We start from the raw sequence: 72,089 nt of genomic DNA, 5'->3' as shown, positions 1-72,089 counted from the left end.
TAGTCAGTTATGATCATAATTACGCCGAAACTTATATATGTAGAGAAAATTCTCAAAAAAATGCACAGACATTATTGTCAACACTTCGAGTGCGAGCACATTCCTTTGTAAGAGTCGAACAAAAAAATCTTCAGTGTAGAAACCGGATAAAATATGTCCCATTCTTACTAAGTAGTTTTTATTAATCGACTTTTAATCTTGAACATCATGATATACGGACGCTCCTGCGAACGATTTATTTATTTTTAACTGATTTTTATACTGGAGGTTCATCCTTGCCGAGTTTTACGGGTGAACATTTTTTAAGCGATACTTATGCTGTAGCATTTCTTTCCGATTATTATGCTTGAAGTTTATTTCAGATGTCTATATTCTAATATATTTGAAACGGGTTATGCGATCCTTCATACAACGGTATGTTGAATGAATAATGCCAAGAGGAGCCGCAAGCAGAGTAAGACTCAAGCTAGGATGGTGGCTACATACAAGAAATTCCACAGGTAGATTTCAGTTTTCTATATGTATGATCTTTGGATTCACTATAGCAATTAATTACATTAACTTCAAAGATTTACTTAAAGTACTATCAGTTACCAACTTCCCAACTTTTCTTTATTTTTTTCTCAAAAATAAAAAAAAAATTGTTTCAATCCACCTAGTGGTGTGATTGTGCCTTTCTCATTTATCCAAACTATGATTCATTTGCCGGTTTTATTCAAAAAAAATTGTGGAACCGTATTACATTCTTATTATACTTAGCACGTATTACACGACTACCACGAAAGTAGACGCTGACTCACTTCAAACAAAAAAAGTATAATATTTATTTAGCTTAATCAGCATGAGTTCAATGTTATCTTCACGTGATTAAATTACTAAATATTGGTGGAATGGGTTTGGAAGTGGAGGGAGTAGGGAGTTAGTGGAGTTGGAGTGGAGCAAGCGTCAGAAATCCTTCAAATTATTCATTTTTGCCTTTCTCATATAAAGAAAGGCTATGCAATCACTGTAAAAATCGACTTTTTAACCGAGGCCCGGAGGGCCGAGTGCCATACACCATTCGATTCAGTTCGTCGAGATCGGCAAATGTCTGTGTGTGTATGTATGTGTGTGTGTATGTGTGTGTGTATGTGTGTGTGTGTCATTTAAACTCACACAATTTTCTCAGAGATGGCTGAACCGATTTTCGCAAACTTAGTTTCATCTGAAAGGTATAACGCTCCCATAAGCTGCTATTGAATTTTTAGTTGATCCGACTTCCGGTTCCGGAGTTACGGGTTGAAGAGTGCGGTCACACAGCAAATTCCCATATAAACTGGTACCACCATGATGTTCAAATGATGTAAAACATATTAAAATTGATGTAACATTACTCTAGTTTGCGGGTCTCGATCACTAATGATCAATCAAAGCAGCTTTGACCACATTGGCCACCTATGACGGTTCATGACGCCCCCGGGGAACCCGCCAAGTTCCTAAGCTAATATCACACCCATTCCCAAACGAATTCTCTACCGATTTTTACAAACTTGATTTCAAATGAAAGATATAGTAATACCATTGACTGCAGCTGAATTTCATTCGGTTCTGACTCTTGCTTCCGGAGTTACAGGGGTGTTAGTAAGTATACACTGGAATTTCCCATATAAATCGGTACAATCGTAATACCTCAGATTCTAAAAACTATTGAAATGGTCACCAAATTACTTCTAATCGCAGATCGAGCTCACTGATGGCCAATCAAACATTCTTTGAATATATTGTCCACTATCGACGATTCCGGAAGTCCGGAATTCCGGGCATATTCCACAATTAAAGTCACATCGGTTCTTCGGTGATGACAGAACCGATTTTCTCAAACCAAGTCTCAAATGGATGGCAAAATATGCAGTTGAGTATTGCGTCGCCGCCCCTCCCCCCACGTGTCTTGCCCTTACACCTCCCTCCTTCATCACTCCCCTCCCCTTGGACCACCCTCACGCCCGCATTTCCTTCATCCACCCCGTATACAGAAATAAGATAAAGGTTTTCTGACGCGTCCTCCACTCCCACTTCTACTAACCCCCCATTCCCTTCACTTTCAAACCCAGTCCACCAACATTTCAAAATATAATCACATGAAGATAACATTGGACTCATGCTGATTAAGCTAATTAAATATTATTCTTTTGCCTTTATCATATAGAAAGTTTATGCAATTGCTCCAAAAACCGACTTTCTAACCGAGGCCCGGAGGGCCGAGTCTCATATAACATTCGACTCAGTTCGCCGAGATCGCAAAATATCTGTGTGTATGTATGTGTGTATGTATGTATGTATGTATGTATGTATGTATGTATGTATGTATGTATGTATGTATGTATGTATGTATGTATGTATGTATGTATGTATGTATGTATGTGCGTGTATGTGCGGATTTGTTAACAAAATGTCCACATCGGTTTCTCGGAGATGGCTGAACCGATTTTTACAAACTAAGATTCAAATGAAAGGTATAATATTCCCATAGGTTGCTATTGAATTTCATTTTCAACCGACATCTTGTTCCGGATTACGAGTTGAAGATTATGGTTACAAAACAAAATTTGTTGATTTGTCCACATCGGTTTCTCGGAATTTTCTGAACCGATTTTAACAAAATTGATTTTAAATGAAAGGTCCATCAGCTGCTGTTGAATTTTGTGTGGATCCGAGTTCTGGTTCCTGAATTACAGGGTGATACGTACGATCACGCAGAAAATCCCGATTCTAACGAATTCTGCGATGAATGTAAAAAGGTGAATTTTTTTCCAAAATGTAAACACAACTATTGAATTTGTAGATCTAGGTCACCACAGTCATTTAAAGTCTCTTTGGCCACACTGGCCACCATCGACGGATCCGAAAGCATCCAAATTCAGAATAACGGTTATATTGGTTTCTCGAAAATGGCTAGAACGATTTGATCAACTTAGTCTCAAATGAAAGGTGTTGCGTCCCCGGAAACTGATATTAAATTAGATCTCCATCCGACTTCCAGCTCCGGAGTTACGGGTTGTGGAGTGTGATCACATAGAAAACTCCGATTCAAACCGATACCGCGATGAATGCAAAAAGGTGCTCTTATATATACTTACCAAGTGTAATAAGAATGAAAGACATTTCCATAATGTTATATTGTACGAATCAGCTATTAAATCATAGTTTGGAGAAATGAGAAAGGCACAATTGCACCTCTAGGTGGATTAAAACAGGTTTTTTCGATTTATTTTAGGCTTTTTCTCTTGGTGAAATATTAACAATAGAATAAAGCTATCATTAGTACTAATTTGACGTAGCTCACATAAGCAGTTTGGTAGATGTGCCGAGTTAAAGCTGGTAACACTCCATATCAGCTATCCTGTAGCTTGTGAGAAGAAATATTTTTTCCAAAATATTTTACCGTAAAATCGCGGTATCTTGAATCATGTATGAGACTTGTTTTAGAAAATGTTCGATAAGATTCTTTCTTTTAAAAAATCATGTGAACAAACATAGTTTTTATTTGAAACACACTCAATTTCTGTAGTTATGGTAAAAGTTTTCGGCATATTTTTGATTATTTCAAATAATCCCGGGTAGGGGAGCCCGGGGCTAGCGGTTGGGGTAAGTTGGCGGCATCCCTTTTTCTTTGTTTCTATTAGACATATAGCACTGCCTCTTCTTGTGTACCTCAAGTTATGCGAAACTTGTTATCCAATGTGTTTTTGTTGCAAAATGATTTGTTTGGTGGAAGTTGTGGGTGATATTGTGTTTTCGAGCATACCAAGTAATTTTTCTAAATTTTAAATACTTTGCGTTATTTAGGGTGATTTTCAATATATTTCCTAAATGATTATATTTTTCGATAGCGCGTGAAAAGAGGTTATTTTTTAAATAGTTTTTAAATAGTTTTTAATAAAATATGCGGTTGGGGTAAGTTGGCGGTACTGCACGCGGGGCAAGTTGGCGGTACTATTCACAGTGCAAAAAAAGTCATCAAAAAATGTTATTTCTGGAATTCACTCCAAATTAAGAAAATCTTTTTCTTGTGTATTTCGCCATTGTAGAAGACATTTATTCCGGCCAATTGCATGAAGAATTTCGAAAATTTGCTTTTGAATATGGAGTGCGCGTCAAAGTCAAAATGCCGGGGTGTTGATACTGAAATATAATAGCAAACGTCGGTTAATATACAGTTTTTTCGAAAAGACATTCAGCACGTTCCAAAAGGATCCTTGAAGTAATTGAATCTCCATTTGATTGCTTAGTTATTGGCGTATCATCACAAACCGGGGCCGGGTCTCTAAAAATGGAGACAATACACCAAACACTTTAAAAAAAAATTAAAGATGTTGCCAACAGTCTGCTCTTTCATGCCGCGTGTTCTATTTTGCAAGATCTATCTACGTCAAATCAGTATAAATTGAAAACTGAAAACAATCTACAATTTTTGCTTGAATGTAAATTTTGACTATTTTCTTCAAAAAGATCGATGGAAGCCATATAAATCTTTCTTGTTTTTTTCTTGACATCGTAAAATTTAATTGAGAAATATTAATATATCTCTTTTCGATTCAAAGATTCTGCTGACTAAAATTACCCGGAAACATAATAAATACCTTAAAAATAGAAAGAAACTGCACGAAACGTTAATGTTTTCCCGTTTCACAATACAGCAAAAAAAATTACAATGAAATTTTCCAAATTATTGACTCCCAGTCAAGGGGCACATCACTTGTGATGTAAACCTTTCCATTAAAATAGAAATCTATAATGTATTTTGAGGGATTCCATGAGAAGCCGGCCGACCGCAAAATATGACCAACGTCGATTCGAACGAAACTTTACATTTGTGTTCGGTTTATGAATCTCCATAATTTTCTCTGGCAAGGCAATTGCAATATTCTGATACAAGGGCAATTTTTCAAAAGGGCGTAGACGTTTCTACGTGCAATAATTTCAATTTTTTTGTTCGATTACACTATTTTATAGTGTTGCTAGAGTTACAGGTAATGAATACTTATGCACAAAAAACTATACACTAAAAAAATGTTGTGTCATTTTTCACAAAAACAAAAATTTATGATAAAAATTCAAATTGCAAAAAAAACATTTTTTCTATTTTTTTATATTTTGTCAACGAAAACTAAAAGAAAAAAGAAGCATTTTGAATGTTATTTTATGAAGGAGAAATTATCAGCAAAAATGTTTTTCTAACAATAACTTTATACATGTTTTTAAATTTCATTCTAATTGACATACAAAACTGTAATTTTATTACAGAATATAAGTATCATTTGAAATCAAAATGCATTTAACAAATGTCTTCCAAAATGCGATAGTTTTCGAGGTATTTGGAATTTTGCTCCAACAAAAACAATTAATTCATGTTATTATGTGCTTTTTAAAAGTTATTCGCGTTACCTCATCATAAATTGTCAAAAGTCTAATGTTTATCGTTTTAAAGACATAAAAGAAGCATTTTCAGTGTATTTGGATCATGAAGAAGCTTTTAAAAGAAAAGTTTTCCTAACAACAACTTTTGACAAATTTGCAGTCAAAAGTAGAATATTATTTTTGAATATGATTCTAAACGCCATTTTAAATTAAAATGCTTATAACAAAAATTTTATGAAATGCAGTAGTTGTCGAGAAATGTTAAATTTTTTTTTAAACAGCACAATTATTTTGTTTTAATAGGACCTTTCCAGAAGTTATTCGTGTTTCTCCATTAACAACAATTTGTTTTTCGTAAGGCCCATAACATTTCCTGTAACTTCCCCATTGACATCAAGGCGATATTGTAAACAGTTTGAAAGCTATACAAAAAACCGATTTAATCCACCTAGCAGTGAGATGAGACATTTCTTACACATATCACTATTGGATTAGTTAGCAGAACTCATGAGAAGTAGGCACCCAACTAGAGGTGGGATGAAAACACTTTCTAGTCTTGCACGAATAAAATCTCGAATAAACTGAATTAATTATAGAAAATCAACAAAACGAACGAAATAGAAAGTAAAGCAAAAAATGAAATAATAGGTTTTTAAATTCATAAAATGAGTAGAAAAATTAATGCAAATTAAAATTATAATATACACGAATCAAATTAGATGGTTATTAAATAAAAATTAAGATTATATTTAGCAATAGTTATAAGATAAATTGACTCATACTAACAAATTGAATGAAATAAAAGGAATGACTGAACATGAAATACATAACATTAAAGATATGAATAAAATGAATCAAATGAATCAAATGAATCAAATGAATCATATGAATCAAATGAATCAAATGAATCAAATGAATCAAATGAATCAAATGAATCAAATGAATCAAATGAATCAAATGAATCAAATGAATCAAATGAATCAAATGAATCAAATGAATCAAATGAATCAAATGAATCAAATGAATCAAATGAATCAAATGAATCAAATGAATCAAATGAATCAAATGAATCGTATGAATCAAATGAATCACATGAATCACATGAATCACATGAATCACATGAATCACATGAATCACATGAATCAAATGAATTAAATGAATCAAATTGATTTAATGAAATGGATCAAATGAATAAAAAGAATGGATGAACAAAATGAATAAAGTAAAAAATAAATGAAATGCATAAATAAAACAAACGAATCAAATAAACAAAATGAGCTGAAGTGATAAAATGAATAAAAAGAAAAAAATGAGCAGAATCAAATGCATTGATTAAAATGAAAAATTGAACAACAGTAAAAGGTTATAAATTAATATAAAGAAATAAATTGAATCAAATAAATTATTTGGATGAAATGATTAAAACTGAAAAAGTAGTCAGATTATTAAAATAAAGAAACTGAACAAAATGAATTGACTGGAAAAAATTAAAAAAATGCATACAATGAAAACAATGAATGATATGAGTAAAATGCACAAAAAGAATAACCTGATCAGAGTGAATCCAAAGAATGAAACGAATAAAATAAGTAAAATGAACGCAAATGAACAAAACGAATAAAAAGATGCGGAATGAAATATTTAATTAAAATGTAATGGTCATATATTTGAAGTCAAACACATTTTTGAATAAAGAAAATGAATAAACCGGATTGTACGAATTTGAAAACCATTGCATCAGAAAGTTTTGAAATGTTTTTGAAAATCCCATCTTCTGAGAAAAGGCTAATAAATATGCAATGGACTTTCTAGGGCTTCCATCTTTTTTTTGGTTTTATTCTTTTTGTTTTCATGCTTCTTTACTTGACGAATTCAAAGTTTACTTTTTGGTCACATATTCCCGAAAAAAGATTTATGTGCAGAACAGAATTTACTGGTCCAGTATTTTAACGCGCAATTGAATAGTAAAGTGAGACAAGGTCACATGTGCTTTCAAGCCCCTTGAACAGAGAACGACAGAGGGAGAATGCGATTCGTGAATGAGACAGGTAGATATTTCAAAGTTTTTATTTGCATGGAAGTAAATAGTGTGAAATGTCTAGGCTATGTCGATTGCATAAAAGCCGTGTTTGTATTGTTTCGTTCGGAATTCTCGTGCAGGAAATATGGATAAATAAGTCCTATACAGACCAATATTGTGAAAAAGAAATGGTTCAAACTACTCAGTATATCCAAATATGGACGACGATAAGTTAGAAGATACATTGTAGTTGCATCTCCCATCGAGAGTGGGTAGTTTGGGGACTTCTTTTCCTGGATCTAATTTTTGGATATTTTTGGTCTTTAATCCGTTATTTTTCATGAAAGTTCGTACCAATACAACGAATGTGCAGCTGATACAATTCATGGTTAATTCGCCTGCGCAACGTTCCGTCTTCCATCTGCACGCCACCATAGATGGTACGCAACACTTTTCGTTCGAAAACTCCAAGGGCGCGTTGGTCCTTCACGAGCATAGTCCAGGTCTCGTGGCCGTAGAGGACCACCGATCTAATCAGCGTCTTGTAGATAATCAACTTCGTGCGGCGACGAATTTTGTTCGACCGGAGCGTCCTCCGGAGTCCAAAGTAGGCACGATTTCCCGCCAAGATCCGTCTCTGAATTTCTCTGCTGTTATCATTGTCGTCGGTTACCAGTGAGCCCAAATACATGAATTCGTCGGCCATCTCGATTTCGTCACCGTCAATCCGAACGCGGGTGGGAGGTTCACATTGTCGTCTCTAGAACCTCTTCCTTTCATGTATTTTGTCTTCGATACGTTGATGGCAAGACCAATCCTGCTGGCTTCAGCTTTCAGTCTTTGAGCATATATTTTATTCAAAATTCAATAGAGATACGAATAGCTTAAATATCGCACGTGGAATGTCTCTTTTGAAAATTTCCATCGTCAAACTTTCATATTACCCAGTTAAGCCAAATATTTTTCTGATATAGCCATGAATTTCCTTAATTATAGTGTAGATACAGGCTTTGAATACAATTGAATTAAAGTTGAGTTGATGTAGCAGCAGACAAAAAATAGTTTTGTTTTCTCAAACCTTCGCAATTACAATTAATAAATATTTCAGATTGGCAGATTATCACACAACTTAGAAATGGATACAGAAATAGCTAGATAGATGCGATAGAAGAGAGACAGAGAGAGAGAGAGAGAGAGAGAGAGAGAGATGGGGGGGGGGGCGTGTGAGGAATGGCAAATGATGGTTTTTTTTTTTATATATTTCGTTTATTTGACACGGCTCATAGCGGTAGCTAAACGGAGCCGTGGATCTTTCATATGTTAACAATATGTGAAAATTGAAAATAAAAGCAAATATTATTGATTACCCGATGGATCTCGTGCGCGCAACTTTTTATTGCGAGCGGAGACCTTCTTTCGCGGCTCGCCTACTGCGTCATGGGGATCATTTAATTCTCTTCTATCGTTGTCTTGGTGCTCAGATGGTCTTTCCTGCTTATTACCCTTACGGGTAACTAGTGTAAATCCGTCGTCATTATTTTTATCTTCTTCGCCGATATTGCTTACAGTGGTATTTGGGGCGCTGGATGCTGCTTTTGCAGTTGTCAATATGGACTGAACAGCTGCCACAAATTTTGCAACCGTTTGTGGTTCAGGTATTGGTATTGAAAACTCTTTTTTGGGTTGGTTTTCCGTGGATTCGTTGGGAATCGGTAGTGATGAATTCTCCTCTGTATCTTCCGCGCAAGGTTGTCCGTGGTGTGCTGTCTGATTACAATACTTGCACGTAGGAGTTTGCCCCTCGTGGGTGCATAACGTAGTTTGATTAATAGTAGATTCGTGGGTTTTAAGTTTTATAGTCAAGTGGGAGGGGATAGGTTTTTCAATCCGCATCCTCACCACAAGAACACCGTTAGGTGTACCCGGGAAGAAATTTCTCCACGTATCAGGTGTAACGGATTCTACTTCTCCGTATCGCGACATGTATTCTGCAACTAGATTAGGAGGGGTACGTGGTGATAGGTCATGTAACTTTACATCTACATAGTCTTTTTCTATATACACGGGAATCTTAATTCCAACTTTATCACTTTCAGCCACGTGCTTCAAGTTGTTCAGCAAAACAAAACGTTCAGCTTTGGGTAACGTGTTGAATGATATGAGTACTACATTGCGAAGATGATGATACTGAAGGTACATAACCTCCTTGAGCCTAAGCTGCATCTTCACCTTCAGCAGGTATTCCACTTCACTAAAACTCAATCGTATTGAACAGAATTTCAAGTCAACGACCGCTGTGTTGGGTCGGAGCAGACTTTTTTCGTCAACTTTACTCATGACGGCACGAATAAATTGAATGTTTCCTTTGTTCTCGAGACAATGCACACTAGATCGAGAGGTTGCTAGCTGTTGTTCACTTGGTTCGATTGTACGTCTGGCTTGGGCAGAAGTAGAAAGTAGACTGGCAAATGATGGTTAATCCAGTGACATTATTTTTATAGGTATTTTATTATAGTTATATTATAGTTCATTTATTATAAAGGTAATTCACAAAATGTTCTCAACATCGAATTCCTTGAATCACGTAGATGTGTTTTCATACCCCGATATTCAAAATCGGTTTAGTTTTGCCCCTAAAACACCAGTAAAGCAATACTCTGTATGAAACAATCTCATTTTTAATTAGTGGAAATTGGTAAGCGAGGACTAAAAACACAAAATGTCTAATATCTCCGCCGCTCGTGCACGGATTTAGACAATCTATAGCTTGTTAGAAAGGTATTTTTGCAAGCTTTCTATTTATGTGCAATATTGTATTGTTCGAAAGTTATTTGCAAAAAACCTGCTGTGTTTTGACAAAATCGCCCATATTTCAGAAAGTAAACAACATATCGAAAATCAAAAATAATAGTGTCAAATGGCAACGTTAGGCCTTTCATTTGAAACTAATTTCATTGAGATCGGTTCAGCCGTTGCTGAGATAATTACATGACAATTTGAACATACATACATACACACATACACACACACACATACAGACATTGTCTCAATTTGTCGAGCTGAGTCGATTGGTATATGAGACTCGGCCCTCCGGGCCTTGGAAAAAGCTGCCAAAGTTTGAGCGAATCCTATACATTTCTTTTGTAAGAAATGTAAAACAATCAAAATATTATTCAACCATAGGATCTGATGATTAAAATATATAGTTGAATTATATTTTGGTTGTTTTCATGTATTCTCGACTACTAAATTCCAGAAAATTTTTGTTGTAAGCATTTTGATTTAAAATGGAAATCATACTCAAAAATAAAATTCTACTTTTGACTGCAAATAGTATGAATTATAAAAATTTGTCAAAAGTTGTTGTTAGGAAAACTTTTTTATTAAAAGCTTCCCTATGATTCAGATACACTGAAAAAGCTTCTTTTAAAACGTAAAACGATAAACATTGGACTTTCGACAATTTACGATGGGGTAACGCGAATAACTTTTAAAAAGGACATAATTACACGAATTAATTGTTTTTGTTGGAGCAAAATTCCAAATATCTCGAAAACTATCGCTTTTTGGAAGATATTTGTTAAATGCATTTTGATTTAAAATGATACTTAGAATTATATTCTGTAATAAAATTACAGTTTTGTATGTCAATTAGTATGAAATTTAAAAACATGCATAAAGTTATTGTTAGAAAAACTTTTTTGCTGATAATTTCTCCATCATAAAATCACATTCAAGATGTTTCTTTTCTCTTTAGGTTTGCAATTTGAATTTTTATCATAAATTTTTGTTTTTGTGAAAAATGACGCAACATTTTTTTTTATGTATATTTTTTTCGTGCATAAGTATTCATTCCCTGTAACTCGTTCTCAGATAGTTTTATAAAATAGTGTAATCGAACAAAAAAATTGAAATTATTGCACGGAGAAACGACTACGCCCTTTTAAAAAATTGCGCTTAAGTCAAAATAATCTTATTGACTGTGGAAAATGTTTAGTTTTTCATGCCGGTGAAACCTGTAAAGTTTCATCGGAATCTAAGATGGTCACGATTTTAGAGATTTACGGACGGATCTTCATGGAATTTTGCGTTGCGTGTAAAACGTCAAAACCCTTCAATATCTAGCTCTACATTCAATAGAACGTCGAACAAAGTGAATCAGCGTGGGACGTTTGTTAAATAGACTTTTCTGCCAGGGAATACAAAGTTGATGCAAAAATGGAAATGAACTGCATTTTTCTAAATTGATGCAAATTTGTTATACATTCTTAGAGTGATCTGTCTCTAGCTCCCAGCTCAAAATCTATGAACAGTCCAGTTAAGTCGATACACTCACGTCTCTCCTATGGGACGAAGTTTTGTATGAACTCATATTTTTTTATTCGTTTATTTGACACGGCTCATATCGGTAGCTTAACGGAGCCGTGGATCTTTTATACGTTTACAATACATGTAAAAATAAAAATACAATCATAAATTAATTAATTGGATCTCGTGCGCGCAACTTTTTATTGCGAGCGGAGACCTTTTTTCGCGAGGTCTGTTGCCAAACAGCGTCAGGGGGGTCATTTAATTCTCTCCTGTTTTTCACGTCCCGGTCGAAGCTGGCTTGGTGCCCGGGATCAGATGTTCTCCCTTGCTTCTTGCACTTATTGTTGATCAGTGTAAATCCGTCGTCATTGTTACTGCATTCGTTGCCGATGTTGCTTACAGTTGCTTTTGGGGTGCTGGATGATTCTTTTGCGGTTGTCATTATAGTCTGAACAGCTGCCACGAATTTGGCCACCGTTTGTGGTTCAGGCATTGGTATTGAAAACTCTGTTTTAGGTTGGTTTGCCGTAGATGATTTGGCAATCGGTTGAGATGCATTTTCATCTGCATCTTCCGCGCAAGGTTGTCCATGATGAGCTGTCTGATTACAATACTTGCACGTAGGAGTTTGCCCCTCATGGGTGCATAGCGTAGTTTTCATAATTGTAGTTCCGTGAGTTTTGAGTTTTATTGCCAAGTAGGAGGGTATAGGCCTTTCAACCCGCATCCTCACTACAAAAACGCCGTTAGGAGTACCCGGGAAGAAGTTTCTCCAAGTATCAGGTTTAACGGATTCTACTTCTCCGTATTGCGACATGCATTTTGCAATTGGCTCAGGAGGGGTACGAGGTGATAGGTCATATACATATACATACTTACATCTATATAATCATTCTCAATGTATACGGGAATCTTAATTCCAACGTTGTCACTTTCAACCACGTGTTTTAAGTTGTTCTTCAAAACGAAACGCTCGGCTTGTGCTAACGTGTTGAATGATATTAACACTACATTGCGAAGATGATGATACTGAAGGTACAAGACTTCCGCAAGCCTAAGTTGCATTTTTACCTTCAGAAGGTATTCCACTTCACTAAAACTCGGTCGTTTTAAACAAAATTTAAAGTCAACGACCGCAGCGTTGGGTCGGAGTAGAGCTTTTTCGTCAACTTTACTCATGATGACAAGAATAATCCGATAATTCCTTTGTTCTCGAGACAATGCACACTAGATCGAGAGACCTGTTGTTCACTTGGCTCGATTGTACGTCTGACTGCGGCAGAAGTAGAAAGTAGACTGATGTATGAACTTATTCTTGTTTTAATATTTTTCTACGAGGATAACCTATATTAACCCGATATTTACGGAAAGGCGGCATCTAAACATTCAAAAACATTACGGGTAATTGTGAAATGTTTCGATAAAACCTGATCCGACACGTATCCTGAATAAATATTTTACCTGTACCCGACCCGACCGGTACGCGCTCCTATTCCTACGGGTACGGGTTCGGGTTGGGTATCGGGTGAAAATACAAGTACCGACCCATCTCTATCGTTCTGATCATATTCAGTATGTTGAAAGTCAAGGCTTAGAAAGTGGCACGACCTCAAATATCTAGGGGGCACGTTAACATTAACCTGTGATAATTTGTCTGGGCATCTTTGTTAACAGCCAATAGCTTTCTAATAAAACAACTCTAGATAAATTTCTGCTGCTGCATTTTATCCAAACACCCGTGTAAGCTCTCCAGACGATAGCTGACGCTTAGAGAATAGAACGGACAACAGAGAATACAGAAATCGTAAAAATTATGGATCGGTACATTATTTTGCGGTTCTAATTATGAAATCAAGGTTTTTGTTTACTTGGGATATAATGTTCGAATAATGATCTTTGAAGGTCAGCTATGAATCCAGGAACAGGCCAAGGTCGTATAACTCCAAGAGATTGGGTATCACAGAGCTTACAGAGCATTTGGACATGCTGAGAGTTGAAAGATTACAAGCACACCAATAATAGAATCCAGTGCGATACAGTCTTCTATGTAAAGTATGGTGCGAAATAGTTTGAGATCGTCAGCGTATATTAGTTTGCATCCCGGCGAGAAAATGAATCAAACGTCATTGAAGTACAAAGAAAAAATTAAGGGTTCGAGATTGCTTCTATGGGGAACTCCCGACATGTCGTTAAAGCTATATGACTCATGGTTTTTCTTTATTTTACTGATAAGGATCGATCAACGAGGTATGACATAAGCTACTTCGTGAAGATGCACCAAATCGCTCAATCTTCGCTGGCAGAAGAGAGTGATCCACGTGATCAAATGCCGCTTTGCGATCCGTATAGATAGCATCTGTTTGGGCACCGGATTCTATATGTTTAATACAGTGAGAGGTGAACTGAGCTAAACTCGTAGCTGGGTAGAAACCATGTTTTTCTGATGAATTGTTTCAATCCTGCGCAAAGATAGATGATGCCTCAATAGCTCGCCACATCTTGTTTATCACCTTTTTAAAAAGCGGGAAACATTACGGAATTCTTCCAAAACAGCGGAAACACTGCTTGGGAAAGCGATTGGTTGAAGATTAATTTCAACGGAGCACATAGTGTGCTTGCACATTTCTTCAGGATTATAGCAGGAATCCCATCTGGTCCAGCTGATGTTGATGACTTCATTTTACCAATGGCAGCAAGAATATCTTCATCGGAAAAACTAATGTTACTTAGGTTCAACACATCACTGGGAACATCGTGGAGACCGCATTCAATTTCAGTTGGGAAGACCGAAGCTTTTTTAAATACACTTGAAAATGCTTCGGAAACAGATCGCGGGTGCAACGAGGGGTGTTTTTCAAATGAGTCTGCAAGAAATATACTAGAAGAAAGTTCATTCTCTTTGCGCTTTCCATTTACAAAAGACCAAACACTTTTTGGATTCCGTTCCGTTGATTAGATTGAGTATGTAAAATATGCCTAGAATAAAAAAAACGGTAGTACGATTTACAATTACAGCTGGCTTTTTGATAAACTCCTGCTTTATAAATGGATTTCGTCGAGTTGCATAATGTCGGAGGGCCGCTTTCCAACGTTTGAGCTGTCGAAGGTGCCGATTTGACCACGGCGGTTTATTGCGAGCACTACGTACCGAAAGATGTACTCAGAACAAATAAGTTAAGCTATCTACAGCACCGTCAACATCTATTGCGTGATTTAGCAGGGTCAACCAGTCGATATTGTGTGGTGAGTTGTTAAGACCAAGAATATCGGCTTTTGAAAAATTAAACCTCCGGTCTTCAAAAATATCATCGATAGAAATCCACTGAGGTCAGCCCCATATCACTGCGAGAGGTGGGTGATAGGAGTCAATATCAACCAGCGGTCCGTCTGCTTCAGAAATATAGAGAGATATTGGAGCTTCCTCGTTGACAAACAGCAGATCTATGGTTCGATTCCGTTTGTCAGAAACTGTACGCATTTGTGACATGTTTAGCATGGGCATTCCATCGAGGAAAGCAATACTAAACCTTGAGAAAGTAGATTCAGATAGATCAGGAGAAGCGCAGCCAGAATAAGTGGACCTCCAGATAAGCGCAGCTTGGTTATAATCACCAAACAGTTAATGAGTAGCGTTCGGTTCCAGGGAGTTAATGATGTCCAGCGCTGCATCGACATGCTCTTGAATAACATTGGCACCATCAGCAGAGCTCGGAGGAAGATATACAATACGTACACATATAGTAGCATCTTGAATGCGAATATTTATCCACAGTTCCTCAATACTGCTGTTAATTGTCTTTCGGTTTTGACAATAGCCGGTTAGACACCGCGATAAGAACACCACCACCTCGTATTTTTCCAGTTCTTGACGGGTCACGATCATTACGGTAGATGGTGTATCTTGCTCCTAGCAGCTAAAACGAGTTAATTTGATCATTCAACCATGGTTCAATTAAAAAGACACGTCATATTCAACATCCGTGGTAGCAACGAACATCTCATCAATTTTTGTACGAAGTCCTCTCACGTTCTGGTAATATGTTTGAAGTTGATCTCACATTTAATAGAACTCTGTATCCATATCTATCGATGGGACTGTTATGTCTTTGTTTTTCGTATGGGACCAGCACAAGTATGCTATTTTATCACATTTCTTCGGAACAAGCTTATATGTTTTATATTGAATTTTGAAAATACGTGTTTAAATTGACGATGATCTATGAAAAGTCATACGGGATTTATATGCCTTTTTGAGTAGATTGAATTTGAACAACATTTCACAAAATCAAAGCATCGGGAAATGTAAGCTCTAATTGAAAACTTAATTCTGGATATTTATGTGCGGTATAAATTACGGAATACTCTACTGGATGTACCCTATAAGCATTTTTTTCTGTATTGTATTATTCTTCTTTGGTAGCAATCCAGTGTAAAAAAGAGCACCGGAAAAGTTTGAAACGAGAAATGAATAATGGAACAAATCTAATCGCATATAAGACAGTCATAATTATACCAATAGGAGAAATAAGACAGATTCTTTGAATACAACCGTGAAAATTCATCAATTCGATTCCCATTCCCCTTAATTATCATAACAAGCTTGCGCTTAATTTGCATCAAGCAAACTGCAAATTTTCCAACCATCTATTATTTCCAGCGAACTCAATTTTCATGTTCGTTAGTGGATGAGTAGCGAAAAAAAAGTGCAGCTACCGACGCGCTCCTGAGAAAAGCTGCCAAATTGAAGTCGAACCACACCAAACCAGGTGGAAAATGAAGCTTCTGATAAATGGTGGTTGTGTGCTTCCCTTCCCCCACCTGGCACCGGAATAGTTGCTCGGCTAACGAATATGTAAATTACAAATCAAACGTGCCGAAGCGGATTACGGAATGCAGGCGAATAAAAATCGCATTTCATCAGCTCGCTGCTGGAAGTTTCTCTCATTAACACTTCCCCAGCCTCCTCCCAGCCTCCGACCTTGCTGAAATAAAAGAAGCTTTTCATCACTCTTTGCCACGTTCGTTCCGCCCGAAGCACCCCTGAATCGGAATCAAAATGAACAAAAGAAACTTTCGAAACAGCAGCACAACTACCATCCTCACTCCACTCCACTCGCAGGAAAATGTTTCAAATCCTTTCCATCGAAATGGAAAACTCATTCGGTGCGGGTAGGAGGTGGAGCAGAAACTCCATCCCAGCGAAATGATTCAATTCACTTGGCGCTTTGTCTGACGCCTCCATTCTTCCTTCCAGGCAGAACCTCCTTACGATTCCCCCACACAGCCTCGGGTAAGCAGGTGAAAATGTCTCTCTTATCTGTTCACACCTGGTTCCGGCGGGATTTAGTGTCTGTGCAGAAACGTTAACTGGGAATCGATTCGGTCAGAGGCCACCAGTTAAACATAGGAAAAATAGAATGTCGATGGCTAACAGGGACTGTTTTCTCGCAGAACATCCCCCACGCGGTGTTCGGTGGCAGTCGGTAGATTGGGTTGCATTTTTTCCTATCCAAATCCCAATTTACCCTAAACATAGTGTTATCCTTCGACTGTATTCTGCAAATGAACCTGCTGACTATATTTTGCACTCTCTCCTTGGGCACGAATTCTCACAGAAAGAAAAAAAAATCGACCAGTTTACGTGTAGCCGAGAGAAAGGGCATCGGGAAAATTAAATAAAATTTATTGTCCAATGAGAGTCCCCGCTGCCCTCTGCGCATCCCGGTACCCGTTTCCGTATTCGTCGAACGAAGAAATCGAAGCGATAAATTAAATTTAATTCCGTATTTTCTCTGTCTTTTCTTCTTCTTCTCCACTGCAACAGCTCCGCTGCACATGGCCGAGGCGGTACAGGGCATGACGGGGAAGCTGGAGTGCAACATCACGTCTCCGATCGCCGGCGACCGGGCGATCCTGGTCATTTGGTACAAGGGTGGACAGACGATACCGCTGTACACGTGAGTATTGTTGTATTATTGTAGCTTTTTTGGTGTTTTTTTTATTTTCCTTTCTACAGTTTCCGTTTTCCGGTTCATAGTGCAGCAAGTCGGTGTAAATTGTTCTGCTAAGTACCTGTAATTGGAGGTTGTCAGCTGGGGTGACACGATGACAATTGGTTCTGGTTGATTTATGGTCAGCTCGAATGCTTGCGGTACGGGCGATAGTATGCGTATTGCGGTACGTTGCGATTAGGCGCAATGGGGACACTTTCGTAAAAGGAATGAGTACAAACGTCATAATCAGTGATTTTAAATAAGATTTAACACTTCTAGGCGTCACTCTATCAACGTTTAATTTCACGCATTTTAATTTTACACATTTGGCATTCGTTAAAACGCACCCGAAAAAGTAAAAAAAAATCGAAACGTCAAGTTTATTCCTAATATCAGCTAACCCTCAAGCTTTTATTTTACAATGCATTATTTGATACGGCTCATTGCGTTAGCCTAACAGAGCTCTAAGTATTTTTAAAAAATATATTTACAATATGAAAACATAAAAAAATACTATTGAGTGTCCACCAGATCTCGTGCCCGTAAAATTGTATTGCGTGTGCAACCCATTTTAGGGTAAATTCAAATGTGGGCTGACTTGCCGCACCACGCAACGGGGGGTTTCTGGGTAAACTTTACACTCAACATTCTCTCCCTCGTGTCGCTAGAGCTTTTGCCTCGGCGTCACCTACACCTCCAACATCTAATACACTGAAACCTCCATTTACTAACCAAACCGGGGGTTCGTAAATTGAATTAGTTCGTAAAAAAAGTGTTCGTTATTTGGGATTTAGTTCGTAAAAAAAGTTTGCTTCACATTCTTATTAATATTCGTTGGTTGAGCAATATTCTCGATAACCCTCACAGTATGGTTATTTTTGGAACGGGCTTGACAAGTAGATGCTGAAAATGGACAATTGGAACCTTTTCGAAATCCAAGATGGCGACTTCCGGTTGAGCAATATTCTCGATAACCCTAACAATACGAGCATTTTTGGAACGGGATTGACAAGTAGATGCTGAAAATGGACAATTGGAACGGTTTTGTAATCCAAGATGGCGACTTCTGGTTGAGCAATATTCTCGATAACCCTAACAATATTAGAGGTGTGCGCCACGCAGCCGCCGCCGCGCCGCGCCGGCGGTTGCATGTAAAAATAGTACTTTACCTGAAATCGGCAGCGCGGCGCACACCTCTAAACAATATGGGTATTTTTGGCTTGGCAAGTAAATGATGAAAATTGACAATTGGAACCTTTTCGAAATCCAAGATGGCGACTTCCGGTTGAGCAATATTCTCGATAACCCTAACAATATGGGTATTTTAGGAATGGGCTTGCCAAGTGAATGCTGAAAATGGACAATTGGAAACTTTTCCAAGTTCAATATGACGATTGCCGGTTGAGCATTATTCTTGATAACGAACAATATGGGTTCTATTTCCGTCAGGCACTCGTCAACCCTATCCCGAAATACCCATATTGTTGAGGTTATAGAGAATTGGATTCCAAAATAGTTCAAGACATCGATTTCCGTCATACACTCTTCAACCCCATTCCGAAAATACCCATATTGTTGAGGTTATAGAAAATTTATCTAAACCGGAAGTCGCCATCTTGGATTCCAAAATGGCTCAAGACATCGATTTCGGTCATACACTCGTCAACCCCATTCCGAAAATACCAATATTGTTAAGGTTATAGAGAATTTATCTAAATCGGAAGTCGCCATCTTGGATTCCAAAATGGCCCAAGACATCGATTTCCGTCATGCACTCGTCAACTCCATTTTGAAAATACCCAACTTATATTAGTAGCAATTAACTAAGAATACATAAGTATATAACTTCATGCTGTAATGTACGAACTCAAACTTTTCAAAAAGAGTTCGTTATTTCGAATTTAGTTCGTAAAAAAAGAGTTCGTTATTTCGAATTTAGTTCGTAAAAAAAGTTACGTAAATCGAATATTACGTAAAAAAAGAGTTCGTAAATGGAGGTTTCAGTGTATAGCGAGTTTAGTCGCCAGACGTTGCAAAATTCCACTACTCGTTTGAACATCTGCACGACGAGCTGATCCGTCCTTTCCGGGGTATATCCGGACCACACGTCCCCTCAACCACCGATTCCCGACATTCTCGTCCACTGTCAGCACCAATTCACCTTCCTGGATTGATCTTACATCCTAGAACTACTTTGTTCGTCTGCTTATTGTAGGCAGATATTCAGTTATCCACCGACGCCAAAGATTGTCCAATGCGTGCTGGATTATATTCCAGCTCCTCCTAGTTGCAGCCCTCGCGTCGACGGGATTTTTTACCGGCTGCTGAACCCCATTGGAGCTTAGCAACAAAAAATGGTTCGGGGTGAGCCACTCGGTATCAGCAGATTCTACCGGCACGAATGTCAGGGGACGAGAATTAATCATATGTTCCGCCTCTGTCAACAACGTGACGAATAGAGTGACAGGAAAAAAATGACCCCTATCGGCCCACCCCTGAGTCGATTTCTAGTTTTACCAGGAGTACTTGCACCAAATTTGAAGCAAATCGGACAAGTCTAGCTACCGGACCAACGTGCCTGAAGTTTGTATGCGATTTTTCGACAATTTTCATGGATAAAACCCACTAACTCGCATTTTTGCCGCTAGGTGGCACTGTATGCATTGTATTACCACTGTCAGTGAAAATAAGAAAGATAATTTAATTGTCCACAACTTTGTCGAAGACAGCTAGTCAATCCGGCTTTGTTAAAAGAAGTTATTAAAATTTTAACGAAGTGATGTCTGAGTCAGTTTTCCATAGGGCCTAGCAGTGCAATGTTGTGTATCAGTACTCGATTCGCGCGAACTAATCATTTTTGTGATATAACCGTTAGATTTAGCTCAATTGTAGGTTCAGAAAAATTGTAATAAATAATAGGAGTCATGCTTTGGTTAGAAAATTTTGGTTCCACATTGTACCGCATAGAGGGCGCCAACACTAACTTTTCAACGGAGAGAGATAGAAGTTAGGTGTCTTCCACAAAGTTGTAGAACAGGCATTTTGCAATAATTCTCCCGAACATCTCGATATTCTATCTCCCTTCTATGAAAAGTTAGTGTTGGCTCCCTCTATGTGGTCACAGTTGGAACTAAAATTTTCTAATCAAAACATAACTCGTATTATGTTGTATAATTCTTCTGAACATACTATTGAGCTAAACCTAACGGTTATTTCACAAAAATGTATAGTTCGTGGGAATCGAGTACTGATACACAACATTGCACTGCTAGGCCCTATGGAAAACTGACTCAGACATCACTTCGTTAAAATTTTAATAACTTCTTTTAACAAAGCCGGATTGACTAGCTGTCTTCGACAAAGTTGTAGACAATTAAATTATCTTTCTTATTTTCACTTACAGTGATAATACAATGCATACAGTGCCACCTAGCGGCAAAAATGCAAGTTAGTGGGTTTTCTCCATGTAAATTGTCGAAAAATCTCGTACAAACTTCAGCCACGTTGGTCCGGTAGCTAGACTTGTCCGATTTGCTTCAAATTTGGTGCAAGAACTCCTGGCGGGACTAGGAATCGAATGAACATTTTCAAACGTTTTCAAAAATTCATTATTTTTCTGGGCAGTTTAGTGACGAATGACTCTTCGTCTAATCTACGCTCCGTCGGAAGGGCTCCCAGTGCGACTTTCACCGACCGTACCATTCTTTCCCAACAACCTCCCATGTGCGGTGCCGCAGGTGGATTGAATCGCCACTGCGTATTTGCGTCGGTGAAAGTACTCGCTAAATCCTTGTTGACCCTTTCCAACTCTATCTTCAGCTCCCTACTCGCACCGACAAAATTGGTACCATTGTCGGAGAAAATTGCCTGTGGAGCACCTCGACGGGCGATGAAGCGACGAATGGCCTTTTTGCAAGAGTCTGTAGACAAGCTCGCTGCGACTTCCAAATGAATGGCTCTGATCGTTAAACAGGTGAAAGGGCCACCCACCTTTTAACTACACTCCGTCCGATTTGTATTTGATATGGACCGAAGTAGTCGATTCCCACAAACGTAAACGGTCGCAAGTATGGCGTCAATCTAACGCGAGGTAATGGACCCATCTTGGGTACAGTAGGAACAGCTCTATGTAATCGACACCATGTACAAGTTTTTCTAGCAAGACGTACTTGAACTCTCAACCTTGGCACGTAGAATCGCTGCTTAACTTCATTCACGATAGTTTCGTTGTTTGCGTGACGGTAAACACGGTGGTACCAATCAAGAAGAAGTCTGGTCATCCGATGTTCCTTCGGCAGAGTAACAGGATATTTAGCATCATAGGTTAGGCCTTCTGCTTTTTCCGACCGTCCATCCATTCGGAGAATCCCGAACTCGTCCATCGCTGGCGTGGTTGTTGCGATCTTGCTGCTTTTCTCCAATGGCTTCCGATCCTCGTTTCTCACTCGTAGATTCCGCTTCAACGTAGCAACTTCGTCCGGAAACTCGTCCGATTGCGCCAACCACCATAAACTACGCTCTGCTTTCTGCAACTCTTCTTTCGACAAACTAGCAGTTTCCAACGGTTCCTTGGAGTTCGCTCGTCGACAATTGTCCACAAACCGATGGACATACGCAATCGGTTTCAAAATTAAATACGCAAATAAATAGGCTGGTCGTAGTTCGCTGGCCTCCCCGATGTCAACAGGGTCCTTTGGCCATTCATGATTTTCGTCGTGTATATATTCAGGTGCCTTATACCACCGACTAGCGGGTTCAAAGGACGGGCCTCGTCCCCACTTCGTAGCCTCGTCAGCGACATTGAGTCGTGTTGGAACCCACCTCCATTCATCGACCTTCGACAGACTGAGTATCTCGTTAACCCTAAATGCCACGTATGAACGATATCGTCGTAGATCGGATTTAATCCAGGAGCGGACGGTGGTAGAATCGGACCAGAAATATGTTCGCTTTATCTTATACGAATGTCCTTCCTCGATGCTTTTCCTCAGTCGTGCTCCTAGAACGGCTGCAAGTAGTTCTAAACGCAGGATAGATAACGGTTCAAGGGGTGCGAACTTGGTCTTTGAAGAGACTAGAGCGCAGCGCACACGTCCTCGATCCAGCATTCTGAAATAGGCTACAGCTGCAAAGGCTTGCTCACTGGCATCAACGAATATGTGTAGCTTCAACGAATCCAAACTATTTATATCGTAGCGGGGAAAATAGCATCGAGGAATCTTTATATTCTCCATGCTCCGTAAAACTGTGAGCCACTGTTCCCATCGCCAGAATACCTCATCTGGGATAGTTTCGTCCCATCCGACATTTGTTTGCCATACATCCTGCACAATAACCTTTCCATGTATCACAAACGCCGCAACGAGACCCAAAGGATCGTAGATGCTCATGACAACTCGCAGTAACTCTCTTTTCGTGGGAATAACTTCGCCTTGAACTAACCGTCTGACATCGTCCCGGAGGTTCAACGTGAATGAGAAAACGTCCTCATTTGGCAACCAAACTAACCCTAGCAGTCGTTCGGAAGCTGCCTCTTTATCAGCAACAAAACATTTTACTGCCGTTGGGTTGACTTCCCCGATACGTTTCAGCACAACTTCGTGGTTGGAAAACCAGTTCCGTATCTGAAACCCGGCCTTCGCGTGAACTTCACTAACCTCTAGCGCTAATCCGAATGCTTTCTCTATAGTATCTAAGCTCTCGAGGTAATCATCTACGTAGTGCTTTTTCTTTATAGCATCTGCAGCCTTAGGATACTCTTTCTCGTTCTCCGTGGCGTTGAAATTTTTCACATACTGCGACTGTACCGGCGAGCACGTCGCCCCAAATATCGCGACGTCCGTTACCATCGTCTCCATCGGCATGTCAGGAGTGTTCCCCCAGAGAAAAAGCTGCGCACTGCGTTCTTTCTCCCGTATCAAAATTTGGTGGAACATTTCCTTTATATCTCCGCATATCGCAACCTCTCGTTCGCAGTAGCGATACAATACGGACAACAGGGGTGTCCGGTCCTTTCAACAGCATCGTGTTTAATGATACGCCTTTGGCTTTTACCGTGGCATCCCAAATCAACTTCACTTTTCCAGGCTTTTTTGGATTCAACACTATTCCGAGTGGCAAGTACCAAGTTCGGTTGGTTCATCACTGGTTGTCTTATGCGCATATCCCTTCTGTTGAAAATCTACTATTTGTTGACGAACATTTTCATACAACTCAGGGTTCTTCGATAGACGTTTCTCTAGACACCGCAAACGTTTCTCCGCCATCGGACGACTGTCAGGGAACTCGACATGATCGTGTTTCCATAAAAGACCCGTTTCGAACCTCCCACTTGCTGTACGCACCGTGGTCTGCTCTAATATTTTCCGTGCTCTTTGTTCCTCGATACCTTCAACAGAAGCAGCTACCGTCACACCCATACTTTCCACCGAAAAGAACTCACGGACATAATCATGGAGCTGGTCGTCTGATCGAGCGCAAATATGCATTTGGCGATGCTGAAATGACTCCGTGTCCTCTCGTAAATTTCCGTAAACCGCCCAGCCAATACGGGTTTTCGTTGCAATTGGTTCTAACGGACGGCCTTCTCGCAGCTTTAGAGTAGCCAACAGATGTGTATTGTTCAATCTGATGAGCATTCGTGGAACGGCTGACTTGAAGCTGCTAACTGGGAGATCTCGTAGGTGGTCGTACTGTCTCTCCATCTCGCCGAACTCTAGAGTTTGTTCAGGAAGCCCAAGATTGTCCACAATATGCACTTCGGCGACGTTGAACGGATTTTCACTCGCAGCTCCGGATATCTCCAAACTCACTCGTCGGGCTCCAGACATTTTTTGTTGATACCACCCGTCCACTGGATATACAGAGGCTCCGTCTTCCCCTTTAGACCCAAAGAATCCGCAATCGACTGTTCCAGCAACGTCACCGATGATCCATCATCTAGGAAAGCGTATGTGTGACCGTTTCCTTTCCTACCGAACAGCGTTACAGGTAGAACTCGAAAAAGCGTAGATGATGTCATTTGACGATGAATTGTCACCGTGGCATTCGCGTTCGATCTACTCATCTCGGAGTCAGCTGGAGATTGTTCGTAGTGGAGAAGACGGTGATGGCGCTTCTGGCACCCATTGACTCCGCAAACTTCTCCCTTGCACCGCCAGCGAATGTGAGGTGTGAGGCATCGTCGGCAGAGCTTGCGAGCTTTTACGATCTTCCACCTCTCATCGACGCAGAGCTTGCTGAATGTTGCGCAGTTACTAGCTAGGTGGCTTTAACCACCGCAAGCTGGACAGGACTCCGTCCTCCTCGTAGTAGCGGGAGCTGGAGTAGTACAAACTGATGGTGGATTCTCATTATCCCGATTATCATTTTCGATATCCTCATGCTGAATTCGCTCCGATGAGTGTGCATTTAGGTAAGCTTTCTTCTTTACTTTGTGCTCATCTCGCAAGGGCTTCGTTGTAGTTCTGCTCATAAGTGTCACACTGCTAGCAGCCGACGCAACTTTTGCCATACAGTCGTTGAAAATATTCAGATCTACTATCGGAATTTGCTGCTGATACAATGCCCAGTTGAACTTCACAGCTGGCTGCAGTTTTTCGATCAGCTCCTGCAGCAACACTGGGTTCGCCAGATGATTGTCTAATCCAACCGCCTTCAAATGTCCGCACAAGTTCTGCACCACCAATCCAAAACTCACCAGCATGTCCAGTCGATCGGCTTTTGGGGCAGGAGTTTTGCGCTATCTGTTCCGGACGTCCATACAGCATTTGGAGGGTGGATATGACTTAAGAGACTGTTGACGAGTGAAGCAGGAAGCTGCTCACTGCTTCTTTCGCACTTCCCTTGAGGCAGCGCTTAAGACTCAATAAGTTCTCCGAATCAGAATATCCGCATGCATGTGTTGAATGTTGGTAACTACTGATGAAGAGTGGCCAATCAACTGGATCTTCTGTGAACACTGGTAATTCTTTTGAAACTACATGCCTGGCAGCTAGTTGCTGCGTTGTTGGTCCTATTGAAACTAGTTGCAATTGACTCTTTGTATAGGGGTTCGCTGTGGGTGGATACTGTGTTTGAACCGGTTTGAAAGACTTGAGAGGCAGGGGCTAGAGAGGGTGTTGATAACGTTATGTCGGTACGACCACCCACTGGACTTGAAACTATAGTGGTCTCATTCACTCGATTATTAGAATACGAGGGGCGATAATCTACTACAGGTGTATGGGATGCTTGATAAGTTCCGGCACTTACCGAAGCTGCCACGTCGCTATAGATATCACCAGATATCTTCATGTGGTTGCCGTGAAGAGGTCGAAGATTTTCTCTCTGAGATTTCTGTTCTTTGGAGCAGACCGACTCTTTACTTCTCATCGCTTCGGTCACCAAATGCGATTGACTTTGGAACACTAGCGCATCTCGTGTTTCTTTCGCCTGCTCTCGTTGACGTAACACCTCCATCTGGTACATAAAATCCTGTTCCGACTTACGTAAACCTTGCAACTCGCTGTCCCAACTTGCTATTTGTTGCCGTCGTTGTAGTTTCGCTGCCGCATGATCTTGCTTCAAAATCTGCAGTTGTTGCTTGAATTCGGCTTCCTTGCGTTGCTGTTCGTGCAAACCCTGGGCCCGTTGCATCTCCAGTTGCTTCACCTGTTCCACCAATGCAAGATCCCGCTTTCTCCTCCCTTCGTTCTCTTTATTATGTTGCAGTTCCTGCAAACGCAATGCACCAGGCTCTTGCCGCCAGTGATCGTATGTTGGAATACTTTTGGCCAGTTTAGGAACCGTACCTACATTCGACCGGTCCAGCGCGTGCATCCGCAAGCAACGTTAGAAGCGGCTGGACGCTTACCGACGGAAGTATCGGCGAGATCAGATCGTGGTACGACTTGTCCTCAATACCAACGATGCCATCTGAATCATCCTCCAGATTTTCACCAATTGTAATACTTCCCGTTGTACGTATAAGGGAGTTCAAGTTACTAACGGTAGCTATGTCACCTGACAGCAGAGAATGCACACCCATCTTGCCTACTGATGCACTCTCTGCCAACGGAATTGACGTGAATTTCACGTTGCGTGTATCGACCGGAGTTACCATAGTCAGTAGAGTAGGATCAGCAAACTCGGTTATTTTTCTCTGACTCTCGACCCAAACCCCTACCCTACTGGTGCTCGTTCGGTTTGTACGATAGATACCTTCGCTATGTTCATCGTTGCCATCCTGTTGACTGCGCAGATCGTATTTTCTGGCAATGTACAGCTTCATCCGCTCCAATTTCTCCAATATTGCCTTTTCCAACAACGCTTGCTCCTGCGCAAGCTTTCTTCTCGTCCATTAGGCGTCGTTCTTCCTCGAGACGCTCTAACTCCCGGTCGATTCGTGCTTTTCACGCGCTTGATGAGGTTATCCGACTTGTGTCTGAGCGGATTGCCGGAACGGAGATTCGGGGTACGCATAACACACATGAAAAGGCAACCTTATTAACACTTGTTGTGCTTTTTTTTACCACATGAGGAATGATACCAATGCTCACATTCCTGATATTGGACCCTATACCATTCGGCAGTGTTCGGCCGATCACAGTACACACAGTGCTCACCTTCAACATCGTCGACCATAGACGGTACAAAAGATGGATCAAACCTTCCTTCACCTCTTTCATTGATGTCCACCTTTTCGAGGTTAGTTTTCGCGGCTTTAGCCATAGACCTTGTCTGTCGTACGTTGGACATAATTACCGTAAATTCTTCGAGTTTTCTGTTGGCGGTAATTGTTCGGAGTTTGTTTAGCAGTACAACTCGCTAGTTGCGGTATTATCTGCTCGAAGCTGAAACACAAATTTTTATTCCATGTCCAGTTGCTCTTCCTATCTTAATACTACTTACAATTTAGTATCCGAAATACCACGGACCGCTAACAGAAACTTTTCCTTCGCCTCTATTAATCCAATCTGTCCGATCTATACTCTACTCCACGTTCTTCTCTGCTTCACTTCCGATAATTCTACAAATTATATATTTTTTATCTTTACACCTTCAATCTTTTCTTCATTCGCCGTATATTTTCTATTTCATTACTCTGACACTTCACTTTGTTTTGATCATTTCCTCGTCTACACTCTCTCTCTCTCACCATAACCCATTTTAGGGTAAATTCAAATGTGGGCTGATTTGCCGCACCACGCAACGGGGTAAACTTTACACTCAACATTCGCTGTATACAACATTGCTTTAATTGTTTGAATTTCATTCTCAATCTTTGAAAAATTCATTGCTATCTAGTCGGTTTGTTCTCATTGGAAATCTCTCTGGTTCCTTCACTGCATCCGAAGAAGATGAGACAGAGGTTCGGTGTGCTCCTGGATTGCTTCGGATTGATCCAAATAAGTCAACTGCGTTGAGAAATGCTATCAGTATCTCTTCTTCTAGGGTCGTTGGGCTGGGTGTCCCGGATGGAAGTGGGTAGATCATGCTTTCGACGGAGTTCCTTCATTTCTCGGCAGTTAACTTGTTTTGTGTTATTCGCTTCGCATCACTTGTTTGTCACTTTGAGCTCGTTTCAACGCTTTTTTTATATCATATCTGAGCTTCTACCTGCCGATTTGTAGTTTTGTTTTCACTGTCAATTTAGTAAAGTTTCACAGTTTTACCTGGTTGTTTTTGTATTGTGAAAAAACAGCGAAGTAAGCAATTAGTCAAACTTGTGCTACTCAACCACCAAATGCCCCCGTAACTGCAGCGCCTAGATCTGATTGTAGGCATTGTCAGATCTGCAAAAATATGCTACATATGCAGTGCGGAAAACATCTAAACAAGTCGCTCTTGAGAATTTTCTCGGAAAACCCAAATTTATTTTGGATGCGTAACAAGTGTACCAAGCTGATGAAATTCACTCGTTTTCGCGACACAGTTACTTCTCTTGGGTATGCAATTACGACTATTGCTGAGAAAACGGATGACGTCAGTGCTGAACCGAAGATCGAGTCATCCAACAACAAGCAGCAATCATCATGCCTCACTAAAAAGGTCTCTGTTTCTACTCCAGTCCGACCAAATGCCGGTACTAGTCGACCACCCTAGAAACGTTGTTGCAAGGATGGCCCTTATCCGAGCTATGCTCTAGTTGTTGGTAGAAAGCAAATAGTTAATAGCAATATTATGTCGGTTTCATCTCCAACGTCGTTGCTTTGGATATATCTACCCCGCTTTCATCCCAGTGTTAGCAAGGAGACGGTCGAAAAAATGACTAAAGAAACACTAAACTGAAACGAGGATATAAAAGTTATCCCGTTGCTGAAAAGAGGAATTGACGTCGGTAGTTTGAACTTTATATCCTTCAAAGTTGGAATTCTTAATCAAAGTTCAGCTCTTAATCCAGATACATGGCCGCAAGTAGGAGGATAGCCATACCCAGAACATATGGTTCCCCGCCGGCTGAATTCCATCCACCTTCAGAAGAAGCAACGCAATCCACTGAATCAACCCGGCCTTTCTACGATCCTGTCGAAGACTCCGCAATGATTATCTATGCTGCTACATCAAGCTACACCGCCATTGTGAAGGAGTGTCGATGTCGAGAGCATACTGGGATGCAACGCAATTCGTACCATGGAAGCTCAGGCTCCTGCCGCCACAGTCGAGCCTGTGTGCGTTAATGGAGACGGGGTTTTCCTAGCCATCATTCCCCGTAAGTATTTTTATTTCAATTGCAACCATACAACGACTGATGCGTCTCACGCCTCTATTGCATCATCTAGCTCTCGCCTCAAGCTACCTCCGCCGCTACACAATGTAGTTGATATGAGATGCCTCGAATCCCCCACCGCAGTCGAAACAGTGATCGTCTGTCGTTCCGATTCCGTTCGTGGTAGTGATTTAAGAACCTCCCAACCTGCTCCAAAAAACAACATTGCTGCGCTCTCTCCTACTACTCAACAAACAATTTAGCTGAATAATGGCTTAAACAATTCTTGTTCAGCCTATTCTCTCGGATCAAAGGCTTGCTCAGCTGTCGTTGCTCGTTGGCTAGTACTGTCGGTACGATTCCAGCCGAACCTGTTCCAATCTCCAACGGTATCGAGGTTTACTACCAGAACGTTGGTGGCACAAATTCATCAGCGAACAGTTTTTTGCTGGCTACAACAGACTGCTGTTGTAACGTCATCGCCTTGACCGGGACTTGGGTTGACAACCGTACTCTATCTCGCCAGGTTTTTAGTTCGGCATTGGATGTCGATCGCTGTGACCGCAACGTCTTCAACAGCCATAAGATGTCGGGTGGTGGTGTGCTTATCGCTGTTCACCGTGGCATAAAAACCCGAAATTTTCCAATTGTTCTCCGAGAAATGTTCAAGCGTTTTTCCGACGAGAGCCTTCCATCACAACAAGTCGCTACCGCCACCAATCTCACTTCTTCTTTAAGATGAACCATCAACTGAATTTACGTCGATAATGCTGCTATTCTTGCAGCAAATTCCAAGTTGAAAGCGCCTAGTTCCCCGGATCCGGAAGGCGCTTTCTCGATGTTTGTTGAAAAGCGCATCAGCGGGCTTCTTAAACCACTTCGGCGAGTCTTCGTGCCATCTCTCACTACTGGAACAGTCCCTTCCTGCTGAAAAGCAGCGCACATGTTTTCTGTTCATAAAACGGGGAACAAATCGAACATTGATAATTATCGGAGAATCTCGTGTTTAAGTGTCATATTAAAACTATTCGAGCTGGTTGTTTAAGACCCTATTTTCTTTCACTGCAAACACTACATTGCACGACCAACACGGTTTTATGCTTAAACAATCTGCAACGACCAATCTGCTCTCGTTCAAAATATAGGTACTCGATGGATTCGTTGGCGGATTGCAAACCGATGTTATTTACATGGATCGATCTGCGGCCTTCGCCAAAATCAACCATGATATCGCAATAGCGAAGCTGGATAAACTTATCACTCGTTCCTATCTCGATGGAAGGCAACTCCGAATCAGCATTAAGAACTGTCTATCTGCACCATTCCGGTATCCCACAAGGGAGCCATCTCGGTCCAGTAATATTCGTCCTTTACTTTAATGATGTTCGTATCAAATTACAAGGACCCCTTTCTTTCGTCGACGACATGATTTTTTTTTCGAAAAATACGGAATAATATCGTTGCCGAGTTTCTTCAGAGTGAACTGGAGAGCTTTGATACGTGGAGTGATATAAATAGAAAGATTTTAAACCCGAGCAAATGCTCAATCGTTGCGTTCACGCGGAAACGCCATCCGATTCAGTTCAACCACCATTTCTTCACCTCGAGCATTCCAAGACACTTCTCGGTCAAGGATCTCGGAGTGGAATCGACACTTACGTTCAAACCACATACTTCATACATAGTGGATAAGGCATCAAGACAGCTTGGGTTCATCTTCCGAATAGCGAAAAACTTTAGAGACGTATACTGTTTAAAATCACTCTATTGCGCACTGGTTCGCTCGATACTAGAATATTGTTCTGTTGTTTGGAATCCGTACTACCAGAAAGGCATTGACAGAATCAAGGCTGTCCAAAGTCGCTTCATATGCTTTGCACTCCGACATCTTACTTGGCTAAACAAATTTCAGCTGCCAAGCTACGAAAACCGTTGTCAGTTAATGCAGCTTGACACTCTAGGCAGGGACTGGAGCGACTGCTCTCGAGCCCTGTTCGTGTCGGACCTGCTATCTGCCAGAGTGGATAGCTCTACAATCCTCGGACGTCTGGATCTTCAAGCCTGCGTTCGAACTCTACGCAATAACTCTCTTCTGCGATTACCGTTCAGGAGAACCAACGATGGTCGCCAGAGTGCTGTAATCGGACTTCGGCATATTTTGACAGTTTGGCGACGGCTTTTGACTTCAACCAGACGAGGAATCTGATAAAGGCTAAAATATTTTCTATCCTAAAATATAATTAGTTTAAGCAACCACCATTGAAATCAAGGGACTTGTTGGTGAAGATAGAATAAAAAAAACTAATAACCCCACTACCTCGCATTTTCACCGCGAAGTGGTACTGTATGTATCATATTATTGCTTTAAGCAAAAATAAGAAAGATAATTTAATTGTTTACAACTTTGCCGAAGATTGCTAGTCAATCGGACTTTGTTAAAAGAAATGATTAAATTTTTAGCGAAGTAATGTCTGAGTCAGTTTTGCATGGGGCCTACCTGTGCATGGTTGTGTATCACTGCTCGATTCACACGAACTAAACATTTTTGTGAAATAATTAGGTTGGGTTAAGCTCAATAACATGTTCAGAAGGATTATAGTAAATAATACGAGTCATGTTTTGGTGAAAACATTTTAGTTCCACATGTTACCGAATAGATGGCGCCAACGCCACTGCGAGCTAGTGGGGTTTTTCCGTATAAATTGTCTAACTATCCCATACAAACTTCAGATACGTTGGTCCGGTAGCTAGACTTTTCCAATTTGTTTCAAATTTGGTGTAAGTACTCCTGGTTGGACTAGTAATCGGCTCAGGGGTAGGCCGATTGAGTTTTCAAAAATTCATTATATTTCTGGGCAGTCTAATTTTTCCTGAGTGGGTAGTAAGATTCGAAGTGATTTCTCCTCGTACTGACGAAAGTTCAGATATGGCGTGTGTAAGTGAAAATGAAAATTCTCTGGTAATATCTGGTGGCTATTTGGAAACACTTTTTGTTAACAGGGCTGTTTGCCGTCGCAGTGAAAATGTGTTTGTTGAATACTACACCCAAAATCCAACGGGCATGTTTCTATTACTTTTGGGTAAGATTCTATTGCCTTTTTGTTAACAGATCACGCAATTGCGCATTGCGGTATTAAATTCATATTACCGCAAAGGTAGTAAACGGTGGAATGACGATGTAGGATAATTCGGTCGATTTCTACAATAGTATTAGTATCGAGTCAAATCAGCCGGAGTTCTGGCGGATTTCTACCAAAATTCAGGCCGGAATCTGCATCAATTTTGGCAAAAATAGGCGGGATTACGGTTTTTTTTATAAGGTAACTTGGATAGTGAAAGAAAAATTTTAGGCAGTTTTTGGATCCGGCCTAGTTCCCGGATCCGACACAGCTCCCGATCTGGACCAGTTCCCAAATTTGAAAAAAAAAATTCAATTTAACCACGACCGAAATACCTTCGATACAAATTATATCTAATACAAAGCTCCGGACCAAAGATAAGCCATTTAACGTAATCGATAAATCGCGTGATCAAGCTAAACAACACTCGACCGTGTACAAAAACGTATTTTGTGTGCGTACCCGCCTGGGAAGTAGAGATTGATGGTGTAGTCTCCGAGAAGGGCCTTGATTGCGGGGGGTGGCTCCTTCCAGATCCCTGTGCTTCAGTCAGTGTAAATTCTGGTATGCAAGCAATTGTGTTCAGTAAAAATCGAGGAGTATTAGAAAACTTATTTTCCATCAGTCTCATTTCGAGCCTTTCGCCGGATTTGTTCTTCCAAAATTTGTTCTTTTGAACAGGGCTCGTCTACTTGTTCACCTTTTTGTAACCCGGGGCATGAACTGAGGAACCCATTGTAGAAATAAGGCACGGTGTGGAAAATGCGGAGAGGATCAAGACATTGGCTCCTGGTCTTGTAAAGTCCACATGTAACATCTAAAACTTCAAGTGTCTGTATTTCAGTCATATTATTTTTCTAGGTTTACTAGATATTCCTCAATTTTAGCATTATTCGCCATGGCCGAAAACAATATTGAGGAGCGTTTTGGGAATCAAAACGTGCTACTATTTCAATCGGATTAGCCTTTGCTCGGTACCAGGTGTTGAAATTGTCGCTTGTTAAATCCAACTCCTTGGCAAAGATTTATTGATACTCTTTCCATATATATCCCGCCTCAACTGGTTCGAGAAGATTTCAACTCCCACGCATGTCATGGGGTTGTCTTCATGCTGATAACCGATCTATCTTACTGCATGATATTCGCGACAATTTCAGTATGACCATCATGAATACATGGAAATGACACGAATGCCTACCAGCGCGGCCAAGTGCGTTAGATTTATCGTTGTACTCTAGCTCATTAGTGTGCCCATTGAATGAAAGAGCTACGCATCCACTATATCCGAAACAATCGAATCAAAATGAAAAATACCTCCGGTGGCAGTGTGCAACGTTTTGACTGGCAAACAATCGTGGACGGTTTCCCACTCCATTGTGGGCAGAGAGTGCTCAGAATTGTATGCGAAAAGGTCCTATGACAACTTTTTGAACGTTAGATCGTTCAAATTTTTCCAGATATACGCGACGTTAGAAACGCAAATAAAAAACTTGATGCAAACTGAAAAATGCGGGCATTGGCATCGGTTCGTCAACGGATTTTCGAGAGAAACAATATTTCGTCTAGCAGCTGGGCCCTACGTCGTGTACTCGATTCGACCTTTAATCGGAATACACGGAACTAAAAATTCTTTATCGGCGACGACAACATTACACGTAAATTCACATTCAGCTGATAGGCGTTATGCGATGAAATTATAATAATGTATATAAACGTCACGTATGCAGCTGCATCCCATATTATCTCGGAGTATCAACACGGGTTTGTCAAGAAACGATCAACAGCTTCTACCCTGATAGCTTACACATCGAAGTTGTTTCCCGACGTCGATAGGCGTCATCAGGCGGACGCAATTTACATCGATTTTTCAAAAGCTTTCGACAAAGTACCGCACAACATCGCAATCCTGAAATTAAAGCGTTTGGGATTTCCCACTTGGCTGACCAACTGGTTGCAGTCGTATCTTTCCGATCGCTCGGCATTCGTGAGTATAAAGAACTTGCGCTCATGCACATTCAGAAGAACCACAGGTGTCCCGCAAGGCAGTCATCTGGGCCCGCTTATTTTTATTTGGTTTATTAATGATATCTGTAGTCAGATCATGTCTGGGAAATTGCTATACGCGGACGATCTCAGAATCTTCCGAACTATCGCTTCTGCACTTGACGCCGTAGTGCTTCAAGAAGATATCTGTACTATTCAAGAATGGTGCACTCTTAACGGAATGCAAGTCAACGTTAATAAATGTAAAGTAATTAGTTTCGGACGCTTGCTTACTCCAGAACGTTATGAATTCTGACAAAAAGGAAGAACAATTGAAAGCGTCGACTCGATCCGTGACTTGGGAGCGCTCTTCGATAGGAAGTTGAGCTTTTCGGACCATATCACCTCGACAACTGCTAAGGTTTTCGGAATGCTGGGCTTCTTAAAGCGGAACACGGTGGACTTCGATGATTTATACACACTAAAATCACTTTACTGTGCCCTGATCAGAAGTGTTCTGGAGTATGCTGTGCAAGTTTCGACACCATACCATGCCGTTCAAATTGACCGACTAGAACGTATACAACGATGTTTTGTGCGATTCGCCCTCAGGAAACTTCCATGGAATGATCCAGTTGTGTTGCCTCCTTATGCCGATAGATGTACGTTACTCGGTCTGCAGACTCAGGCGACTCGCCGTATCTTGCTGCAAAGAGTTTTTGTTTTCGACTTGCTGTCAGGTAATATCGACAGTCCCGATCTTCTCTCGGGCGTTAATTTGTATGCGCCTCCTCATGTTCTTCGTAACCCCACTCTATTGTGGATCCCTAGACACCGTACTTCATATGGACAAAATAATCCACTGGAAAGATGTTGCCGCAGATTTAACGAAAAAAAGGCTTTAACGAAGAAATCGTTCCGGATTGCCTGATACAAATATTAGTTTGAGTTCATTCGCATTGATCTATTACGGGTAATAAGAAAAGTGACACTTAGATTAGAATGGTAATGGGAAGGGGGACACTTGGGTATTTGAAGGTAATATTTGTGAAACATCGTGCAGTTTTAACGATTTTTTCGGTTAGATTTAGAGTTAGAGAACGCTCGAAAATTGCATCAACCAATCTTGTATAAAAAGGATGGATGAACGTCGTGACTTCCTTCGGGTGGCATCTCGGATCATGTCCAATCATTATACGTTGAATGCGCATCTCCGGCGTATTGGGGTCGTAAAGAGCGTGCGGTGCCGGCTATCGCGACAATTTACATCGATTTTTCAAAAGCTTTCGACAAAGTACCGCACAACATCGCAATCCTGAAATTAAAGCGTTTGGGATTTCCCACTTGGCTGACCAACTGGTTGCAGTCGTATCTTTCCGATCGCTCGGCATTCGTGAGTATAAAGAACACGCGCTCATGCACATTCAGAAGAACCACAGGTGTCCCGCAAGACAGTTGTCTGGTCGTGCGCCTAGTGTTCTAAACACCAAAAAACTAAATTTTACCGTTGAGGTATTTCGAAATTTACCACAATCTAACAAACCGTAATTGACGAAATGACGAAATATAACAGTGTTTTGTTTAATTTTACATGAAAGATATACTTTCCAAGCGCAGGGCCATAAAATTATACATTTTAAACAAACGCCATATGTGGAGTAAAATTACGTGACTCGAAAAATTCAACATGTCGTTAAATTAAAATCAAATGTAAAACTATTTCATTTTTGATGCTCGTATAGTCATGGTCAAGAGATGTAAATTTACACGATTTTTTCTAGTTGTATAGTGCCAGATCTGCGTTAAACGAATCCCTTCGGCCTGGTTCGAGATATGCTGGCTATCCTCCAAATTTATTTATATCTACTCTTTTGGTTGACTTACTAACAGGTACCTGCAAATGTGATCCCAGGAGTTCCAAGCGGATCCAAGGAGCCCTAGTAACAATTGTGGTTTTATGATAGTTTTATAGCCACTGATAAAACTTAGATTGCACTTGTAGCGTGCTATAAAACTTCGATTGTTACTTGGGAGGCCAGTTGGCGATCCGGTTAATGATGTCCTGATAGTGATCTTCCATTTGCCACAAAGCTACAAGTTTAACTTGATTTTTTCCTTGTCATTTTTCTCTGATTGTTCTCTAATACGGTCTCTGCTACTGATGTTCTTTTGCCTTCCTTATACAAAGTCTACTGATTGTTTAGTGATTGTTTCTCCTTACTTCAATTTTTAATCAAATGAATACTCATATTAAAAATTACAAATCGTTTATATTGTCCTTAAAAATATTTCTAACTGCATCCCATAGTCTGAATAAAATTGTATATTATGTAGATATAGATGTAGATGTGTCAAAATGTATTTCCATGAGTATAAATATAATAAATAATTCCAAATTTCAAACAAATCATTCTCTTTTTATTTATTTATTAACAGATTAAGGCCGAAGTGGCCTGTGCCGTATACAAAAGATTCCTCCATTCCACTCGGTCCATGGCCGCGCGTCGCCAGCCACGCAGTCTGCGAAGGGTCCGCAAATCGTCTTCCACCTGGTCGATCCATCGTGCTCGCTGCGCGCCACGTCTTCTTGTACCGGTCGGATTGCAATTGAGAACCGTTTTCACCGGACTATTGTCCGACATTCTGGCTACGTGCTCGGCCCACCGTAGTCGTCCGATTTTCGCGGTATGACAGATGGGCGGGTCCCCCAACAGCTGATGCAACTCATGGTTCATTCGCCATCTCCATGTGCCGTCTTCCATCTGCACTCCACCGTAGATGGTACACAGCACTTTCCGTTCGAAGACACCAAGTGCGCGTTGGTCCTCCACGAGCATGGTCCAGGTCTCGTGCCCGTAGAGAACTACCGGTCTAATCAGCGTCTTGTAGATGGTTAACTTCGTACGACGGCGAACTCTGTTCGACCGAAGTGTCTTGCGGAGGCCAAAGTAAGCACGATTTCCTGCCACGATGCGTCTACGAATCTCTCTGTTGGTATCATTGTCGGCGGTCACCAGTGAGCCCAAGTACACGAACTCTTCAACCACCTCGATTTCGTCGCCACCGATGCAAACTCGAAGCGGGCGGTTCTCATTTTCTTCTCGTGAACCTCTTCCTATCATGTACTTTGTCTTCGACTTGTTGATGGCAAGTCCGACGCGCTTGGCTTCTCTTTTCAGTCTGATGTAGGCTTCCTCCATCTTCTCAAAGTTTCGTGCAATAATATCAACGTCATCGGCGAAGCCAAGTAGCTGAACGGACTTTGTGAAAATCGTTCCACTCGTGTCGATCCCTGCTCTTCTTATTACACCTTCCAGCGCGATGTTGAATAACAGACACGAGAGACCATCACCTTGCCGTAACCCTCTGCGTGATTCGAAGGGACTCGAGAGCGTCCCTGAGACACGTACTACGCACATCACCCGATCCATCGTCGCCTTCACCAATCGCGTCAGTTTGTCCGGGAATCCGTACTCGTACATAATCTGCCACAGCTGATCTCGATCGATAGTGTCGTATGCGGCTTTGAAGTCGATGAACAAATGATGTGTGGGCACATTGTACTCGCGGCATTTCTGCAGTACTTGACGAAGAGCGAACACCTGGTCCGTGGTAGAACGTTCGCTCATGAAACCCGCCTGGTACTGCCCCACGAACTCTCTTGCAATTGGTGATAGTCGACGGCATAGTATTTGGGAGAGTACCTTGTAGGCGGCGTTCAGCAGGGTGATTGCTCGGTAATTACAGCAATCCAGCTTGTCGCCCTTTTTGTAGATAGGACACACGACTCCTTCCATCCACTTCTCCGGTAAAATCTCCTCCTCCCAAATCTTGGTAATCACTCAGTGCAGCGCTTTAGCCAGTGGCTCGCCACCGTGTTTTAGTAGCTCGCTTGGTATTTGGTCAACCCCAGCGGCTTTATTATTTTTGAGCCGGCTGATCTCCTCCTGGATTTCTTGGAGATCCGGAGCCGGTAGTGTAATGTCTTCCGCGCGTGCTCCCAGGTGCGTTACCGTGCCATCCTCGTCGTCTGCTGCATCGCCGTTCAGGTGTTCTTCGTAGTGCTGCCGCCACCTCTGGATCACCTCACACTGGTCCGTGAGAAGATTCCCGTTTGTATCTCTGCACATGTCGGCCTGTGGTACGCGGCCCCTGCGCGAGCGGTTCAACTTCTCGTAGAATGTAGTGGCTGCGGTGCTACCTATGGCGGATCGGATATCTCTCCAATTTTCACGTCTCGCAGAGGGCAACCGTCGTATGTCTGCTCCAGCTGCATGTAGAACGCTTCTTTCTCGTCGTCGGGTCTCCCTTCGTGTGGGCAGTGCACGTTGATGATGCTGTAGTTGAAGAAACGGCCTTTGATCCTCAACTTGCACATCCTTGCGTTGATCGGCTGCCACCCGATCACACGTTGGCGCATCTTGCCCAGCACTATGAAGCCGGTTCCCAGCTCGTTGGTTGTACCACAGCTCTGGTAGAAGGTAGCCGCTCGATGCCCGCTTTTCCAAACCTTCTGTCCCGTCCAGCAAAGTTCCTGCAGCGCCACGATATCGAAGTTGCGGGGGTGTAGCTCGTCGTAGATTATCCTGTCACATCCTGCGAAGCCGAGCGATCTGCAGTTCCATTTTCCGAGTTTCCAATCGTGATCCTTTATTCGTCGCCTGGGTCGTTGCCGATTGTTCTGGGTCGTATTCTCTTCTGTATTGTTCGTTATGTGGGTTTTTTAAGGGGCGGCTTATAGGGCCTACGCCAACCACCTGTCTCGCCGGTGGGCCATCGTGCCAGGACTGCTTAAGGTCCCACCTGGGCACCAGGACAGGTTTACACCTTCCGAAGAAGGTGTTCCCTGCCAGCATACGACCAAAGTTCCCACCGGGATTGGTTACCCGGTCTTCACTAAGGTTACTCGTATCCCAGTCGACGCCACGAGGAGGCCAGGGCTAGGAGTTACTGGGCAGGAAGCTAAGGACCGCAAGTGGGGTCTATTTTATGCTTTCAGGTACAAGAGGCTTACGCACTGCCCAGTCATTGCCGACCTAATCATTCTCAAGAAATTTAAATTGCAAAGCAAAGAATAAAAAATATGCAATTGTTTTACATCGAGGATTTCCAACGCAAGAATTTTGTGCGAAAAAAACACATACGTGGTTAATCTCAGGTTTTGATTTGTTCCAAAATTTCGAGTGGGTAAATCCCCTTCTCGGTAATTTTAGAGTACCCATACTACCCACGCATTCCGCCGGCCCTGTGACAAGCCCCATTAACGTCAAATCACCGACCGACCGATCATATCTTGAAAGATGGACCAGCTATACGTCAACCATTTCCGGAAGTAGGTAGGTTACCGAATACTTGCTTACCTTTACGCGCAGAACGAAATGGTTTCAAGCTATGAAACCCATCCAGGAAGGAGATCTTATGCTGCTTGTGGACTGAAATCTTCCAAGAAACTGCTGGTCACGAGGATGTGATGTCGAGGCAGTCCAAGCCAAAGACGAACAAGTTCACCATGAAACCGTACAGTTAGTGAGTAGTATCTACTAGGAACAGTGTCCAAGAGTGCAGTGCTGTATGTCGATGCTAGCGATGGTAAGTAATTTGACCAATTGACGACTTGGATGACGTCGTGAATACGACGTTCATAGTAGCATCCTACGAAGAAAGCCAAGTTCGTGCTTGGACGTTTACTCATTTTGGTCAAAGCTGAAGAATTGATGCGCGCCAATATCGGAGACGACTAGAACTTTTCTTGCGTGTCTGGAGGATGTCGAGTTGAATTAGTTGACAGCAGCTCTCGTAGATAGGTAGCCGAAAATGTTCCCGCCACGGTAGCTATCTCAGCATGAATCGTATAAATTTGCGTTGGATACCATCAATTCGGTCACAATCGTTCATATAGTGTGGGCTCTAGATCATCGAACAACACTCCGGAGATTGCCGGACTTAGGAACAGTACAGACTTTTTTGGCAGTATATATCCGTGAATGATTAAACAGCACGGAAGATGAACCCCAGGATTCGAGATGCCCAGCAAATGACATATGAGGCGTGTTGCTTGAAAGTGAGTTTAGAACCTAGCATCACTCCAAGAGCCTTCACGGAACTTTCTCGCGGAAGCAATCCTGATTGATTGTAGTCGAAATAAACGGGTGGAAAAAAACTTGTTGAATACCGGTACGGTAAACGAAATCTTCACATGAGTTTTCATTTTGTGGCAAGAAAACCAAACCAGAATTTCCTTTACACAGCGCCCCGGTTTGGTTTTGGTTTGCGTTTATGCGGTGCACGAGTATGTAATGAAACACGGAATGTACGAAACCAAACCTCGGTTGTGTCTTCGTGTTGATGTTTATCGGATGTGCTAGTGATGCCAGTATATTTAATGTAAATTTAGACAAATTTCGTTGCGCTAAAGTATTAATTATTTTGTCGGTAATTGAAAAATCGTCTTCGGACATCTTTCTTATAACAAAAATTGAAGCTCGCCGCAATTTAAAATCATAACCGGTTGCTTTTTAAATCAATGATTTAGAATGATGATTTATCATCAGATAGTAAGCAATATGGATATTTTCGGAATGGTAAACTATCAAAAAGTGTCAAAAATAAAAGTAAGCTGAACAGCTTCTGATTAAATGACAATTAAAAATGGCGCATGCATGATAATCTAGTATCTAAAACTATGCAAAATGTATATGCTTCATAGGAGAAAGATGTTTAATGTACGAAAATTGATGTCTGTCATTTTCAATGACTTGTTTTAACTAATTTTTAATTTAGGTTTTAAAATAGCGGTAGATAACAATTTTCATGCTCTAGATAACTTTCCCAAACCAAAAACATCCGCATTCCACGGTTTCATAAGAAAAATAGTCAAAGCACGGTCGCTATTTTGAATCTGTCTCCGCCATTTTGGTTTTTAGTATGACGGCGAACTTGGAACTGTAGACATCTCCCAGAACCAAACCTTTCGATATTGCCCCACCAATATTGAACAATTAATCTCATTCAATTCACTTGTCTATTCGGCAGCACTGCACATCAATTTAGTGCCTCTTCTTTCAACCGAAGCACCGTGTGCAGAAAAAAATCAGGTTCTGTTTTCAAAAGCCGAACCGAAACCACTGTTGCGATTTCATCAACACGAGTTGAAATTCGTGTACCAGTGTAAACGGTGCGGACGAACTCGGATGTGTTATCGAAGCCGAGACTCGGTTGAGATTTTGATTTCGTTTACCGTGTGAACGAAATCAAAACCGCACACGGTGTGCACCATTCGTTTACACGTGTTGAGATTTTGTGAACCGTACCGGTGCATGTTCGCACCGGTTTGGTTTTTTACCCACCTCTGGTAAACAGATTCCCCTTTCTTCGAGAAGATGATCGAAGAACATTTTGCGGGATTTAGAAGCATTCGATTATCGATACACCACTCGCCAAAGACATCGAATTGTTACTGCAGGATATGTGCGACTAGTCTTGATACGGTTAAATATCTTAAGGTCATCTGCGTACGACAAGCGTGGTTCTCTGATCCTGTACATCGTTGAAGTAAAATAATATAATAAGTGGTCCAAGATGGCTTCCCTGCCGGATACTGAACGTAGGTGCAAACATTTCAGAGTGGTTGTTGTATATCCACTGCACAAAAACAACATATATTATAAGTGTGAGAAATCCACGATAGCTCTGCTTCGCGATGTTATTTGAAACATTGAAAAGACCTTCTCGCTTCTCGCTTGGGTGTATTCCTAGAAACGAAGGATGCTTTTGACAATATGTCCTTCCAGTATATTCCGCAAGCGACGTACGGTCATGGAGTACCTGTATGTAGCTTGGGTTGCATAAACGCAATGCTTAGTAACCGAATTTTTGCTCGTCACTGAGACAGGTAGAGATAAAGAAAATGGCTGTCCTTGCTATGTAACTTGGTTGCCGACGGCTTGTTGAGGAATCTCAATGAGCTTAGATTTCCAACCTACGAGTTTGCTGACGATTACTAAATAGTAATTACTTTGGTAAACTTTGTATCGTAGCAATCTTTGACCTAATGCGACAAGCATTAAGAGCTGTCGAACAGTTATGTCGTCAAGTCAAATTTTTAGTTAATTCAAACAAAACCGCAATGGTTCTTTTTACGAAGACGCGAATATCAACTGCGGTTCGTCCCTTGCAGTTCTTTGACTCTGAGCAAAAGTGTTCGGTACAAGTCAGGGGCGTCGGGGTTATATTGAATTCCAAACTGAACTGGTCTACTCACATTGAGTTTAGAGTCAAGAGGACGTGTATGGCCTTTGGACAGAGCAGACTATCTTTCGAATACACCTGGGATTTACACGACAATTGAACATTCATTACTACCATCTGGATGCTTTGTGTGATGGCAGGGGGAAGGTGATGACGGTTCACTCAAAGCTGAACGCGTAGCCAGACATTTAGTTTGGAGAGGGCTAAAAACAAATTCGTTCATTTTTCGAAAATGCTTTGATATCATATGGAAAATTCAGAAACAAAAACATTCCAGCGGGTATCATTCCAGTCTACCTACAAGAGGAAATAATATAGAGATATTTTCGTAAATCTAGCTGTTTGTTTCAATATAACTTAATATTGCTTCAAAGACTCCTATCTTGGATAAAATGTGAATTTTAATGTTTCTAAACAGTAAAGGAAATTTATCATATTAAGTTATATCAGAATATCTGGTTCTAAAAGTTTATACTTCCCCAAATAGCCTAATATTTTGCAATACCTTGAGTACATGACGCATTCATGTCTTCAACAAAGTAGTTTGTATTAGCATTCTAGAAAACTTTGCTGAAGTCATTAAGTCTTGAGCTGAATTTCTTTGAAGAAGAAATTCCACAAAATTACTTCTAGGAGAATTAATTGCTGCCTCACGTTAAAATTCTTCTAAACTTCCAAATTTGACTGATTCGAGTTGTGATAATCTTGACTGTAAAAAGTGATTTCGAACATTCATTTTACTTTTCCTCACTATAAAAGTACATAACTAAAGAACGAGTTCTTTTGAACGATATTTTATTACGCCATTTAATTCAGGTCTCAAATGTACAGTGGCTATTCATATAGTTGCTAATAAAACAAAAATCAAATGATTCTATTAACAGATCTTGACCTGCTAAAGACAAAAGGCAAACGTTTTTCCCATCCTTCTCTTTCTACTTTCCGAAAGTGTTATTCTTGTTATTAATTATTTTAAGTTTTCGTCTCAACTCTACGCTTCTTTTTAAAAACGTCAAAGTTGAATTTGTCCAGACCGGCCCCACTGTAATATGTTTCTGATTCATGTCATCATGCAGAAATTATTATTTTATCCATAGACCAATACATTATTACCCTCAACACCGCACAATTGACTCGTTCTCGAATCCAATTATTTCACTCTTCCTGCTGTCTGAGTTCCGTAAGTAGAGCCCTTAAAGCAAACGAAGTTAGGATTCACTTGCGGGGAAAAAATCGCTGTAAACATCATAAACTACCTCAAGCGTAATGTAGTTGCATTCATAACGGAAGCCCCTGGAGATCGCAATGCTCCCCATCAACGGGATGCCAACTGGAAGCAACAGCAACAACAAAACACAACTTTACCCGCAAATATTATTAACAACAATCTGCGCGCTTCACGTACTCTTTTCCCCGTGCACAGAAAGCACATAAATCGTTCTCCCTTCCGACGTCAACTGCGAATAAGTCCCGGGATGAACACGGTGCTGAATCGGAGCCTGTGGCGGGCGGACGGCAACAATCAACAATTGTTTACTCGAGCAATAAAACAAGAAAGCAAGCGCTTTCTTTAGATCTAGGTCGACCGGAAATTAAACAAGGTATGTACTCACCACCGTCCATTCGTTCGTCCGTCCGTATGTCTGACCGTCCGAGACAACGACGACGACGACGACAACGATGAGGATGACAGCGGAGGAAATTGCACGAGATTGCGATGCTTTCGATGAAACCTATATCCCCGTGTCGGTGTATGCAGTCTTTTAGTTGTAAAGTCCGAGGATCTAAAACACAACCCCTCGTGTCACGGCAGCGAAGCCACGAGGTAGAATGATGACCATCATTTACCATTAAGAAACCGTGTGGCTCAGCCAGAGCTTACATAGCTAGCCGTCCTACGCGACCGGGGGCAGCTAAGGATGTGTACGGTGGCAGCTCACGTGTGTTTGCGGATCGGATGGGACACGGTATTTTAGCCGGTGTTGTTGTCGCTGGAACTGTCAACTTCCGGTATGTGTGGGGCAATGCGGTAGAGTAGAAGGGGTGGTAGGAGGTGGCACGATTGATGGCATTTTCATCCAGTAAACAACTTCGTCCGTAGCGAACTGCGCTCCTTTGTGTTATCGGGATAGGGTAGAAGACTATATTTTGCCCCCTTTATGGGCGTTGTGGATAGTGTTCTAAAGTAGCCCTTACACGTTCAACATTTTTGTCAATACTAGAGAGTATTGACAAAAGTATTGTACGTGTAATGGAAGAAAGTTGTATTGACGATGTGCATTTTAAATGAGATTGACGTATTGAAGCAAAATCGTCAATACTGTATATTGACAGAAATATTGAACGTGTAAGGGCCGTTTAAGATGGCAGCTAAAACAGGTGTCGTTCTTTTCTATTATTTTTCTTGTTTTAACGTCAAAAAATTAGCACGCAAGATTAAATCGCTTGAAACTTAATACCTTTAATCTTAGATTGTTTAGAAATTGTAGCACAAGCGGATAAATCGTGTTTCTCAGCGGAATTTTTTCGATTTGAAAATTTGTAATTCTTTACTTTTCACAACAAACCTAGCAAACTTATTAAAAAGGTCCCATGTGCAAATGAGAGCCTCTCTTTGTTTACTTTCTCTTTCGATTATTACGACTTATCTTTCCAAGAATTTTTCAGTGTGTATCGCAAGATCATACGATTTCGATTAGTATATTATATAACGAGTTAAGCAGTAATCGCGAAGGCAATCGAGTTATTAGCGGAATAGAAAGTAAACGAAGAGATGCTCTCATTTGCATGTAGGACCTTTTCAATAAATTTGCTAGAAATATGTGTTGTTCCTGCACGTTACACTCGTGTGCGTGTCATCTTTAGCTGCACACATACAGTATAGACACAGACTAGCAGACATAGCACTCGAAAACAATACTTCGTCCGCTACAACGGTCATTTTAAATATATTTGTAGTTGGGACTGTGGCCGCATTTGCGAAGTGAAAAATTGTTCCCAAACCTGAGGGGTACCACTCTAGTGAATGAGTGTCTGGGACCGTGTATAAAAGGAGAAGCTAGTGTTCTGGATAAATGAGCGGATCGATATTTTTAGAAAAAATCCCTCATAGTGTTACGTCTGTTAGTCTGTGGTATAGGTTAGAATTATAAACAGTTCAAGTGACAATTTATATGTTTTGATTCATAATTTTTATTTGAAGCATACACAAACGTGTCAACGAGTAATGTTGGCATAAATTAAAAAAAAACTTCTATTTTTTTATAATTTTTTTTTCAGCATTAATCGTTAATATGACATAATTATAGGTAGTAAATGCCTAAATTTTTTGATTCTCAAAACATAGACGGGCTTATTGACAGGAAACCCAAGGGGTCATAGGAATTATTAGTAGGGTTAAAGAATGCAGGCTGTTTACCGTTCCACCGTTCTGCGTTGTGATTGTGTTATGTTGTCATTTTCCATGTCCTCAATCTTTATCTTTCTCCTCTCTTCCCTTCCCATCAAGAAAATGATGAGATTGAATGGGCAGAAACAAATCTTCTAAAAACATGGGAGATGTTCCAATCGAGTTTATTCCTTAATATACAGGAAACATCGCAGCGAGACAGAACATTCAGAATCGGAACACTGGAGGAGCTAGCACCACAATACTCGGAGCACGACCAAACAACATAATCGATGCCGCGATATTCGTCATCACAAGCGTCGACTAAAGATGAAAAAGCTAATCGATTCGACGAGTTTTGTGCTATCAATGTAAAAAATAAGTTGCGCTGGTTCACGCTCCCTTGAAAATACGACTCCATGAAGAATTTGATTCCTTGCTGATGAGCCCAAAAGGGACAAAATTCACGGCGTTAGGTTCCATAACAGAGACTACGCCATCAATGTGAAAATTGTACAGTCAGAGGCTTAGACATTAACCCTGGGGAAGGTTCATATTGTCAAATCGTCCTGCGAAAAATGTATTTCCTTTTTAATAATAAATTTAGGCAAAAACTGTTTCAAAATCTGTAAGAGACCATGCTGGTGCAATTGCTCTGTAAGAATATTGATTGAAGCTATTTCGAAATCCCCCTTTATATCCAAGAAAACTAAAGCTATTTGCTCCATGCAAGCATAGGCCATTTGAGTTTCGGTTGAAAGCAACGCTAGACAATGGTCGGTCCGTTTGACCTTACGGAAGCCAAATTGTGTATCTTACAAAAAGCTATTTATTTCGACTCATATAGCGAGGCGGAACAATATCGTTTTCCAGCACAATTTCCGGATACAGGACAGTATTGCAATTGGCCGCCGATACGATTTGTGATCAGGGATGTGGCGGTCTAGGTTCTTCTGTGCTGGGGTGGAATCTGGACAGATCTTCCTGGCGAAAACTAATATTTATCGGTTTCAATATTCCATATTTTCGTTGGTATTATTTCGATTGCGAATACATTGGGCTGTGACCCAAAGATATTTTTCTCATTAATCCGTCGTCAAACCGGCGCCAGTAACCTCGTTTATAATTTCCATCAAGTTTTTCAGCTGCCGTACTAACGCAGTGCTTCTTTTTTTTGAGGTGATTCGACGTCCACACAATCTCTATTTGTGCATGATTTTTCACGTTTGCTCTTTATCCAAACACGGGGTACTCGCGTCGGGTACGCGTTTCATCTGAGCTTGATCTGCGATATCGAGAATCAAACCAGCTAAAAATGTGTAGTCTTCATCCGGAAGAAGTTCTTGGATTGATTCGATAGTTTTGGATATAGAAGATGTTTGTTTTCTTATTTGAGGTTTTAACCTTAAAGGATATAGTAGAGGCGTAGCTCTTTCAATCAATATTTCGTGTGAGGTCATACGAAACGTTGATGGTTCTCAGCGACCATGCGCCGTTAGTGATTCAAATCATGGAAGGCAGATGGTTACTACTGGGAACAGGGAGTACCTTCCGCGTGCAAACTAACTTCAACGGCTGGTGTCGGGAATAGGCGTTTTCAATTGAGAGAATATCATTTTTGGATGCCCCAAAGTATTCCTCCGGAGGAGTCGTCTCAATCCAGATGAATTATATTAAAATCGTGAAAGTTAAAGTGTATGTGAGTAGTTAGCAAAGTTTAACCGAATTCACAAAAATTTAAAAATAAAATATTAAAATATATAAACACTTCCTTGAGTTATTATATATGATGACCCTTCAAGGGACAAGGTCGGGCTTTTCGGTGATTACTCCATCAATGTCAACTGCCCTTGGGGGTACGTAGACACGATATTGCTGCGAAAACGCTCGCATGAAGCAATCCTGTTTTCCTGCTCACGGTTACTAAAAGCTACTTGCAGTTTACCTGACCGAACCTTTGTTATAGCGGATACGTCCGAGTATCGCGTTGACAATTCTCACGATGTTTAGATTACAATGAATAGTTTTTTTTTTGACCTGAAAGAATACCGCGAAGGGGCCGACCAAATTACATGGATATTCTTTGTATCGGATAGCATTCCATTGGTCGGTTTTAGTTTTGCAATCAGGTTGATCGCTTCGGGAAGAGTTCGATTCGATCTCAATTGACTCGGAGGGATTGTTAGCTAGAATACCCATACGGGTCAAGCAAACCGGCAAAGGAAGGACTAATTTGGCAATACGAAGTAAACTGCATAAGTATTGAACGTTTTGGAAAAAAAGCCATGCTGTTCACTATCTATATCACTCTTACAGCGTAAGAAAAGTGTGTCGTTCACAATTATTTTGAACAGCTTTGAGCAGGCGCACAGAGAAGTGATTCCTCAGTAATTGGAAATATTACATTAATTGCCTTTTTGAAAGCTGCAAACAAGTAGAAAAACTTCCAGCGTGTAGGGAACTCACTTTGCTGAACCAAGAGATTGAACAGCCTAGGATTACAAATAGGGTTGTGGTACCGGTAATACCGGTACCGAAAATCCCGGGAATACCGACCTATTATTGGTACCGTCATATCGGTACTGAACAAAAGCCAGTACCGGTATTTTCGGTACCATACACTTTTTTATGAAAAACTAGCTAATACCCATAGCGCGTTGCTGCGACTTTCAACGAAATAGGAGTAAAACACAATTTGTCCCCCTCTGGCGGGCAGATAATCTTTTACCAATAGCACACAAACTCGCTCCATAACAAATGCCTACTATGTATAAATTTTTACGGCAAACGGTTAAGCCGTTTACATACAAACTCTATAGCGAAACCCGTTTTCAAATATCGGTCTGCAAGGTGGCTTTTAATTTTATTTAAATGTCTTCTAGATAAATCGTTCAGCTTACGTCTTTGTGGGAAAATTAGGTGGGGAAATCATCATAACAATTCTAGAAGTTAAATATTACTAACTCCCGTTGTAATAAACAATTAAATTTCAACTATCTTCTAGTAAACTTAGACGTATTCACATCTAGCATAAGAATAAAAAATTGATTTGATTTTTTTATAAGCGACATTCTGATTGGTTCCAATTATTCACTGGGTAGTGCGTATTAGGGCTGTAGCCTAAATCATGTCTGTATTTAGTTGGCCCTTAAATCTTTATCTATAAAAGAACGAACAACGATTTAGTAGCTTACGATTTAAGAGTTGGTGAACTTCTTCGCATGGAGCGATTCGTACGTAATCGGAATAGTTAGCAAAACTCTATAGTTTACAGGAAATTAGGAACCTTGGTACGAGTAAAAGTCGAAACCAATTTACAGCAAAAGCGATAATGCTGAGAGGAAATGCAACCAAAGTGCACCAATTTACATTCTCCCTTCGAGTTACTGTTGATAATTGGGTTTCCTACATTGACCATATGTTGCAGTCGGCGAAAGTCGCACCGCTTAGCAGTTATTGAATTCAAAGTGGCCTTGATCTCGAAATAAAATAAAGTGCCGCATTCGAAAAATACCTTCTGCTACAATGAGACATCAGTTCGAGCATTCAATTTCACTTTAAAGCGTTTCTCGAATCTTTTGAAAAAAAAAATCCAGTGCCGGTACTTTACCGGTGCTACCGGTACTGGGGGCTTCAGTACCGCAGTACCAGTGCTTGCCAAAATGGGTTGGTTCTGCGAACCCTAATTACAAAGAGCGACTGCACTGCCCTTTAACTACAGAGAACAGACCTATAAGCTAGAACAAACTTCCGTGAAAAACCTGCGTAAACATTTAAATGAAAATGTGTTGAAAATCACCATCGCATACAGGTTCGCATGCATGAATCATCATTGTATCCAAGTTTGCACGCAACGTCCGTGTAGCGTTTGCTGGTCGATCGTAGCCCCGACTAGTGGGAAATTGCTACTTGCTGGTGGTATTTCAACACGACAGTTTTATTTCTTACACTCTGTAACCCGAGACAGTTGGAACCGGAACCATAATCAATATTTAGCGGATGGCTTTTGCGCCACTCCCGAAGGAGACCATTCGCCTTGTTCGGTTTTGCCCAGCTATTGAGACCCCTCCCTACGGGCGGGTACTATTTGTTTCTGAGTTCTGGCTCCAGAATGGCCTAACTGGACTCAGGTACCTTAATTACCTGACATTCGCTAAAAATCAAAAACAGTATACAAAGAAGTCCTCAGACCGGTATAATTGATTAGCTCTAACGCTTTTTATCATCACGGGCAAAGATCTTCTCAAACACAAGATCCCCAATCGTGGCCGATTTATGAAAGGTGGAGTCGAAGGAAAAAGGAGTCAACTCTGCTCGAAAAAAACGGAAACGACCGAAAATCGTGAAACTACCTACACCAGAAAATACCAAAAAAATAGTTTACTGCAAAAAAATTGTTCAATCACTTCAACTCATGTTCGCTTACAAAAAGAATATTTATTTCACATTTCGGGTCTCGAACCCAACTTGCTAGCTAATTTCCGTGCAGCGCGCTAACCAACATGGTCACCGCCTATCCTGTCTCTCTCCCTTCCCAAAATATATCAAAAATCTAACTACCTAACGTGGTGTTCATTCGAAAATGAGTGGCTCAACTTACGGTGCGTGCATTTACAGTCGGCGTGTTGGCGTGTAATACAGCGATTTCATCGCTGACCTAGGATTTTCACGGGGTGGGAAAATAAAACCGCCGAACAAAAAACTGATAATCGGGTTTCTAACCCGGGCTTTTTGAGCTTGTCACGAAAACGCTGTCACTTAGCTCACTGAACCGGTATTTGCGGGTTTAAGTAAAAATGATCATGCGCATGTCAAAAAAAGGAAATGAGTACTCACACTACCATGGTTTTACGTGGGTCGCTCGAAGATCCAGTCCGCTGGAGATGCAGATCCGATTGCCACAAACGATTTGCCCGGTCGTTTGCTGGCAGAGTCTGACCTGATGGAGGTCATTGCATTACATGTTTCCCACGTGGGTTGATCGATAGTCGGTGCCCAGCAAATTGGACGTATGCTGGCAACGACCCTGCTCCCTAGCTAGCGCGAATTTGACGGTCGTCGCTCTTCCGAATGGTTCACCGGGAACTTTGTAGCTAGATGGCGGGGTCAGAAGCGGTTGATAACGGATGATGATCGGTGTGACGGGATGCTGCAGCTTCAAACCTGCACGAAAAACACGCATCCAACGACAAGTTGGAATTAGAGCACGCACTGCACTGGCCACCATTTGTACCTTACCTTAATTCGGGAGTACCGACTCTAAACTTCTGCTTCGATATGCGGGAAGCCACTTAACTTGTGCGAGTTAGAACTGGGAAGGGAAAACTAGTTACTGGCAAAACTGATATAGAGAATCTCACGATTTTTTATCTTTTACCTATAAAACCAAACCGAGGCGCGAGAAAAAACTAAACCACTCCTGCCTCTTCCACGATCCAGAACAAAGTGAAAAATCAGATCTTTGGAGTCCTCAGTTTAAAGCATGAGCCATATCTTCGTGACGGGAACTACGCAATCGTTCACGAAATTACGCAGTTTCCTCGAAGCCTTTTTGTATACGGCTTCAATTTATTTTGAATATCCCCAGACCTCGATATTCTACCACCAAACCCCGGGTCCTGCCGAATGACTTTCAAAACCCAGAGACAAACAGTTTCCCCTCCACTATAGCTAATTCTGTGGTTAAATGTCGCAGAAAGGGTTATCTCAATAGTGGGGCGACGCCTGCGTCGCGACCACCCGCCAAAAGTAACTCGGCTCCAACGACGACTGGATCCGGTGGGTGCTCAACCACTCATCTGACAGTTCATTCGAAGGAACTCCAACCAACCACTCATTCTCATTCACATTTCGGGAGAAATTACAGAAGCTTTTACCTATGCTGAGCGGACCAGTATTTCGAGGGGCCGCTCGATATTATTTACATTCATATCGTAGTACTACAACCAGGGCCGTCGAGAGCCGCGTCGGGCCCCAAGGCTTGTATTATTGCCGGGCCCTTTGAAACCTAAGCCCTCTAATATGAGTTAGTACCTCTTCAGCCATGGGAAACTCGTGAGTCCTTTTCGAATTTCGACAGCTTCCTATTCTGTGGTATCCAAATCGGGTAAAATTACCATAGCTTCGAGTTTTTCAATTTGCAGGTACTCGGGAATCATGAATCAGTAGCATCTAGTTCAAATGGCATTGAGGAAGTGGTAAAGTTAGGAGTAATGAATATACCCAAGAGACCACGAAGCATTATTTAATGGCTTTGGATATGTTCTATATTCGCATACAAAACATATTCTTTACGGATTCATAGTTCTATAGAGATCGATAAAGCACACTTAGTGTCGGAAAAGGCGAAATAGTGTGCCAGAATAGAGCTAGTTCAGAAGCACCTTAGTGGCTGTCAGCAATGTTAACATAGAGCCGTGTTTTTGAAAAATAACTCTTCTCTTCTTTATCGACACAACAAAAGAAAAAAAAATAACTTTCAATAACGTACCCTTCCTCTCTTCTTTTGTTTGACATGCCGACTGTTTAAATTGATGATTTAGTGCCTATAGAAATCGGATGGGAAAATTTGCATGTATACTTGTTGCCTTTCTCAATAGAAAGGTATTGCAATTGCTCTGAAAACCGACTTTTTAACGGAGGCCCGGAGGGCCGAGTGACATATACCATTCGATTCAGTTCGTCGAGTTCAGCAAATGTCTGTGTGTGTATGTATGTATGTGTGTGTGTATGTGTGTGTGTATGTGACCAAAAATGTCACTCATTTTTCTCAGAGATGGCTGAACCGATTTTGACAAACTTAGTCTCAAATGAAAGGTGCAACGTTCCCATAGGCTGCTATTGAATTTCTAATGGATCCGACTTCCGGTTCCGGAATTACAGGGTGATGAGTACGAACACGCAGAAAATGTCGATTTTAATAAATTCTGCAATGAATGTATAAAGGTGAAAATTTTTCCAAAATATGACCACAATTGCTTCGATTTGTAGTGTTAGGTCACTAACATCCATTCAAAGTCTATTTGGCCACATTGGCCACCATCCTCGGTTCCGGAAGCCCCGGCGGAAGTATCTAAATTCAGAATAACAGTCACATCGGTTTCTCGGAGATGGCTAGACAGATTCGACTAAACTTGGCCTCAAATGAAAGGTATTGCGTCCCCGTAAATGGCTATTTAATTTCATCCCGATCCGACTTCCGGTTCCGGAGTTACAGGTTGTGGCGTGCGATCACATAGCAAATTGTGATTCAAACCGATACTCCGATGAAAGCAAAAAAGGTAAAAATTTCGCTAGAATGTCTCTCAAACAACTTACATTTGCTGTTCTAGGTCACCGACGGCCAACCAAACTTTCGTTGACTACATTGACCACCATAGACGGTTCCGGAAGTGCCCGGGAAAAGCGGCCATCTTTCAAAATTTACGAACTCACATCAGTTTCCCGGAAATGGTTAGGCCGATTTTCACAAACTTAGTCCCAAATGATAGCTATATTATCCCCACAGATGTCAGTAAAATTTCGCACGGACCGCTTGTATGGTTCCGGAAATATAGACTGAACGGTCCGGTCACACATGAAATTCCCATATTAGCCGGAACTCAAATTTTTTTTCAAAGGGGGGACCTCATGAAATTTCAGAAATCGAATTCGTATTTTTGATGCCAAACATCTTTAAAATGCATGAAACGTCGAGATTTTATGTTATTTCGAAAAAATTTTTTTTTTATAAAAATCGACTTTTTGAGACTTTGCCGATTTTGCACCTTTTTTCAGTTCAATATTACCGAGGCTGTTTTTTCTTTTTCAAAATTTTAGAACTCGAATAATGATTTATTTTCCTGTATATAGTTGTCATGTGATGTATAATAATAAAATGTAATATATGCATTTAAAAGCTTTTAATGAATATAAACAACGCACACATTCTCGTGATTCATGATTGAGAAAGGCACAATTGCACCGCTAGGTGGGTTAAAATAGGTTTTTATTCTGTTTCTACCTAGATGTTCGGTTTAAATTATGCAAACGTCTATTGTGGATTATATTTGCATTTGTATTTTTTCGAAAAATCGTGCAGAATTTGCATTTTGATGTTAAGTTTATTGCATCATCATTTATTACTTGAAGGTTTACGAGTTTAGGTGACTATTGGAGCGCATATGTATATTTGTTATTGTTCGGTGTCTCAAAGCACTATAAGAAGATTCTATATTAGTACTTAGAGTTGTCTATAAAAGCTTCATAGCATTTATCTTCAAAAACTTTTTTGCACGATGCCTGTGTTCTGTATGTTGATATAGTGCTAGATTTAATGCTTTACATTTTAGGTGCATTGAGGCATTAACAATACTTGTATACGGCTTGTTAGCAATGGAAATATCTTATCTAGAGTTTTAAATTAGTGCTAATGGTTACCTGGGCAACGACACAAAATAAATGAAACAGAGAATTCTGCACCCCCGGAAGGATGCTAAACGATCTGCAGATGCTACAATAGCAGGAATAATACTTCCAACCCCCGGAAGAAACTAGAATTTTTGTATTAACAGTGAGCGGATATATTTCGTTTCGCGAAACAAACACTTCTGCTTGAATGATGGTCTGCAACATAATTATCACGCTATGTCTAATATGGTGAAATTGCAGGATGTAAATATTGGCCATCTTTAGCTACAAAACCAATATGTACGGACAGGAACAAATATTCACTCAACAACAATCACGCCCAGTATCTCCATGCCAACAACCGACACCACCAGTGAAGAAACGAACGTAGAGGACGGATGCGTTTGTGTGGGCGGTCGCATTTCGGTATGACGCTCTATTGTTTTCTTCGAAAATACTTTAAATTGGCTTCTCAATATTTTTTGGTGTATTACGTCGATTAAAAAAAACTCGTTTTTAAAACTTGTACACAAAGTAGACAACTCCCTTAAGAACGTTTTTTTTAACAAATGTCAACTATCAAATAAAGTTTCCATTTTTTTCATATAACAATTTAATAATGCGTATGGTTACAAAGAAATTACTATTGCTATTTGTATTGCTCTTCTACGAATACCGGACGTGTGCATCTTCCGGGTAAAATCGCGGGCCCCCAAATACGACCCGGGCCCCAGGGCAATTGCCCTGGCTGCCTCCCCCTCTAATCGGGCCTGACGAAAGCTGCCACGTTACCATAATCCCCGTATATATAGACAAGGGCTCCGTTCCCGTGGATATAATTTAGTGCATATTTGTCACAGTGACTGCGATGTCTGTTCTCTATTTTATCTGTTCCAATAAAACGATCTCGAGTCATCACTAAACAAACTTCGAATTGAATCAGTCTTGCACCTGTTCTCTGTTGTTATCTACTATGTCATTCAAGCGAATTGATCTATTCATTTGTAAGTAGGAACATACCAACCAGTCCGAACCAACAAGAATAGGTCATACCAGTCGAAAGCCACAGACCCAGGCTCAAATCGCCCAGCTCCATAAAAAATACGTGTACCAGTTCCAAACTCTTTGATATCCGATACGAAGTATTGATTGATGACGAAAAAACTCTAAAAAATATCAAACCTGTTTCTCCCATTGCCGAAATTCTACGCATAACTGCCCACTGATAAAATAACCAAAAAAGTAAATATTAAGTTTGCGGAACGAAAAAGTTTCATTCATTAACTAAGACATGCACAGCAAAAAATATGAAAATTAACTTAAGCGTATTTCTTAATATCGCAGAAAAACTATTCGTGTAATTAATAAATTAATAAATTTATGCTATATTTCATGCACATAGAATGAATCCAGAAAATCATGCAAAGCTGTATTTTCCTTTGGGAATTTACATTATTCTGCTCGAGACTTGCGCGCTATTCATTCAACGTTTAGCCAAAATATTTTATTTTTACACAATTTTATACGAAAAGGTATTGAGCAGAATGAAAAACTAACTGCGTTGTACCCATACATGCACAAGCCGCAGCTAAATGCGCTTGGATCGTTCACGCTCAAGCGAAACTCATGTATGCCACTTTGCAGTCACGTTGTTATGTGTCGCTTTAGCTCAGTCAGTAAGGGGGTGTCTTTGGCGAATCAACGATTGTCGGTCAAGTCTTGGTGTTATTTTACGGGGATTTTTTTTTATGTCGGTACGGTCACCTACACATAGGCAAGTTATTTATAGCACGATTTGTGGCCAATGTAAAATTAATCACACGCATAATTTTACACTATTGGTTGCGTTCCCTTTATGTGCAGTATAGCTAGCATTATTTTACATGAAATTTTTTATCTGTATGGGTACGGTATTATTAACTACAATAGTGAGATCGATCCTGTCAAACTATTCAACACTGTCGTCGCTTCCGAAAACTTAAAACATGGCGCACTCATCCATTTCTGATTTTAGTAAAACTTGAAGTCACCCGCTTAACCAGAAAGCTTTTAGCGAACTTTCTTAAACAAAATGAATAAACAACATCATGATGGCTGGACCAATATGCTCAGAATTTTCTGATTTCTATCAGATATTCCCACTGAGTGTTTGTTGTAAACTTTTCCGTAAACTGATTTTTTCTAATGAAAAACTGGACTAATTACATTTGAAACGTTGAATATGAACGTGATTTAAGACGATAAAGCTATATTATATCCACCGTTTCTCTCCAGATCGCTAATTTAATCTTCATCTTCGATCACGTTTTTCATAGTTGTCAGTTTTAGAACATAGAAGCAACATATCTGTAAAATTCAAGATCGATCCTATGCTTGGAAGTTGGATTAAACAACTGTTGGAAAGTTCGGTTAAAAACGATTTTTTGCACTGGTAGGTCATTAGGTTTAATTTTTCTTCAAACTAAGCACTTAAGATTATTCTCAGGTAGCTTCTAATTATGTAGAATGGACAAAGGAAGTTAAAAAAATCCCGATTTTATCAACTTCCCCGTTTTATGAACCAAAATTTTTCGGTTGGTTGATAAAAACGGGTCATTACTGTACTTTCGAAGGGTGCCTGATCGCGCTCGTTTGAGAGAGCTCGGGTAGGCAAATTCCCGTTAGGACTCAGCTTCCTAAATAGCCAGAAAAAATGCATCTACTTTGGTCCTTAATCCACGTACATTTTGGTAGTATATCCGGAGACTGCTTCAAGCAGCGCTTCTGGAATGCAAAAAATCATCAGGTACAGCACCGACCTCAGAACCGGAACGATTATATAGAAGGATGTTAGCGGTATGCGTATAGGGGTCGGGAGGCACGGGGGCTTCCTCAATGCTTGTTATTGTTTGTCGTGGATCCAAAGCTGCAGTATCAATTGTTGGTTCCCCACTGTTGCGCTGACAAAAGGGGTGGTCATTCCAACTGAAACGCATTTTTAGCCTGACTCATTCATTCATTCATTTATTAAAATGCTACCGTAAAATAGTATTTTTGACACTCCTGTGTTTGATATGCTGCAACGTGATACCTGTCAAACTTAATAGTAGTATAACACGATTTAACACTACAAATAAATAGTGTAAGTTTCATTAAAATATAGGAGGACGTACTACACACTTTTACCCTACATAAGGGTACAAAGATGATGCAATTTACTGAGTAGAAACTTATACTTGTTACCACTCACCCTCCCCCGCCCGATAGAATGGAATGGCTCACGTGGCGAATGGTGATGGATGGATCGTAATTGCCAGAGAAAAAACGCCATTATGTTGTTTCAAGAAAAGCAGTTTTCACTGCAATTTCAATAAAAGTCGTTTCTGAGTTAAATTGTTTAAAATATTATGTAAATTAAATTTTCTCATTTATCTTTAATCTATGTAGTTGGGTGCATTCCAAACTTGCACCTGAGTCGAATCAGATCTATTCTCGTTCACATATTATTAGTTGAGACATTTCTATTTAGTTAAAAAGTACATTTTCTCATTTGTGGCTGAGTCTCACCACATAGTTCTTCTATTCTTGTTTTTTTCACTCAACACAATCCTTCGGAAACGAAGTTACTTCATAGCTTGATTTGATTGTGTTATAAATTCCTTCTGCTTTCCGTTCCTCCGTTTTTTCTCCGAGCACAGCAAGGACGGACTTGATCCGTTCGGGTAGGCAAGCAAGTATAACCGCACGTACACCGGCATGGATGTAGGAGCCAGAGTTTGTCCGTAAAGAATGTTCGCCTTCCGCCGTCAGTCAGTCAGCCAGCCAGCCACCGCAAAGTCGCTTTCATTATTTTCAATTTGCGTTTTGATTAGCTTTTAATGAGAAAGTAATTCAAAATGAGCACTGCGTCTTGTGTTCTCCCCGGTTGGTGAAAGGCAAGCCCTGCTGGCTGCTGCTGCTGCTAAGACTACCAACTGCACGAACTGACGTGAATCGTCGGTCTTAGCCCGGCTTCGACGAAGTCCTTCGGGAGTAAATGAGAACGGAATGGTGAATAAATGAGTTCATTATTGGATGAGATGGGGTCTTTCGTGTTTTTGTTTAGAAAGAAAATATGTTTTTAAATTTAAATGACCTTTACTTACAGCAGCTTCCTTTCTTTGTTCTCTTGCAGTTTCGATGCCCGAGATACCCGTGAAGGATCGCACCGGAGTTCCAATTCGTCGTTCGATGGAAGGGCCAGCTTCTACCCGAATCGGCTGCCGGCAACGTTGGAGATCCGGCAGACCAAAAGCTCCGACAGTGGGGTGTACCGGTGCCGGGTGGATTTCCACAAGAGCCCCACCCGGAACACCCGGGTGCAGCTGTCCGTGATAAGTAAGTACATACACCCACAAACTGAACCGGTCGGGCAAGAAAATGTTTCAAGTTTGAAATATCAGTAAACGTATCACAATCAAGCTGAAGGCGAGTGAAGGAGAATTAGTAGTTGGTACGAAATGTACACTCGATCTGCAATCAAAATCGGAATCAAGTTATTTTGACTAGCGAATAATTTACCGGTCAAATCCAGATAACTTTACCTCGTTTCAATTCCATGTTATATGGTATACGTTATTGCGTGATTCGCATAATGACGAATTTGATGCAGCAAATGCATCAAAATAAAGCAACGCCTACTTTGGGTGTATAAACGCTTTTTTTGCAGAATCGCAGTCACCAGAGCGTGGGAAGTTATTCAAAGATTTTCACGGATGGTGGGTTAAACATATGTTTCCGTTTTCCGAAGGGAAATTCGCCGTCCGCCGTATATCACCATCGTAAGGCATTACATTGCCCGGGAGGGGCTCTATTATTCGTTTAAACATTTATCGTTTTTGGTGTGCGCATTTTTCGCTTACCGCTAGAAGAGCTGGCAGTCGCAATCGGTGTGGTATAATCGAAATTCGAATCGTAGTTTCGGTTTTCTTTTCTGCTCTTTCGGTTGTAGTTTCCACGAACATTCGTCGGGGGTTCTTTGTGTGGGGTTGTTTTTGGAAGGGTGACATAATTTATTTGTGAAAATTCTAGAATGAATGTAGTTTGAAATCACTTGTGCGGTACAGGTAAGCGACACTCATTTCTATTTTTTTTTAATTGGTGGTTTTGAGATATATTTTCGCGTAGTAATCACAAATTGTTTTTTGTTTCCAACAGAGAACACACACGGAAAACAAAAATGTTTCCAAAATCGTTGCGAAGCACGGTGCTTCACGCGCGCGCCGTTTGTCCTCCTTCACTGTCAGCATACGACCACAGATCCATGCCACTCCCGCTCGAAGCGAAACTGAGACAGATTCCAATCCGTAAACCTGTCGAAGTGAATGAACTGACAGCGGTTGAGAATAGAATTCGACCAAGTCCCTAGTTTAAGCAAAAACTGCATAATGTAGCCTGTACTCCGGTTGACACCGCGAGGAGGTAAGGGATAGTATCTCTGTATCAGAGGTGAATGGCGAAATAGTATGGCTGGAAAAAAATTATTCCCAAAATTGTGAAGAAGGTCCCATGAATTCTGGAACAATCGTGTTTTTACGTTATGAAAGCAGGACCATGAACAAAAATTATGTGTTTTATATTTATTACATTACATCACATGATTTATTACATCTTGCACATGATCTAGCTTTCGTGGTTGTGAAGCAGTTCACAAAATCAAAACATTTTCTTGTGAACTGTTCCACAAAGCCGGCGTATTATTCATGAATCTTTTCAATCATCGTGAACTAGTTCATGATTCCTAATATATTAGTCACGATTCAATATCCGTGCTGGTGAAATAGTTCACAAAACCATAAAATTTTAATTCTGTATACGTGAACTACATACAATTCATGCTCTCTAGCGAATGATTCACAACTCACCATTCATGCTCATGAAATAGTTTACAAAACCATGAAATAATTTTTTATGTGTACGTGAGCTAGTCACGACTTACCATTAGAGCTCGTTCAATAGTTCACAAATCGAAAAATATTTCTCATGTATACGTGAACTGATTCATGGTGCCTATCGACTGACCATTCGTGCTCGTGAAAAAGTTCACAAATTCGTGAAATCCTATTCATGGAAACGTAAACTGATTCACGAATCCTAGAATAACCACACCTGACCATGAGCCCATGAAATAGCTCACACAGTTATAAAATATCGTTCAAGTGTTCATGATTCATGATTCCTAGTATAATTTTCACGACTTACCATTCGTGCTCGTGAAATAGTTCACAAAATCATAAAATATTATTCATGGAATCGTCAACTGGATTCATGCTTCTCAAGTACATGATTCACGATCTATCTTAAGCGCTTGTGATATTTAGAAGACATCCGTAATCATTTTCAATTTCATGCAACTCTTCACATGGTCTTAAAATTTTCATGTGAACTATTTCACAGAATTTTGGTTTTTTTCATGAAATATGTTGTTTTTCATGAAATAAGTTGTGTTCAGCTTCTAGCGACTAGTAATAGGAGCGAGCTGCTGATATAAGAAAACTATTAGGACCTCGAGCATCGTTATTCATTTGATAAGGTGCAATGTGACGTCCAGACAGAAAACGAAAACTGCGCCGAGCCTCAAAAATATATTATAGAGCCACAAATCGTGTTCGTGATGTAGTTCACAAAATAAGATACCGCGAATCAGTTACGCTTTTCTGAACCAAATCATATTGTCACGCTACTCCGAGTAGAAAATCAGCTATTAATGACGAATTTCGCGTCAAATCGTATTCGGAGTTGGCAGCACCCTCTCAGATTTTAATGAAACTTTTTGCACATGAAGACTTTGTCACAAAAAGCCACTTTGCATACTTTGCTTTTCCAAAAATGATCTAGACTGTTTTTTAAAACGGGGCAAACACATTTTTTACCAATTTTTTTTAAATGGTTGTAGTCTAAAAGTGACAAATCCTATAAAAAATGTTGTAGGAGTTATTTTCACAAAATTAGCCAAATTTTTGAATAAAAATTTTGAAAAAAATCTTCATCGACTCCTACACTGAAAAAAATCGATTTTAAAAATTTAAAGTCGAATTACAAAAAACCCCATTTTTGATTTGGATGAAATTTTGTTCCAAGATAGGTAATTATGTTCCCTACCTACCGTCAAAATTTCAAGCACTTTTAAGTTTTGGTATTTTAAATAATCTATTGGTCTTAAACCGTGATCACCGCACACTTCTTAAATAAAAAAGGGATTCGGGGAAAAAGCCATAACTCCACCAAATATCAGTATATTTTTATAAACTTATGATTGTTTATTTCAATGAAAAATGTACTACCAAAATATTATAAGTGTGATGTAATGAAATCAGTCTTCCCAAATGAACATCGAACACCATGTTCGTTCTAGTTCTGTGCTCATCCTACACCACCTTTTCGTGTGCAAACTCGAACGCGCTAATGCGTACCAAAACACGAGCACATGTTCGTCTGCACAATCGAACCCCATATCGTCGCTGTTGTACTATCTTATGACAAGCGCCATTTTGCACATTTCGAGAAAAACGATTTTTAAAGTTTGAGTTTGAATATCATGAAACTTATAAATGGTAGAAACAATTCAGAGAAGACAATTGATGCTTCTACCTATTCTGTACTAATCTCTCAAATATTACGAAGATCGGTTGACTATGTTGCGAGTTTTCACTAAAAATATAAACAAAAGTCGCACTCACACGTGCCATAGGTGTGTATTGATGAAAAAATTTGTATGACGTGTCATAATCGTGCATGGAAAATTTTCCAAAGAAAAAAATCACCAATTATTAAATTTTATTCATATCATTGGCTTCATTTGGTCTATAAACAATCGGTTAGATGCATTTTGAAGGAAATGAGTCAGGGAATCTAGAAAAAATAGTTATTTTTAGTTACAGTGTTGCCAAATAGGCAATATTTCCAGTTTAAAGCTAAAATTGCGTTTCTCTCCCAATACATGCATTTTTCTTTTGAAAATTATTATGCCATTGTGTTCCTACGACATTTTTACACATAAAAGCAACTAAAATTTGATTATAACTTGAGCCAATCTCAAGATATAATGATTTGAAGCAAAAAACTCACAATTTTTTTATCACTTTTCTCGCTGTATTTCAGTAACCAAGCATAATTTTAAAATTCTGGAAACGCCATCTTGTAGAGATTCGTTAGACGAGTAATGTGGCATATCTAACTCAGTTCACCCCAAAATGGCGTTTGTCATAAGATAGCACAACAGCGACGATATACGTACGCGGTGTTCGTACACACAGGTTCTTGATACTAGTTTTCTCTTTCTCTCACTCATCATCACTAGCATTGACTCATTCTGTTTTGTTTGTGCCTTTCTTATGTACGCACAAGGTGTACCTACACGGTGTTTAAACCTAAGTTTGCATATCGTTCGCTTGGGTTCGGTGTTCGAGGCGAGCCTGTACACAAAGGCAAAGAAAGTTTGAGGTTTAACGCGTGCACGAAATTTTGTACACGGGTGCAAACTTGTCGATGTTCATGGGAAGACTGAATGAAATCATTGCTTTATGCCTTTACGTAAATTCAAACTTTCTTGATATGTTTGTCCCAAAAAGGTTGTCCCAATGTTTATGTCATTAAACAAATATTCCATTATTACTTCTTTATTTTCTTGCTTAATTCTGAGGAAAGATCAGGGAAAGAAATAACCACCACAACATTATGTATTGAATTTTACATAATCATTTATTTATTTTTATATATAACATTTGTCTTAAAACTATCTTCATGCATGCTATTTTGTATTTTTTCTATGCAAGGAAAATATTTTTGGTTCATCTTCTGAATTAGCATACCTTTTCGCTTCTACTTTGCCACCAGGAATAGGCACAAAACTGTGGAATTTCTGAGCGCCAGATATTGTTTTGGCGTTATAATACAGTTATTATACAGTTCTTCGAGTTCTTCTGACATATTGTTCTAGTGTTCAGTGGATATGTAGCAGAAATTTAATTTTTGATATTTTTATCAGTTTGTTCAATTTCTAAGTTACATAACATTCAGGGAGTTGTGGTATTTTCACAGTCGCGAGCCGGACTGGTTCCTTTTGCCATTCGCTTGAGAGTGCCACCAGGCTCCTTTTCCATGGGATTTTGCAAAAAATTCATACTTTGACTGGAATCTACACAAGCTTGCGAAGTTTTTCTGATTTTTGTATTGTGCTGCTGCTCTATCAGACAAAAAATAAATTTTAGAAAAGTTTGTCACTTGTTTCATAAAATTTATCATTTTTGAGATAAACAAATGAACTGCAGTCTTCCAGTCGTCCAATCTTCCAGTCTTTCAGTCTTCATTCAATTTTGTTATGAATATATAGGGGAAAGTGCTCAGTTGCCGGCACTGGTCGGTTGTCGGCACCCCTATGTAGCTTTTGACAGAAACCAGACATGGACATTCTGATAAATATGATTTGTGTGTTATATTAGCACGATCTTTTTGTGCCGATTGTTGAAACAAACAGACTCGAAGATTCTGTTCTACATCCAAAATATTTTTTGAACAACAACTCTACTTAAAAGTTTTTTTTTATGATTTGCTTAGTGTTATAGAAAGAAGTAAATCGATCAAAAAAGTATGCACATTGAATATTTACGATGTGAATTTGTTCTATTTTGTGATTTAACATTGAATGGCTCCAAATTTTTTTTTTATCAGTTTTCAAAAAGGTTATTAAATTCGGTTGTCGGCACCCAAACATGGTCGGTTGTCGGCACTCTGAGAGAACATCAATGGAAACAGAGTCGAATGCTCCATTTATGTCTAAGAACAGGACACGTATAGTAATGTGACTCAAGTCCATGATTAATTAAACGAATTTCGCGCTAACTCGAACAAATGTTGGCAGCACCCTCTCAGATTTTAATGAAACTTTCTGTATATGAGAACTTTGTCACAAAAAGCCACTTTGCTTACTTTGTTTTTCCAAAAATGATCTAGACTGTCTTTTTAAAAGGGTCAAACTTTTGTACCACTTTTTTTTTCAAATAGCTGTAGTCTAAAAATGACAAATCTTACAAAAAAAAATGTGGGAGTGATTTTCACAAAATTAGTCAAAATTTTGAATAAAAATATTGAAAAAATTCTTCATCGACTCCTACACTGAAAAAATTCGATTTTAAAAATTTAAAGTCGATTTACAAAAAAAAAAACTTGATTTGGATGAAATTTTGTTCCAAGATAGTTAATTATGTTCCCTACCTACCGTCAAAATTTCAAAATTTGGGCACTTTCAGGGAAAAAAAGTAATTTGAAAAAAAAACTTTTCTTCGTCCAAACTGAATTTTTTTTCAGTGTATTTTTATCGAAAACTAAAGCAATGAAAGCCGGTTGCAAAAACTGTTATGATCAATTGGAGTAATGTTGTGAGCCAAAAGCAAAACTGTGCCGACAACCGAACAGATTCCTCTGCCCAATTCGTTACTGATACTTTTTGTATGTATCAGGCAACTAGGAGTTGGGAAAATGGATTCTGAGATGATTATGACTTTCATTGCTTTAGTTTTCGATAAAAATATACTGAAAAAAAATTCAGTTTGGACGAAGAAAAGTTTTTTTTTTTCAAATTACTTTTTTTCCCTGAAAGTGCCCAAATTTTGAAATTTTGACGGTAGGTTCATAATTAACTATCTTGGAACAAAATTTCATCCAAATCAAAAAAGTTTTTTTTTTTGTAAATCGACTTTAAATTTTTAAAATCGAATTTTTTCAGTGTAGGAGTCGATGAAGAATTTTTTCAATATTTTTATTCAAAATTTTGACTAATTTTGTGAAAATCACTCCCACAATTTTTTTTGTAAGATTTGTCATTTTTAGACTACAGCCATTTGAAAAAAAGTGGTACAAAAGTTTGACCCTATTAAAAAGACAGTCTAGATCATTTTTGGAAAAACAAAGTAAGCAAAGTGGCTTTTTGTGACAAAGTTCTCATATACAGAAAGTTTCATTAAAATCTGAGAGGGTGCTGCCAACATTTGTTCGAGTTAGCGCGAAATTCGTTTAATTAATCATGGACTTGAGTCACATTACTACACGTGTCCTATTCAAACGTGAGCTCAAGAATAAAATATCACGATAACGTGCATATAAATTACGAAAATCGTGACTAATATTCTGAAACTATGAACATAAATTGCACTACTCGTGAATAAAATATCAAAAATCGTGACTATATTCCTCAAATCATGAACACAAGTCTCTATTTGTGACTAAAATATCACAATAACGTGATCAAAGATTACGTTAATCTTGACTGAGAATCTGAAATCATGAACATAAGTCACTGCCAGAAAAGTCCAACCCGAAACTCGTGAATATCACGAAAACGTCAATATAAATTACGAATATTGTGACTAACGCCCTGAAATCGTGAACATAAATCGTACAGAGTAGCCTGAAAAAATACTGATTGTAAACTCATGAACAAAATATCGCAGTAACGTCATGAAAAATAACGAAAATCGCGACTAAGCTCCTGAAAACATGAACATCGTTTTAATTGATATACTACAAACCGGCGCATTCCCAAAGTATAAACAAGAATCATAACAAAAATTAAAAATGTTCAGGGAACAATTACACTGCCGTTATAAGCATATTTGTCCCATGTTCTATGGGATTCCCTATATACATGGGACAATTATGCCTAGAACGGCAGTACAGTAACCCAACCAAACATTGCAATATAACTCTATGTACATTTTTGCGCGAACTGGTTATTTAAAACACGTAGTTTCATGAATACGGGGTTGATTATCCATAATTTCGGGAACTTGGTCACAATTTTCGCATATCGGGATTTTTTGGTCATGAATTTATGAACGGATTTTGTTCCGTGCAACAATCAGTTTGTTGGGCTGATCGAAATTAATGTATTGTGAAATTTTATTAAAAAACTGTTTTGGAAACGAAAGCTTCCATCACTTGATCTGGATAAAATACATAAGTCGGAGAGCAAAGATAAATTCATCTTTTTCATCTCGCCTAAAAGAAACTTATTGACTCTTGAGCGTGCAACTGATTCGCTCGACGCCCCAACTAGATTTCATTATTGGTATCAGTCAAATGATGACGAAATACGAAATTATTACCTTGCTTTGATTATATCGGATAGTTAAAAATTTTGATTATTTACGGATTAACATAACATAGTTTTACAAAAAAAAGTCTTCGAATTTCATTTTAGTATAAATGGAAGCCAGAAGAACGAATTCCTTATGATGAAACAAGAAATTTACCTGCTATATATTTTTCAGAGGTATAAAACAAATCTTCTTCAAAACTACTATTAATTACGTCCTAGCTTCGGCTGTACATATACTAAAATTGGAACGATACAGAGTAATCGTGAAGCGTTCCGCATTTTACCCAAAGAATTCCAGGCAACTCCCCCCCAAGCCAAAATTAATTGGATTGAAAAAAAATTGATGCCGACGAATTTAATTTAATATTCCACAAAATATTTTTGGAAAAATATTCTCTGATCACTACATTGAGAACTGTGTTTAAAGCGTCATGAGAACTTTTGGAAAATTATGGGAAGGGGATCTTGTAACTTATCTCTTAGCCAAAATCCCATAGTTGTCAAATTACTTCAATGTAAAATTAAATAACTGTCTGAATTATTATGAGCTCATTTTTGGAAAGATGCTTCAAAATATGGATGAGAGACAATTTTTCGAATGGGAATCTAAATTTGAATAGGTTGATTGCATATAAAACATAAGCTTGTTTACCGAAAACTTACATACATTTCAACATTTGCTGAAAATGTATTTTTTTAGATTGTGTAGAGTTTAGACAACAATTCAATATGGTTAACAACAATAATAACATTTCAGAAACTAGTTGAAAGCTGATGTAATTTTGTCTCTAGCAGGTCAGGATCGGTTTTATGAGCATTGGATTTTTGTTGTATTATCAACTATATGAATAGCCTCTTAGCAGGATGCAATGAATGGCGTACTAAAATTTTGTGTGCTACGTACTAGTACTGCAAGTTGTGAGGTTGACTAATAAAGAAAAGTAAAATTAATGCTCGATAAATTTTTAACGGACACGATCACATTCATTCGAAACTGCCAAATTTCGATGTTAAGTAACATTGAAGAATTTCAAAACGTAAATCTGTTCATCTGCTGAGAGAATAATTTTGACGGTTAATCCTCCTAGAACTAATTATAGACAAGAATTACTCTTCAACCAAATTTGGGTCGAGACTTAATGTCTCCAGCAAAGTTTTCGAAAGTGCTATTTCAAACAACTTTGTCAAAGACATAAATATCCCACATATTCAGAGTATCGAAATATAGTAGTAGAAAACCTTTAGAACAAGCTATTCTGAAATTACTGTATTTGATAAATCTTTTCTGCGGTAATTAAATAATAAATTCACATTGCGTTCAAGGTGCCTTTGAAGCTTACAAAAAAAATAAGGGAATTGGATATAAAACAAATAATTCCCAGATATTAAAAGGACTCAAAAACACAAAGAGTGATTCCATTTTCAGGAGCTAGCATCAATTCGGCGCAAGCTTAGTCCGCCCACCAAGTTAGTGTCGGATTCTGATGAGATGAAGTCGAAACGCAAGTTTCAGTTCCATCCATCCATAATTTAGTTATAGGTTTTGTGTTCTCAACTCTCAATGATTGTTTCAAACAATTTTATCCGTAGCGCAGAAAAAAATAGTTTTCACCTAAATTTTTCTTCACTAAGAAGAAATATAGCAGGCCCAGTCCATTTAAATCCCTATATGTTGAATTCATGTAGCCTTCATATTTTCAACAAAATTGTTTGAAATGACATTATCAAAAACTTTGCTGAAGGCACCATGTCTCTTAATATTTTTGAAAAATTAATTCACCATAATTACCTCTATGAGAGTTAGTCACTAAAATTTCTATATCAAAGCAGGCGCTGTTTTATGTTGATAACTTCCCAAAGTTGTCAAACCTTCAAAGTGAAGGATTATTATATTAGGTGATCTTGAACGTTTAAATTTTTTTAGATCATTTATCCCACTTTTAAAGATCGCAATTTTTGACTTCATTGACATATTATACAAGAAAATAATCAATAGAGGTTTGAAAACTGTTCCATGTTGATCCTTCTTGTTTGTAGACTGGAATGACATCTGTTAGACTACTTATGTTTTTGAGTTTTCAATAATTTATCAAACTCATATTAAATTTTAGCATTTTTTCAAAAACTTTGCGATTTTCATCGAAACCCCCTCCAAACCAAATTTCTGGCTACGCCACTGCCAACACATATAGGTTCATTTTTTTTCTAACATTGTATCTCTAGCTTACGAATATTTGGAATTTTATAATCGTGAACCAAAACGAAGTGGTTATAAGCTTGGTTATAAGTTATTCGCATTTAACAAGGACAATATATGTTTCAAACTATGATGTACTACATTCTTTTCCTAAATGTTGTACAGACAGGTTAAATGTTAACAAATATAATATTAACCACAAATTCGATGAGCAAGATTTATGACTCCTGATTAAATTGGATACCTACTAACGGAGTGTTTAAAATGTACGGAATATTGTGAAATATTTAATAATCAAAAAAATACTTCGAGCTTCGTCTAAAGTTGAGCAGGAATAGCAAAATTACACATGCCTTTTAATCTTTTGGAAAAAATTAGTATCCCGCTTTAATGCTTTAGTGATCTGAACAGATTAGTTTGCTGCAATTATTCCGAGCTTGGCGAATAAAGTTTTATTCGGAATATCCTCCAAAGGAATCTTGACAGTTGACTTTAATGCCTTTATTCTAATGGCATATTCGTTTTTAACACTGCACTACACCGGTGTAGTCAGTGCTACACTCATTCAAACTTGGGTGTAATCAGTCTATCTCTTTCTTTGCACTACACCGGTGTAGCACCAAGAAAAAAACGAAAACGCCATAAGTTACCCGAGATTTTTATTGTAACCAGGCAACCAAAAATGTTTTCAAATTTTGTTTAAATGAAAAAAAAATCACACTATATTTTTTTCCTATTCCATCAACATTACTATCCTATCATTCAAAATTTGTCAACTGGTTAATAAAAACTTGACACAATTTGACAAATTGCATTCATTGACATTTAAATCAAACATGATTTACGAAATTCATAGTCATGTGAAATTAAAATTAAATCTAAAACATTTTTGATGCTCGTATATGTCAGGAGCAGAACACGTAAATTTTTACGATTTTTCTAGTTCTGTGTAATACTAAAAAAACCCCTGAGTTGAACTTGAACAACGACTGGCTTATGAATATTTAAAAATATATTGTATTCCATAAGACAAATTGTTTTTGGTTTAATAATTGAATGTCTTCCAAAACTCGTTGAAATGTAATATGCAAAAGTATTCTGCGTATTAATGATTTTTTTTTCAGAATTGATAATTTACTTTTTCAAAAGTTACAAAGTTTTTCTGTGATCGTTTTTTCTGGTCAAGTCTACCCACCGCGGGAGCCTTGACCAAGGCTTGGGGAGCTTGACCAAGCGAATTTTAAAATATCAGAACAAAAAACAATGGCATATAACATGCTGTTATCTTTTCTTCCCATATTGTTGAGGTTCTTAGTACTAGTTAAAAATATAAAACGATTGTATTTCATGAGCTTTGATTTTTTTTAATGCATTGCTTTTTTGGATTAACTGTACTGATTACATTGCAGGTTCACGTGTCACAAAATCAGCCATAAAAATCATTAGTGTATCTGTGGTGTCCTTGAACGATTGATTGAAAAAAAAATTCTCTTCTTTTTGGAAACGGGAACGATTTTTCCTCAAAAAAACACCATTTTTACCTAAAAAAATTATTAACAAATCCATAACATTAATATGAAAATTTTGACGAAAAAATGGAATCGTTCAAGGACACGGCAGTTAAATTACGAACAAGCAAAAATAAAGTTTTGAAATCCGTTGCAAACTCTTTCGGCACTCGTAGTCACCGCAAATATCGTGATAATCGCGTGTAAAGTTTCAAATATAAGCGTAAGGGAGCAAGATCAAAAACGAAATGAAGAAGATGAAAAATTAGCTGAAGGGATCGAAACAAATATAAAAATATAAACAAAATTAAGTACCAAATGGAACACATTATTAATAATTGTTGAATTTCGTGCTTGGTAAAGTCTCCCCATGTTCCCTTAACCCTATTTGTATTTTCACAATTCGACAGATTCAATAGGTTGAAGACAAAACTAAAAAATATTGCACATGAAAAGCGCACAGAACATGTACCTATCTCGAATAAAAATAATAAAAGACAACAAACACATTCTCGTTATGAACGCTGTTCTCCGGGGCAGCTGGGCGGCATCATTTTTCGTACCTACATTCGCACCCACCAAGCAAAGAGAATGTGGGTGCCTATCTACAGCTTGCTATGGAGAACGAATGATGCATAGCAGTTGATATCTCTTCGAATGGGAGAGAGAATGAGCAACGGGTACTATTACGCTATGCTCATATACCTACACTATAGAACAGCAATGATTCACCAGCTTCGGTGGTGGTGAACCAAAGCCGTCAACTCCGCAGCTCAGTGGTGTATGTTCGTGAAGCGAAGAACGAATGAAGAGTGTTCGTTCTTTTTCAGCTGATTCGTTTTCCAAGCTCTGCAAATACCTCACCAATCGCTGCTTCCGAGTCTTCATAGGCGGCACCATATCCCCGTGAAACTATTCCTCACCTAGATTAACTCTCTCATTACAGAGCTACCCGGAGACATCTACGTGTTCACTTGCACCCATGACATAATCTTGGTTGCCCTGGAGAAATCCATCACGCGTACCGGGATAAAATTACAGGCGGTCGTCAACGCCGTCGCCCGATGAGCACTCGCCACAGTATTCAACATCTACGCCGGAAAATGTGCTATCACTCACTGCTGCGGCACTCACCACCTAGCCAACTCCAGGTCAATCCATCTTAACGACACTATTGTACCCTTTCGGAAAGAACCGGTCATTCTCGAAATCACCCTTGACAGAAAACTTACATAGACTCACTGCATCCGTCACCCCAAAAACAACCGCAGAAGAGCACTTAACATCGGGCGATCCCAACTAAATAGCACAATATTCTACGGGATCGAGCTTATGGTCGTCAAACGGTGAGATAACATAGTCTTCACTAAAGGGATTATAATGGCAAGGAGACGCCATGTTCCGTTTGAAGTTTCAATTTAGCTGTAGAAGCTTATAGCTGAGTTCGGATTCAGGAGGCAGCATATCGTTTCTTTGTTTTTTTTTTAATCTCTTTAGTTCTTACAAGTTTCCTGTATCATGCCTCCACGCGAGTCTAAGTCTATTGATGACATCTGGTCCTTAGACTGGCGACGACTGGGTGCTATCAGCCTTGTGCCGATAGTAGCAGAATGAGAGGGTGCGAACAGATCTAATAAAGGAAACACTACCGTAGACAAGAAATAGCGAATTCTGTCTAAATACTGTTACAATAGATAATGATCCGGTTCATTACGTAGATAAGATTAGCTTTTCTAG

General features: G+C 39.7%; 1 protein-coding gene across 1 annotated transcript; it reads left to right on the top strand.

The window, feature by feature from the left end:
- The first annotated feature begins 16,875 nt into the window (after nucleotides 1-16,875).
- Nucleotides 16,876-71,420, top strand: LOC131680855 (uncharacterized). Its single transcript, XM_058961568.1, has 4 exons — nucleotides 16,876-16,897; nucleotides 17,553-17,685; nucleotides 58,689-58,891; nucleotides 71,299-71,420. Exons 1-4 carry the CDS (start codon nucleotides 16,876-16,878, stop codon nucleotides 71,418-71,420), a joined length of 480 nt encoding a protein of 159 aa, XP_058817551.1.
- Nucleotides 71,421-72,089: the final 669 nt, after the last annotated feature.

This window comes from Topomyia yanbarensis, chromosome 2 (genome assembly GCF_030247195.1).
Source record: "Topomyia yanbarensis strain Yona2022 chromosome 2, ASM3024719v1, whole genome shotgun sequence".
In the NCBI taxonomy this organism is placed as follows: domain Eukaryota; kingdom Metazoa; phylum Arthropoda; class Insecta; order Diptera; family Culicidae; genus Topomyia; species Topomyia yanbarensis.
Note: the sequence above shows the minus strand (reverse complement) of the source record. Positions and strands in the feature narration are given on the sequence as shown.

Bases quoted from the DNA above. Each gene is read 5' to 3' on its own strand.
- LOC131680855 (XM_058961568.1), top strand. From the start codon at position 16,876: ATGGAAAACTCATTCGGTGCGG. The intron at 17,686-58,688 runs GTGAGTATTGTT...GTTCTCTTGCAG, and splicing joins CAGACGATACCGCTGTACAC to TTTCGATGCCCGAGATACCC. The intron at 58,892-71,298 runs GTAAGTACATAC...CTCTCATTACAG, and splicing joins GGTGCAGCTGTCCGTGATAA to AGCTACCCGGAGACATCTAC.